The sequence below is a fragment of the Phocoena phocoena genome, chromosome 6 (genome assembly GCF_963924675.1).
Source record: "Phocoena phocoena chromosome 6, mPhoPho1.1, whole genome shotgun sequence".
Classification (NCBI taxonomy): Eukaryota; Metazoa; Chordata; class Mammalia; order Artiodactyla; family Phocoenidae; genus Phocoena; species Phocoena phocoena.
The window spans coordinates 81771177-81842909 of NC_089224.1; the positions used below are offsets into that span (position 1 = coordinate 81771177).

A 71733-nucleotide genomic window follows, 5' to 3' on the forward strand; every position below is an offset into this window, starting at 1 on the left:
GAATAAAGACTAAACTTGTCAGTCTGGCATTTAAAGCCAACTTCCCAATCTTGTCTCCCATTACTTTCCTGAAAATACCCAATATTCCAATTAAATAGTGCCACTTGCCCTCCCTGTTTGGCTTTGATTCTTTCTAACACCCACAGTACCTTTATTCACACCTTTCTTGCTCTTCAGTGCTCTTCACTTGTGTCTGCCCATCCAGATGGTGAGTGCCCCCATCACAAAGCCTTTGGTGATGATGATGATGATATATTAGCTACTCTACAAACACATAATAGGTACCTGACATGTTACAAACATTATCTCATTGAGTTCTTCTAACTAATATTATCCCCATTTCACTGATAAGGAAATTAAGGTTTAAAGAAGTTAGGTTACATCCCAAGGTCACATAAGCTCACAGGTGCTGTAGTTACATCTCAAAACCAAAGCAGTCTGACTCTAAAATTCACAGATTTAACCATTCTTTTCTACTACCTTTTCCTACATAGAGGTGATCTCTCCTTTTTGAGCTATAGTGTCACTTGATCTGAGCCTCTTGTATGATAAATATCACATAATATTTATTTTATTGTTCACATGTACACTTCTTTTCTATAATGTCCATTCAGCAAACATTATTGAACATTTATTTCTTGCCAGCCCCTTTACTAAGAATTGGAGACATAGAGAAGAATCAAACAGGAGTCTTTTCCTCCAAGGAACTCAGTCTAATTGAGGGTGATAGACAATAAGTAAATCTGAATTTAGAATACAGTATGATAATTTTAACATCAATATTTCCAAACATTCTAAGAGTAGAGGTGGAGTGCTTAATTCTGCTGTCATAGAAGCAGAAAGATAAAGATATTATATTGTGTATCCTCTAGCTATAATCCTCTTTATTCATAACTGCCTTGAAATCACTCTGCATTGGTCAACAAGTAGAATTGGAAAAATGATGAGGCTCTATGTGTGTAATAGTATTATGTGGTTTTTTCACTTTACACTAGTGTTAAGCTTTTCCCCTTTTATTAATTTCACAGAAATAATAATGAGAGACAATATTTATTGAGCACCTGCTTATCATATTCCAGGCGGTCTTCTAAGTACTTTATATATGATAGTTCATTTAGTCTTTACAACAGCTTTTAAGGTAGGTATTACTAATATCCCTATTTTGTAGATGAAGAAACTGAAGCACAGGTATTGAACCTGCGCCCTAAGTCAAACACCTAGTAAGTGGCAAAGCTGGGTGGTTTGGATCTAGGAGGCCATATGCTTAACCTCCTTGCTCTCCTGCCTCTCAATTCTACTTCTTTCATATTTAATAAAATAAGGCAGCAATATATATTCTTTTTTGATCCTCTCTCTCTCCTTTCTTTCCCATTTCCCTCTCCCTCATCTTCTCCCTCTTTCTGCAATTTGTTGACTATATAATCTGTGTCCCAAAAGTGTGTAGGGTGCTGGGAATATAAAGGCAAATAGGAAAAACAGCATACATAGAAAATTAAGGGAACACAGAGGAGGGACATCTAACCCAGATGAAGAGATAAGGTCAAAGCAGTCTTACTGGAATAGGTGATCTTGAGCTTAGTTTTGAGAGTGAATAGGAATTAACTGCTATGATGCAACCAGGCTCAGGGGAACAAACACAGGCTCCAGAGTCAGACCTAAGTTCATTCAAATCAGGCTCTGTGTGGCCAGGATCTTCCACCCTCAATTCCCTCACGTATGGAATGGGTATTATAACACCTACCTTTCATGACTATTATGAGGATTAAGAATGATGACTATTGGAAAGAATCTGGCACATAGCAGACCTTACTGCTCTGGCTGTCATTATGATTGTTCATAATCTCAGTAACAGTAAGTGAAATAGAACTGCTAAATAATAAAGCTAAGCAAGGCATGAGAGTTATTTTATAGATAAGGAGATCCAGAGGGGGCCAATGTCACACAGGCCTAGTGGCAGCTGGAACCGGAATCCAGATCCTCTGAGAGTTCTATCATTTTCCCTTTACCTGCCTGCTATTCCGAACTCTTCTGTCTACAAGTCAATCTACCTTGTCCCCTGGTTTGATGAAGTATTTCCCAAACTTTCCAATTGTTACATTCTCTCTTCATGATTTTTGCCATATTCTTGTAATAACATCTTCTGTATTATTATTTACTTAATGTTTTCCTTCAAATAAACATTTTTCCTAAAAGTATTTAAAATGGAAATTTTATATCACCAATGTAAATGGAAAACCAACAATATCACCTGTGAAATCACAGGTTTGTGGTATAACAAATTATAATTCTTCTAAGGTACGTTAAAATAAGTACTGAACTATTAAAGTAAAAGATGTTTCATCTGAAATTATCTGCACTGCCCCAAGTGGAATGAATGCATATCACCTCTTGGAAAATGCTGGCCTATGTAATTAATCAGTGAATCCTTTTCATTTCACAGAATTTCTAGATCATGTCCAAATTATCCTAAAACCAAACTGCCCTTTGCAGGAACTGTTTTATAATTCAAAAGGGACAGAGCAAAAGACTCCATTCACTCCCTGGCCTGCCACTGACCCACTGTTATTCATGTCAGCTACTCTCCACAGGGTCTCTATTTGAATGCTAACCTCTCCTATTTTTGCTCTTTATTCACTCCTTGGAGTTTTAGCTACTCGGGCATAGAATATGTACTAGAACCTAACATGATGCTTTAGTCTTATTAATTTGGAAACTTCAACTCCCTGCTTCCAGCAGATTCTATCCCCTGGGCTTGAAGTTTAGAGTTAGCATAACCTAGATGAGTCCCTGCCCAAAAGTGAACACTGCTGAAGAACTGCAGCCTTCCAAATGGTTCAGCGCCAGTGCTGAATGTTATATTATACGTCCAAGTAAATGGTCGTCACCTGAACCAGTTGAGGTAGCGATGACTCTGGCTAGAACTCTGCCACTAGGTGGACGTAAAAGGCAATTGCACCAGTCTCACCTGTCAACAAGGTCTTGAGCTTTGGTTCCAAGCACTTTCCCTTGGAGGCAGCCTGCCTTGCTCCCTAATTCTCTGACACTCTCCGCTCCGCCTCCCTGCAAGTCCTCCTCTGGGTGAGTTCGCACCGGGGATGTCTGCATACCAAACACTTAGCTAATTGATATTCTGACACAATCTGTTCAACAAATGTTAGGCTTTCTTGTATTTTGGGTTTGTGTGGTGTGTGTGTGTGTGTGTGTGTGTGTGTGTGTGTGTGTGTGTGTGTGTTTAGTGACACTTTGGTTGTATTTTTAGCCAGAGAGAAGAGAAGGAGTTACTTTAGCAGGCAGAAAATGTATTGTCAGGTCTTTCTTCCCTGGCATTCTCCTAAGTGGCTGTGAGCACCTTTAACAGATGGAGCTCAGCATGTGATCAGATCTGATTTCATCAGCATATATCCTGGGCAAGTTCAACGTGAGGATGAAGACTTCCTTTGTGCTTCTTTATGTTCTGTATTGTCACCTTTTATTGTTAGCACTCTCATTTTAGGGAAGCCAGAGTTGCTCAGCTGTGATAGACACCTGTGTGGGAGTCATGTAGCAAAGTCTGATGTTCCACTGGAAGAAAAGAGGGTGCAGGTCTGCCCCAGCACTTTGTAATGAGCCCTCCCCTCCCTGTCAGCAACAAGCACATCTATTCTTAAGTATCAAAATGTTCTTGGTAATCAAGAGAGAAATTAAACCCAGACAGAATTGCCATCTTCAGAGACTGCCAGCAATACCCAGAATTACCCATAATCCTTCTATCTGATGGGCTTGGTCTTCTTGATGAAAATAAAATAGGATGTTACATGTTATTACTGCCATAGCCTTCATTATTAAAATTGGATACTATGCTTCACTTCTCAGGAAACACTAACTAATAGGAGCAATTATCACCCTGAAGAGTGTGTGGTGCAGCAGATAGAGCCTGGACTCTTGGATCAGAAGATAAGTAGGGTATCTATTTCCACAGAGCTGCTATTAACTTCTGTTTTTACCCAGTTCAGATGGGTGTACAATACTTTGTGCTCATGCAAAGAGACTGGACAGAATTATCAGGCAGAATTTAAATAACTTGGTCCATCCAACCAAGACAGATTTTCCTTTCTAGAAAATCCTACGCCTACCCTGATCTATGGAAAACTCCATTCCCATATCCCACTACCAAATATGGCACCCACATGGATTCAGTCGTCTCTCTGAGGAGGAATGAGTAGAATGAAACTTCACTGATCCAGTCAATTCAATTCCCCTTTAATGGGAATTAAATTAAGATCTCAATAAGACACAACAGTTCTGCTTTCTAGTCTTATATAGAAATTATGCCTTTAGCTCTAAATCCTAGTTATCTCTGACAGAGGAAGTGAACAACTGATCAAGTAATAGAGTTGCTACAGTGTAGGGAGTAGGAGTGGAAAGAAGAGATTGATGAGTAGGTGATACAATATGTAAGTAATGGGCTTGAGACTTTCTAGTAAGTCAGACAGTGATGCTTGACTGGGCAGGAGAGCTCTTTGTTTTGCAAATTACTTGCAAACTGGTAATTGTACTTTATGGAGTTACAGTGAACCTGGGACACAGTAAACACTAAATTTCATAGAATTTCACCGCTTGAAGAAATCTTCAATGTCATCTAGTCAAATTTCCCAAGAGATGTCTGAAAGCCCTGTGTGGACTCAATTTACCAGAAAATGTTTCTGATTTCAAAAATTTTATTAAAGAAAACCCCACAGAGGGACTTCCCTGGTGGCGCAGTGGTTAAGAATCCGCCTGCCGATGCAGGGGAACATGGGTTCTTCCTGGTCCGGGAAGATCCCACGTGCCGTGGAGCAACTAAGCCCGCGAGCCACAACTACTGAGCCTGCGTGACACAACTACTGAAGCCCACGCTCCTAGAGCCTGTGATCTGCAGCAAGAGAAGCCACTGCAATGAGAAGCCTGCGCACCACAACGAAGGGTAGCCCCCGCTTGCCTCAACTAGAGAAAGCCCACGCGCAGCAACGAAGACCCAACGCAGCCAAAAGTAAATAAATAAATAGTTTAAAACCCGCAGAAATTTTTACAAGTAACCCCATATGTTATAGTTCTGAATATTACTTCACAACTCTGAGAAAGTCACTTCATTTTTGTGGGCCTTTGCTCAAAACATGACCTTGGGCAAGTCACTTCACCTCTCTGGATATTAGTTCCCTTATCTACAAAGAACCCCAGCTCTGTCTTGCCTGCCCCTCAGGGTGGATAACAGGCTCAAGAAGATGATAAAAGTGGAAGGTTTTGGTAACCACAGGGTACTTTCTAAAACATAAGAAGTGTTGCTACCAGCTCCTACATTCCCCTCGAGCGACATCCCAATGCTAAGCAAGAGTAGCAATGTTTCATCCCTCTCCATTCTATTAAGATGTTTCTCCCCCTTGCCCATAATTCTCCCCCATAGAATCACCCACAGATGGGTCCCTACAGGAACATTCTCCAAGGGGTCCTGTGTTTTTTTCATGAAAGACAAGGAATGGGCTTGTGCGAGTCGCAAAGTCTGAGAGGGAACGAGCTGCATGCATACAGGGAGGCTTTCAGTGGGAGCAGCTGCAGGCCTTTTGCTTTTCTGCACATCCTCAGCTACCAGTGCCACTTGGCCCTAGGCCTCTATCAGCAAGGGTGAACCCTAAGGAGCCCGGCAGCTCCACACAGAGGACCCTCATAGCAGAACCTCATAATGGTACAGATTATTGTTCATTCTAACAGGCATTTAGTAAGTGTTTGTTGTGAGTCAGGTCCTGTGCTTGCCACAGTGGGTAAGAGATGAGTCAGATGTGCTGCCTGCCCTTGAGACCTCACAGTTTAGTGGGAGAAACAGACTCATGAGTGTCATATACAGACTGGGTTATGACCAAAGCCCACACAGCGTTTGGGCACAGTTGATGGATCACTTAAGTCTGTCTGAGGGCTCAGGCTGGGCTTCTCAGAAGAGATAAGATTTAAATGTTACCTTAACAAGAGTGTAGAAATTCTCCAGGGGGATTAAAGGTGGTGGGGGGCTCATTTCAGACAGAGGGAGGTGAGTATACAAAGGCACAGAGATGTGAAAAGGCATCTTGGTTCTGGGCACAGTAACAGAGAAGCTGGAATGTGTGCTTCACACCAGGGAATGGAAAGATTTGAAGCCAGAGAGGTAGCTGGGGGCCCAAAGAGAGGCTTTTATGATGTCATGGGGAGCCACTGAGGGGTTTTAGGGTGGAGAATGCCATAATCAGGTAATGTTCTTAGAGCATTTAGGTGACAATAAGGGGTCTGGGTGGGAAAGGAGAGAGAAGATAAATTCACTGAGGGTATTAAAGGAAAGCACAGATTCTAGAGAGATTTAGAAGGTAGAAATGACATCTTATTATGAGAAATTCTAAGAGCTCCAGCACAGAAAATTGAAAGAGAAAGACAGCAGACTAAAAATTTAGTGAGGGTCCACAGGTAAGATGACAAGATATCTTGTATCAAGCAAATCACACCCTGACCTCCATTTCTTGATGGTCTGGCCGAGATGGCCTATGTAATGTTTATGGACAGGAGGTCAAAAGCTTTCGTTACAAATTATTTTTACAGCTACAGAAGTGGATTCAACAGAACTGGCTGGCTAGGCCAGTGTTTCCCTCCTTTCCCTCCTGCCCCAAAGCTAATTGCTTTGTCAAGGAGGATGCCTTCCCCAGATAGAGAAAGGCCACATTTTGGTTAAGGATTGACAAATAGCTATGCCAGGATCTCCATACTAAGTCCTAGCTAGATCCACGCATTACCACAAAGAACTGCATAGCTCAGAATGCTTGGCTGCCTATAGCATACCGTCACAGACCACACATGTGGCAAATTCCCAGAAGAATTGATATATGAGCTGGGTCTTGAAGAAAGCAAAGGAAAAATAAGCACATTAAAATGATATCCTACCTGGTTTGGCCCTTTTTTAGAAGTACACCTAGAATGTTCTAGAGCAGAGCTGTCCAATAGAACTTTCCACAATGATGGGAATGTTCTTCTGTATGATCCAATATGGTAGCCACTAGTCACATGTGACTATGGAACACTCTAAATGTGGCTAATGTGACGGAGGAACTGATTTTTTTTAATGTTATTTTTAAATTATTTATTTATTTATTTATTCATTCATTCATTCATTTATTTATTTTTGGCTGCGTTGGGTCTTTGTTGCCCTGTGCGGGCTTTCTCTAGTTTCGGCGAGTGGTGGCTACTCTTCATTGTGGTGCGCAGGCTTCTCATTGCAGTGGCTTTTCTTGTTGCAGAGCACGGGCTTTAGGCGCGCAAGCTTCAGTAGTTGTGGCTCACAGGCTTAGTTGCTCCGCGGCATGTGGGATCTTCCCAGACCAAAGCTCGAGCCCACGTCCCCTGCATTGGCAGGTGGATTCTTTTTTTTTAAACATTTATTTATTTATTTATTTTTGGCTGTGTTGGGTCTTCGTTTCTATGCGAGGGCTTTCGCTAGTTGCAGCGAGCAGGGCCCACTCTTCATCGCGGTGCGCAGGCCTCTCACTGTCGCGGCCTCTCGTTGTGGAGCGCAGGCTCCAGACGCGCAGGCTCAGTAGTTGTGGCTCACGGGCCCAGTTGCCCCGCGGCATGTGGGATCTTCCCGGACCAGGGCTCGAACCCGTGTCCCCTGCATTGGCAGGCGGATTCTTAACCACTGCGCCACCAGGGAAGCCGGCAGGTGGATTCTTAACCACTGCGCCACCAGGGAAGTCCCAGGAACTGATTTTTTAATTTAATTCTTATGAATTTAAATTAAAATAGCCACCTGTAGCTAGTGGCCACCATGTTGAACAGCACAGCTCTGAAGCCCACTTAGCAAGCCTAGATTCTGTTTCTCACGTTTATTCTTTGCTTCATTCTCCACGCCTGTCTCTGTTCTCTTCTGCCTAGTCCCTCCAGGTTGATATACTAATTGACTATCTTCTAGCTTCCAACATTGGACCTGTTTCCTGATTATTGATTTCCTCTCTCTCTCATCACAGCAGAACCCTGGACTATCTTCCATTTGACTCATACCTTAATACCTCCCCAACCTGTGCTGGAGTGTGGGCCTAGAGGAAGTAACTTCAGAGAACCTGTCCTGCCACGTTGGGCTCTCCACCAGGCCTTATCCTCTCCCTCCCTTCTTTTCCTCAGTTTCTTTTCTAGGCCACTTTAACCAGCTAGTTAGTAACCTGAAATATTCTTTGGTGTTTTCCCTCCCTGACAGCTTGAGTTAGAGGATGGAACAGTTGGAGGATGGAGGTGTGTATATTGGGGCTGGGGAGGGAGGCTTATAACTGGTTGAACAAATACTTTGATTTGAGGTCTCTGGGCTCCATCTTGAGGCCTTTTCTGTCAGGCCTTTTTAACTTTGATTTATATACAGATAGCAATATTGATAGATTGATTACACCTGTGGATAGAAAGGATAGATTCAGGATACAAAAAAGGGTCTTGATAGGCCAAAGCATTGGGCCAAATTTAACAGGATGCAGTGTAATGGTGACAAATCTCAGATCCTGCTTTGGGGTCTAAATGGCTAATTGCCTAAGTACCAATATATGGCTTAGAAGACTTGGTAGTTTTAGCTAATTAGGAATCAGTAACGGATAACAAGAAAGGCAATAATATCCTCTTGGAAAGCACTAATAGAATCATATCCAACAAGAGAATTCACATCCAACAGAGACGTGCTCAATTCCACCCTGACCAGACCACACGTTGATCACTGTTTCAGATTCTGAGCACCTCACTCTTTTTTTAAAGGGTGAACATTGACAAGCTGAATGACCACAGTGGTAAAGGGACTGGTAACCTGTCCTATAAGGACCTGGGACAATTGAGCCTTACAAGAGCAGACCATGGGGACAAGGTCACTGTCCTAAATCTCTAAAGGGCAGTCACAGAACAGAAAGCAGGCATGCTTTAAGTGGCTCCAGAGGGCAGAGCAAAAACAAACGAGTGAAAGATGGAAAGAAATTTTTTTTAAAAATGAGCGAAAACTCTAGCAGATTTCAGCTCAGTATGAGGAAAATGTTTCCAGTTGTCAGAGCTGTGATTTGGGCAGTTTAACCTGCAGAGGCAGAGTTTGGTACAGACCCTGCAGAAACGATGTTAAACATGCCCCAAAGCCAGTCTGCTCAAATATTGATTGTCTCCACAGTGATGGATAGCTAATTCAAAATGTGTAGGCCCCATACATGCTGATCCCATTTAGCTTCCAGGTTCTATACTAAGTGTTAACTCCTCATTCAAGCTCACATTCTTGTTAAATAACCTGGGCTCCTCGTATGTGGAAAACCGGTTTCGAGCACAGAACCTCTAGCACCAAGCAGAATGGCAACACAATTTTAGCTCCCGAGCAAATGGGTCTCACAATAGCATGAGTTCAATGTATGCAGTAACATTTGAATATGCTGTATAGTAAGCGTGATGATTACTCTGAGAAGAATATTTGAAGAATAAAATAAGCTGTGATCATTAGAGGAAAAAGGGGCTAGCAATTTATGGCATGGCTGCTGCTTGATATTCAAAAGTACATGACAGCTCTCATCACAGGTAAAAGGTAACTACTGTGATTATAAAATGTAATGACAGTGGCAGGAAGTGATCAGAATTTTACCGGAAACCAGTTTGTGGTATAGTTTCTTACCACATTCAGATTTATAACTTATAAAAACGTGTTCCCATTTGGTTGTTTGGTTCCTCTGGGCAGTTTGAATGTGAATCCATTGTAATCTCAACTTTGCAGGAGTTTTCACGGGAAATGAGAAGCTGAGGTGTGGAGGCCTCAGGTTGGACGTGGGGACATGACAATCACCTTGTGCTGGGAGAGAAGCTGTAATGGGGAGCTGGTTGGTGCCCCACACCTTGGATGACCTAGACCAGCAGTTCTCAAAGTCTGCTCTGCAGATCTCTGGGGGATCCTGAGACTCTTCCAGGAGGTCCATAAGATCAAAATTATTTTCCTAATAATATTAAGATGTTACTTGGCTTTTTCACAGTATTGAAAGACTTCAAATTATATGACTCAACTTATATGAAATGTCCAAAATAGGCAAATCTATAGAGACAGAAAGCAGATAAGGAGCTGCCCAGGGTAAGGGGAGGCCAGAAGGTGGAGCGACTGCTTAATGGGTACGGGATTTCCCTCGGGGTGATGAAAATGTTCTGGAACTAAGTAGTGGTGGTGGTTTCATAACTAAATGCTACTGGATTGTATAATTTTAAATGGTTAAAATGGTGAACTTTATGTTATATAAATTTTACCACAGTAAAAATCAGTCCAAAAATAAATAAGTAAAGCATTAAAACGAAAAACAGTAATCTTTTGGAGTTCTGACTACCTGCTCTTTGCTGCAAATACTCCTCTATATCCCGGCTCCTCCCTTACCTCCTCAGAGCAGTCTCTCAGAGCTATCTGAGAGGTTTCGTCCTGGGCTTTCATCCTCAGTTTTGTTAGCCAAATAAAACATAATTCTCAACTTTTATGTTGTGCATTTTTTCAGTCAACATGACAAAAGAAAAAAATGGCTAATGATATTAAGTAAATGAAAGAGATCCATTCTTATGACTTGTTAAATGTTTCCATATAATTTTTCAGACCTCATAGCATGTTAGGGCTAGGAGAGACCTTGGTTACCTCCTCATGCAAGTTGGATATAGGGCAGGGGGATTCCAAGGTGATCCTGTGGAAGAAATAGGGATCAGGAGCTAAAGAGGAGAGATCAGGAGTAGGGAACAAAGTCTCCCAGGAGCGGATAGAATGCATAAGATAATAAAGCGAGAAAGGGTTGCTTAAGATGATTATCAACCAGCATTTAGGAAACCCCCTAACCAGAAGAAAGGCCAGAGGAAGGCAAGAGAGCTAGGAGACGGGAGAGTCCCAGAGCAGGGCAAGATGCCCCAGGGCATGCATTAGCAACAGGGGATACACAGAGTTTCAAATTAAAGAGCGCTTCAAAGCTTCCCACAAAAACCAGTTGCAGTGCCTTGTCCCATCCCACCCTGACAGAGCTCCCCAGAGGCAACTGCTGCCAACACTTTTAGCTATTTCTTCTGATGTTTACCTCATATTTATAGACACATGCTCTGTTCTATGTCTTGGTTTTTCCACTTTAGACATTATCTATTGACTTCATATTATTAGAAGACTAGGATTTAGCTCTCGGCTACCACCTCTAAAAGCCAAGTGGGCACTAGTAAACTGGAAACCAAGTGACCCATCTTAAAGGGAGGCAGCTGCTATTCAGCGGGTTATTGCCAGGGAATGTAGCTCTGCAATGCAGAATGTGTCAAAGTATGTTCATTTGTAAGTAATTAAAACACAACCAGAAAACTGACTTAACGATGAAGCTCACACTAAAAGTCCAGGTAATTTAAGCTTCAGGGTTGGTTTGATTCAGCAGAGCACCAATGTTATCAAAGCTGACCTTGACGTGAGATGGCTAAGGACAAGTCCCAGAGCTCCTTGTCCATATCCAAAGAGATACAGGTCACTTCTGGAAGCCTCTTTCTCAGGAGTCCTAGCAAATCTCTATTAATCTGGATTGAGTCTTATGCCTGTAGGAAATACTATGGGGCTCAGCCCAGGTCCCCTCTTCTGGGGCAACACATGAATCCCTCAGCTGCTGGGAATAGTCTTGCTCTGAGCCTTTGGAAACCACTTCCCCCAAGGTTTTACACCCCCTTCCAGGGTGCAGCCTGAGGCCTGTGACTGGCTGATGTGGGAATACAAATGTCTGGCACCCTTACTTAAGTTTGGGACAACTCTGAAGGGCCATCCCCATTCCTGAGTTCCTGGGATCAGCTGAGGCTTTGGTTGTAACTACATTGCACCTACTTTGCTGGTCGGCTTCTCTCCACCCCCACCCTTGTCTTCTTCAGGTCCCCATAGGTGTGTGTCCTAAGGACACTCCTCAGTAAGCCTTCTGCATGCAGCTCTCTATCTCAGATTCTGTTTCCAAGGAACCCAGTCTTGAAGCAGTGCTTGTTTCTGAATCAACAAAGGTGACAAAAGGTAGGGCTATGCTGATGAATTAGGACTAGTTTGCATGCCCTGTTCTAGAACCAGGGGTGGGATCAGCCTCTCCCAACAGCACATAGGCTGAGCCAGAGAGGATAGGGACTGGAACAAAGCCTTGAATTGTTTACTAAAAAGGGAAGAATCATATTGGGGAGGCAGCTGCACAGACCTTTTGATCTTTCCAGAAAAGTCAGAAACAGTTTCTGTAAACAAACAAACAAAAAACTCATGATGTTTTAATGTCGAAAACTAATTGAGATATTTTAAAACACTATTAAGAGCCAACAAGTCATGGTCTAATACTGCCTGCATTTCAGCAGTTTGCAACCTTGGCCAGAGAGAACATAGGTGTAGTTTGTAGCCCCAGAGAGCTAAGCTGGCACTAATAGTGATCATGAAGTCAAGATTTCAGCTCAACCTAAGGAACAGTTTCCTAAAGATTTGAGCAAGATGAAAATGGAATGAAGCACCTCAGGAGATGAGTTCCTTGGCAACAAAGGCCATTGATTTTTTGTTTGTTTGTTTTTTAATTTATTTATTATTTTTGGCTGTGTTGGGTCTTCGTTTCTGTGTGAGGGCTTTCTCTAGTTGTGGCGAGCGGGGGCCACTCTTCATCGCGGTGCACGGGCCTCTCACTGTCACGGCCTCTCTTGTTGCGGAGCACAAGCTCCAGATGCACAGGTTCAGTAGTTGTGGCTCACAGGCCTAGTTGCTCCGCGGCATGTGGGATCTTCCCAGGCCAGGGCTCGAACCCATGTCCCCTGCATTGGCAGGCGGATTCTCAACCACTGAGCCACCAGGGAAGCCCCAAAGGCCATTGTTTGAGTCTTGTTAGAATTTGAACTATATGATCTTTGAGTTCCTATTCATTGAATAGGAATTTTATCCATATAAAGTAGATATCCATATAAAGTGGATCCACTTTATCCATATAGAGTGGTTATAACTTTATCCATGTAAAGTGCCGTGTATACATAAAATACCACTGATACACCCTTTGGCTAATGTCAGTAGCAAACAGCAATGGGATTGCACCAACGGTTCTACTGAAACACAGCTCAATTTTCTTTTCTGGAAAACACACTCCATTTGACTCATTTCTTCTGGGTACTTCAGTATCAAAGGAAATAAAAGGTGAAAAGAGAAGCACGTGATTCTTTGCCCTGCTCCTGTCTTAGATACAAAAATGTCACCAGCAAATCCTTTACAGATATCACATTATGAGACCCTCTGTTGCTTAGAAGTTAGCAGTATATTCTAGCATGTCAGAGCTGGAAGCATCTCAAAGATCATGCAGTCTTACTCTTTCATTCAATAGAAGACACAGAGAAGAGAAGGAACACACCTGAATGACACAGAAAAGCCAGGATCAGGATCCAGATCTCCTTACTCTCGGAGCAGAGTTCTCTCACTGCAACCCAAAACCCATTTTTTGTCATTAAGGTGAAATAATTTGCTATTGTCAGCTATCCTGGAGTGATAGGACTTCTGGGCTAATGGGCCTCAAGATTCTCACAGACAGGAGGTAGCCAGGCTCTGTCCTTTTCAGCAGTCTAGAATGCCTAATCATTTGTAGAGATAGGTTATTTGATTCTGTTTAGGATTTTATTTTTAAAAGGTAATATGCTCACATGGTTAAAAAAAAAAAAGGTGTTCACTAAAAGTTTAACTCCCACTTCTTCCCCCATCCCTCATACCCCCCCTACAGGTGATTTCTCTTATTAGTTTCTTGTGAACCATTATAAGAAATTTGAAGTCACCTCCCTTGATTCTCAAAACGATCTGGTAGGGTGGGGATATTTACTCACCTTCATTTCACCTATGAGGAAACTGAGACTTAGGGAGCCTAAGCAAGTGAAAGAATGAAAAACTAACCAAGTCCAAACTCAGTGTTCTTTCCGCAATTTCACTATGCCTTTCAATAGCTGCAAGGTGTGTATAGAAGGTACAAGTGGGCATGGAAGGCAGGCTGAGCCACTGAATCAGAGCTCCTTAAACTTCCCAACAGGACAGAGCTTTCAGAGGGAGTGACTGGCCCAAGGTGAAAGGGAAGAGGGACCCACCAGGCAGATGTCCACCCGGAAATAGCATTTGTTTCATCCTGCCCCTTCATCCCATACACCTAATCTGTCACAAAGCCCTGTCAAGTTTTCCTGTGAAATATTTATCCCATCTGCTCCTCCCTTTCTCTTTTCACAGCAAAAACTCTGGTGCAAACTTCAGTTACCTCACATTGAGTTATTGTCACAGGCTTTTAATTGGTCTCCTGGTGCACAAATAGCTTCAACCTAAATGAGCATGTATTACATCCAATTTCCATTTATAACATGTGGGTAAATGATGCTGGTCCTTCATAAAGCCCAAATTTTAATCTTTCAACTCCACTCAGTGGAAACAACCTCATTAGTGTGTTAGTAAAAAGGGTCATGTAAAGAAGACTTGCTCCAGCTCAGAAACAAGGCCGGTCTTGAGAAAGAAGAGACTTGTTAAGAAAATGAATAAATAGCAATGTTATTCATACACTGGAATCGTACTCATCAAAAAAAGAAATGAGTTACTGATGCATTCAACAACCCAGATGAATCTCAAAAATATGTTGAGGGAAAGAAGTCGGACACACGAGAGTACAGGTGTATGATTTCATTCATATGAAGTCCAAGAACGCGCAAAATCGTCTCTTGGGGATATAATTTAGAACAAGTGTTGCCTCTGATGGGGCACTGGAAGGGATACAGGGGGATGCGATAGCAGTGCTTTCTATCTTGATTGGGGTGTTGGTGAACACCTTTGTTAAAACTCACCAATTATATGCTTAACATCTGTGCATTTTACTGTAATTACTCCTCAATTTAAGAGAGAGAGAAAGAGAGAGGAGAAAAAAAGAGTGAGAGGGAGGCTGACCTGCTCAGGCTGTTGTAGAAAGAAGAACCCAGATGTCCAAACACAGTGGCTTCTGAGTGGCCCCCTGCACTCTCTCAACTTCTCTCTAAAACACATCAGAGGGGTGAGAGGGAGGGAGACGCAAGAGGGAAGAGATATGGGGATATATGTATATGTATAGCTGATTCACTTTGTTATAAAGCAGAAACTAACACACCATTGGAAAGCAATTATACTCCAATAAAGATGTTAAAAAAAAATAAAACACATTTGAAGACATCAGGAAATTAGGAATCTCCCAACACTGTACAAAATCTGACAGAAATGTAATGTCAGAGTCTTGGCAACATCTCTACCCTTATAAAGTGCACGTTGCAGCTGTATGAAGAAAATCCAACCCAATTTTGAGCCCCTATCACACCCACCTCCATCCCAGGAGCAGAGTGCCCCAGAAAAGGCGTAAAGGCCCTTGGCCTCTCCCACACCGTCTGTCCTCTGGGCTCTGGGGACCTCCAGCCCTTTCGGAATAGATCTCAGGCAGGCAGAACACCTTTTCCCAGCATCCACACCCACTGTCAGGGGCCACCTCTAACAGCTCGCAAGCTTTTTGATTTAAATTTCATTTGTTTCCGAGAAATACAAGGAGAGAGTTTTAAACGCAAAAAAAGACTACTACGGAGCTTGTTACCAAAACAGCATGCTCCTGCCTGGCCCCTCCCACTTTCCTCCCTCTTCTCCAGAGAGAGCAACTTCAATTCTTCTAGCTGTCGTCTCTGGTGTCTGCCTTCTTTTATATAAATAATGTGGTTATATTACATCCAATGTTTTTTGAACATTAAATATTGACTTCCTACTATGAAAAATAAGGATTTAGTTCTCAGGTCCTCACTCCCACACAGCTTTGACTTCCCACCTCCTTTCAGTGTTGGTTATTTATGTTATGTGACTACATAATGTTTACAGATGAGCCATATAACATATTGTAATTATATTTCTTGTACAACTTTTTATTTTTCCTGGAGTTAAGAATGACCTCTTTTTATTGTTTTCATTTCTCTGTCAAAGCTGCAAAGTCACCTCTCAATGCGGCTGCACAGGAGGTAATCTTCATGTTTATTTTCCAGCATACCTCCTGGAGCCCCTGTCCTCTGTTTCCATCTGTATTCGGTTGTCCTGGAGGCCCACTACAGCTACCCTTAAGGGAGGGTATTCTCCAGTAGCTTCCTGAGAAAGGGTGCGTGGAGGGTTAATATTTTGAGATCTTGAATGTCTGAAAATATTTTTATTCTTCTCTCACTCTTGAATGACAGTTTGGCTGTGTGTTAGGTTCTAAGAGGAGGATCCTTTTCCTCAGAATTTCCTCAGAAGGCATCAATTCCTCCACTGTCTTCTAGTTCCCCGTGGTCTATTAAGTCTCATATCATTTTGATTTTTGATTCTTTCATTTTGACTTTTTTTGTTTTGTTTTGTTTTGTTTTGTTTTTTGCGGTACGCGGGCCTCTCACTGTCGTGGCTCTCCCGCTGCGGAGCACAGGCTCCGGACGCACAGGCTCAGCGGCCATGGCTCACGGGCACAGCCGCTCCGCGGCATGAGGGATCTTCCCGGACCGGGGCACAAATCCGTGTGCCCTGCATCGGCAGGCGGACTCTCAACCACTGCGCCACCAGGGAAGCCCTCATTATGACTTTTTTCTCTCTTAGGACACTTTCAGGATCTCTGGTTTTCTTATTTTCATTATAATATGCCTTGATGGGCCATTTCAACCTGGAAATCCAAAGGAATTGTGTTGTATTATTGCTTGATAATTTCATCCTTTACAGCCGTAGGTACTGAAAATACTGGCATTTGGAGGCCTCTCAATGGAAATGCCTGCTTGCTTCCTGATCACCATGGAGTGATACCCACAAGTCTCTAAGACCTATCAGTACATCAGCGCTTCCAGTCATCTGTTTAGCCCCTCTCTCGTAAATATGAACGGACATTCAAGGATGGTCAGATACTCAGGAAAGACTTGTGAAAATTAACAAAAGGAAATCTCACTAAAATGGAGCTGGGAGGCCAGAGGGGGAGCTCTCATGTACATACCACGCAACATCCATAGAGATCCTGACAGGTAGAGACCTACCTTGCATCTCTAGCAAGAAGTGACACTACTATACCACCTTGGGAGGAAGAAAGATTTCTCCTTGCCTGGCAACAGCTCAGCCAGTGAAAGGCCACTATACTTCAAAGTCCCAGTTTCCTCCAATGGACTTTTTGTTTTTAACAGCCACTCCCAATTTCCCCTTCTCTATAAAAGAGTCTCCTTTCTTTTTCTTAACTAGACTTGCACGTGGTTCACCGTAGTTGTGTGTCCTGAGGTGCAATTCTTTGCTGCTCCCAAATAAACTCGTTTTGCTGGTAAAATAACCGGCTGTTTTATTGTTTTGGGTTAACAGACTCTAACACTAGAGCCAGAAATCTGAGCTAGTAAAAAGGAACTTGGAGAAAATGGAGACAATTCAGATATCAGAATAAAACTTTATCTTCTCAAAGAGAAGAGATGTTACAGCAACGAAATAAAAACAGGATGCTATGAAAAATGAATAATTATAGAGACAAAAAAGTGCCCTTGGAAACTATAGCTAAAATAAAAGAAATTTGGTTATCTTAGATGTTCACTCTTAAACCAGTCACTTTGGACTTGCCTCGTGGCACAGTGGTTAAGAATCCGCCTGCCAATGCAGGGGACATGGGTTCAATCCCTGGGCCGGGAAGATCCCACATGCAGCAGAGCAGCTAAGCCCATGCACCACAATTACTAAGTCTGCGCTCTAGAGCCTGCGAGCCACAACTACTGAAGCCCGCGTGCCTAGAGCCCGTGCTCTGCAACAAGAGAAGCCACCGCAATGAGAAGCCCATGCACGTCAACGAAAAGTAGCCCCTGCTCACCGCAACTAGAGAAAGCCCACGCACAGAAACAAAGACCCAACGCAGCCAAAAATAAATATTTTTAAAAAATAAAAAATAAACCAGTCACTTTCCTCAGAAAAGAATCCTCCAATCTCCTGCCTTTGGAGATTAGCTATTAGCATTCTGGAACTAAGTGGGGAAAGGGGAGTTGGAGGGGTATCTCGCCATTTGGGATGTAGACTTCCACTTAATTCCCTCCATTTGATTTTTTCTCTCTTTCTTGAACTCTGATTAGTCGGATATTGGACCTCCTGGACTGATCCTTTGATTTTATTTGTCATTTAGTATATTTCATTACGTTTTTGTTCTTTCTGGGAAAATTTCCTCAACTTTATCTTTAAATCCTTTTAAGGATTTGGGAGGATGTGGAGATAAGCATATGAGTTAAATCCATCATGACTAACCAGAAATCCTTCTGATATCATTTTACATCTTGACTGATGGTACAGCTGACTCTTGAACAACACAAGGGTTAGGGTTGCCAATCCTCCCTGAAGTTGAAAATCCATGTATAACTTTACAGTTGGCCCTCCACATCCAATCTGCATCCACGGATTCAATGAACCTTATATTGTATAGGACTGTAATTTGTATTTATTGAAAAAGAATTCACGTATAAGTGGTCCCCCACAGTACGAACCTGCATTGTTCAAGGGTCAAGCGTGGGGATTTCCCTGGCTGTCCAGTGGTTAAGACTCCACACTTCCACTGCAGGGGGCACAGTTTCAACCCCTGGTCAGGGAACTAAGATCCCACACGCCGCATAGTGAGGCCAAAAAAACAAGGGTCAACTGTGTATTCTTCCGGGGAAGAATGATAATAAATAGGGAGGGAGATAACATGGAGAGTAGCATAGGACTAGTGGTGGCACTGTGCATTCTGAAAGGTATGTTTTCTACTTACCTACATGGTTAATGGAGATGCACTCTCACCTGGGCCTGGTGTCCCCAAGTCCAGTGCCGCTCTGAGCCCATGTCTCCAGAGAATAAACTTCTGGTCTTCTGTCATTTGTCCACTGGCTTTCCATTTGCTAAACTGTCCCAGAGGGGTACTGGTGAGATAGAAAAATAAGTGAACAGAGAAGGAGGTCCAGAAATAGACTTAAGAATATGTAAGAACTTAGTATGTGTTAAGGGTCACATTTCATGTTCATTGGGGGAAAGATGATTACTTAACACATGGATGGTATTGGGACAAGTAGCTAACCATTAAAAATAAAGAAAATTAGACCTTTACTTCAAGGCATACATTAAAATATTAATCTATATAGATTATAGATTTCACATAAAAATGAAACCAGAAGTATCAGATGAAAATATAGGTGAATATTGATATAGTCTTGGGGTGGGGAAGGCTCTCATGACATGAGAGCAATAAACATAAAGATCAATTTTATCCTAAATAAAAATTTGAAATTTTTCTTCATCACCCCCCCGTATGTGTGTTTGTGTATGTATATATACATACATAAATAAAATTTTAAAAGCAAACAACAAGTGGGGAAAATAGTTTGAACATGAATGTCAGACTAAGGGTTAATATTCTTAATATATACAGAGCACTTATTAATAAATAATTTTAAAATACCAACAGGACATAAACAGGTAACTTATAAAGGAAAACAAATTCCTTATAAATACCTGAAAAAATATTCAGCCCCATTAGTTATATAAACAAGTACAAATTAAAGATGAGATATCATTGTCATCTTACCTAATTGATAAACATTTTTTACAGTTTTATTGAGATGTAACTCAGTTACCATAAAGTTCACTTCTAAAGTGTACAATTCAGTAGTTTTTAGTATGTTCAGAGAGTTGTGCAACCATCACTACTATCAAATTCCAGAGCATTCCTGTTATCCCAAAAAGAAACCCCATACTCATTAGAAGTCACTCCCTATTACTCCCAGCCCTTGGCGACCACTAATCTATTTTCTGTCTCTATGGATTTGCTTTTTTTAGACATTCCATATAAATGGAGTCATACACTATGTGGTCATCTTGTCTGACTTCTTTCAGCTAACATAATATTTTTAAGGTTCATCCATGTTGAAGCACATATCAGTACTTTATTCCTTCTCATGTCTGAAAAAAATTCCATTGTATGTATATACTACACTTTGTTTATCTATTCTGTTATGGATAAACAACCAAAATGTCCAGTTTATGGACATTTCGGTTGTTTCCAATTTATGACAATTATGAATATTGCTGCTATAAACATTCATGTACAAATTTCATATGGACATACATTTTTATTCTCTTGGGTATATAACTAACAGTGAAACTGCTGGCTCTATGTTTAAGTTTTTGAGGAACTGCCAAGCTGTTTTCCACAGCAGCTGCACCATTTTACATCCTCACAAGCAATGCACAAGGGTTCCAATTTTTCCACATCCTCACCAACACTTGTTGTCCATCATTTTAATTATAGGCATCCTAGTAAGTGCAAAGTGGTATCTCATTGTGGTTTTGATTATCATTTCCCGAATGCCTAAAAACATTAAGCTTCTTTTTGTGCTTATTGGCCATTTGTATATCTTCTTTGGAGAAATGTCTATTCAAATTCTCTGCCCATTTTTAATTGGGTTATTTGTCTTTTTGTTGTTGAGCTCTAATAGTTCTTTATCTATTCTGGATACAAGTCCCTTATTAGATATATGATTCACAAATATTTTCTCTCATTCCATGCATTGTCTTTTCACTTTCTTGATGGTATCATTTGAAGCACGAAAGTTTTAAATTTTGATTAAGTCCAATTTATCTCTTTCCTCTTTGGCTTGTTGTGCTTTTGGTGTCATATCTAAGAAAGCTTTGCCTAATACAAGGTCATGAAGATTTACTCCTAGGTTTCCTGAGTCTTATAGTTCCAGCTCTTGTATTTAAGTCTGTGGTCCATTTTGAGTTAATTTTTATATATGGTGTGAGGCAGAGGTTCAACTTCTTTCTTTTGCATATGGCTATATGAGTCCAAGCACATTTTGTTTAAAAGACTATTCTTTCACATTGAATTGTCTTGGCACCCTTAGGTTTTCAACCTTGACATTAGTTGAAAAATGATTGACAAAGATTTTTAAAAGATAATACCCAGTTTAGGCAAGACTGAGGGGAAGTCTTACACCCTGCCAATGGGAGCATAAAAGAGGAACAGCGTCTGAAGGGCAATTTGTCATGTATATCCGATTTGAAAAATATGTACTCTGATTCAGGAGTTGTACTTCTAGGCATTTATTTCAAGGAAGATGTTACGTACAATGGTGAACAACTGGAAGTAACCTAAATGTCTATCAGTAAAAGACTAGGTGAATAAATTGTGCTACCATTTCATCTGTACAATGAAATATGATGCAGACTTTAAAAATGATGAAATGATTTATTGACTTGGAGCAATTCCTGTGACCTACTGCTAAGTGAAAAATAAAAGCATGTTACAAAGTGCTCTTTATAGTAGTATTCCACTTTATAATATATTTTACTTATGCATCTACATTCATAGAAATAGCTGTTAACAAAAATGTTAACAGTGGTTGCTGCTAGGTAATGGGATTTTGGCTGGCTTGTATTTTCTTCTTTATACTTTTGGTGCATTTTATGCATTTGCTACATGAATATATATTGTCTTTATATTCAGAAAAAGAAAAGCTATTTTCATTTTGTAGAAGAATGTCCTCAAGGAATATATATTGTAAAAGACTATTCAATGGTATGGAAATATTTTCATAATATGTTAACTGAAAAAAGCAGGTTATAGTATCCCACTTAAAATTTTTTTAATGTAATATACACCCTATTTCCTAGGTACTGTGATACTTTTTTTCCACCTTACTATTTCTGAAATAAAAATGTCTCTTACAATCAATATGAATATTTAATGTAGTGGTTCCCCCCTCCCTGCCTGCCTGAAAAGCTGTTATTAATGAGATGAGGCTTCTGGCAATCTGAGACTTGAGAAAGTGCCATATGTGTGTAGAGAAAAGACTGGAAGAATAGACACCAAAACGTGAGCAGTGTTTAGCTCTGAACTGAGATTTTTCTTTTCTTTTTCTTTCTTCTTCTTTTTCTTTTTTTTCTTTTTCTGGTTAAGTATAGTTTCCAAGTTTTCTGTAGTACGTGCATAAATAAACATAAAGAAATCAGGAAACCGGCTGCCCTGCTTTTCAAGGAAGAAGCAGAGTGTGAGGGTATTTGGGACTTTGGGCCTTTACCAAAATAAGAGACTAGCAAATTAGGGTGCACACAAACCACCTTGCATGCCCACTGAGGGGCCCCTGGCTGGGCAGGAGCTGGCAAAGCAAGCTTGAGAACAGATGGTAGAGTTCGGTCAGCGGGAGCAGGGCTCTTGGATCAATCTTAGTTCTGTGTGGACAAGGAAATCCCTGTGAGGTATGAGTGAGTCCAGATGGCGGGGATGCTGGCTAATTATGGAGGAGAGGGATGTCCAACACCGCGGGGCCACACAGATATTTTCCAGGAGTATGTTCTCAGTTACTCAAGAGAGACCAAGGCCTGCATGAAACAGAAAATGAGTCCACCCTTTTTGAAAATCAAAACTTACATTGATTAGAGAATTCCCTGGCGGTCCAGTGGTTAGGACTCAGCACTTTCACTGTGGTGGCCCGGGTTCAATCCCTGGTCGGGGAACTAAGATCCCTCCAGCAACTCTGTGCAACCAATAAATAAATAAATTATAAATAAATAAATAAAACAACTTACATTGGTTTGAGGTGAGCCCATCCCTCAGCCAAAAGGGCAAGGTAACTACAGGAGATGAAGGGCATGGAGCAGAAGTGGAAGACTAATGGCCACAGCAGAACTTCGATAACCCCTGAGGAGGCTAGCAAGCTCTGGGCCTCTGCTTAGAAGGGAGGGACTCTGCCTTGCAGCAACTGTGACTGGGGCACAGAGAGAGTGCCAGGCACAGCGCCAGGTAGGAGCTTCACCCACAGGATCATGTGTAATCCTCATAACAGTCCCCCGAAATAAGCAGCCTGAGGCTCCTAGAGGTTATGTGGTTTGTCCCAAAGCACACAGCCTGTAAGTGATGGAGTGGATTCCCACATTACTAGAGTCCATCTCTAAAAAGAGAAAAACATTGAGCAAAGTTAACATATTTGTCATGAGTATTAACTCATTACTTACCATAGTGTTAGCTGGAAAAACAAGTTTCAAGCAAAAATCTTCAATCTGATCCCAATATTGTTTTTTTTTAATCGTGAAACATAATTTTCTTTTTAAATTTTGTGGCTGCGTCACGTGGCATGCGGGTCTTAGTTCCCCAACCAGGGATGGAACCCGCGCCCCCTGCAATGGAAGCACAGCGTCTTAACCCCTGGACTGCCAGCGAAGTCCCCCCAATATTGTTTTCTTAAAAACTATGTATAATATAGAAAAAAAAAACTGCAAGGATATACACCTTAATGGTGGATATGTTTCAATAGTAGGAATCTAATTTTAAATTTTAATATTTTCTTTAGTTTTTTTAACTTCCTCTGCACCCCCTCCTTGAGCATGTAAATCTTCTTAAAGCAGAGAAAACAAAAAGGCTTTTCAGAAGCAGTTGTGAGGACTAGTGGATCAAAGTTTTCAGAAGCAGTTGTGAAGACTAGTGGATCAAAGTAATGAGAATGAATTACAGTGAGATTTTAATGACAGAGAAATCCAGGTTCTTACTAGCTATGTGAGTTCCACTTGGCTTTGCTAAGCCTGTTTCCTAAACAATAAAAGGGAATTATAGTCTTGTCCCCGTGAGCTGGTGCCAGGATTAACTGAGATGCAATGTACACAAAAGTCCCAAGCACAGTACTTGGCATAAGGATAGTGTTTAGTAAATGTTAAACCCGACTCTTGGTGGTCATAGCTCTTCCTTGCTGCCCCAGGAAGGCCACGCACCTACAGCTGTTTCAGAGAGCAGAACGGAATCTGGCTGTCTTGGCAGGGGCCCCTTACTGAACCTGCAGCTGCCTGCACACCTGACACTTTCCCCTCCTCATTTTTTTTTTACCATCTGGTGACTAACAGGATCTTATTCCTTAACCCATTTTCACCCAACTATTTGCCCTCCTCTCTCCGTTTGTCTCAGTGTCTCAGCTGTTTCTAGGTAATATTTTTGAGTACATGTGACATTATTTCAACATAACACATTTGCAGGGCACCTATGTTCTAAAGATGGCCCCAGGCTCCTGCTCTCCATTCATATCATCCAGAAATATTTGTATGAGCTCACAGTCTCGCTGAGAATTTAGATCCTTCAACAACTCCCACGTGTTGCCTAGCTGCTATAACAGGCACACAGACCATACTGTGGAGACTCAGCGGACGGATTTACCAGTGTATGCCAATGTGTATGGGAGAGGAGGGAAAGAATGGAAGTGTTTAATATTTAGAGTAATGATTTCTTCACCCCATCTTATGCATCACCTTCATATACTGTCTTTCTTAAAGAGAAAAGGTGCCGATTCTGCTAAACTGGTTTCAAGGCCAGTTAAGCCAATGCCTGAGTGGGCCTGTTTCATCTTCAGATTTGCTGAAGTCTGTTCACAGACACAAAGTTTGTGGAAGGCTCTGATCATCTGATGACGTTGCTGAGGCAGTGGGGTGGAGAGCAGATCCAAGGAGCTACAAACTAGCTCCGAGTGTTCTCAGACATTTTGGAGCTTACTGGAATACACACATTCTGATTAACAAGCAGTTTTAAGGGTCAAAGGAGTGCCAAAACCAGGCATTGTTTGGTATCTGTATTACTTATTAGGTAAACATTAAATCAATGGAAGTAAAAGAGATTTACCCATAGTTCAGACTCCCTCACAAACTAAGATGTTTTCGCTTTTCCTTATTCCCTTCCAGTCCTTCAAATCCATAAATCCAAAATCATGATAATGATTGCAGCTTAGATACAGTTCAATATTCTACTTCTTTCTCACACCCAGATGCATACACAGAATGATGTTAAGTACAGCAATATTCACAACCAGGACAGTTGTGACAACAGCCCCTTCAGGCCTGTGGACTGACAGTCCAGTGGAAGATGTTGGCAGGGCAGTGAGACACACCCTGTTCTGCCTGTGTTATTTATGCCTTTGGCAGTGAAGCCCCTGACAAAGAAGCATGTCACTGGAACACATGCTCTTTGTTCACAGAGGTGCATGCCAGCACCGGCTGTGTCAGAAGGGACAGTGCCGGGTCTGTAGTCTCTCTTCTGGCTCTTTTGCTTTCTTTTTATTTGCTGCACATTGTGGCTATGTTTATTAATTACTTTGTAGCTTAATCTTATAAAACACACATTTATCTTGTGAGCCCTCATACCGTTGAGTTGGTCATAAAGAGAGGACAGGATCCCAAGATTCTGCCCTGTTTCTCCCTAAGGATTGATATCACCTCCCCCACAAGCCACCAGGTTCCCACTCTCTCTAGCACAGAGCTACCACGTCCCAGTCTCCTTCAGCATCTCCCCTTTACCTACAAGATGGCGCCTGCAGCCTCTGTTTGGTATTAAAGCCTCTCTACAATTGTTCCCAACCTACTGTTTCACAGCAGACCCCCATGCTATGATTTCATTCCACACAGACTGATAGTGTAGCAGAAGAGACACAGGCCTTGGAGTCAGACCCATCTGGGTTTAAACCCTAGCTCCACCTCTTGTTGGCCACACAGCTTCAGTTCCTCATCTGTAAAACGACTAAAATACAATCTACTTCACAGGGTCGTCTGAGCATTAAATTAGAAAGAACGTATTAAGCCCTAAAAGTGGATGCTCAATCATTGCTTGTTAGCTCATGGAACTAATTTGCTAGTTTTTTTGTAAAAGCCTTCATCTCATGGCCCTGCGGTTCTCATAACCTTACAGTTACAGACCTAGTGTAACATCCCGAAGAGCACTTCCCTCATCATTTTCCCGTCACAGAGATGACTGCTGAGACTAACATTTTAAATACAAGACTCAGGAAACAACATACTAGAAAGGTTTTTTTTTTTTTGCCTTTTTCCATAATCCTTCTAAAACTTTTTTGCTTTGACATTTTAATGCATTTGATATTTTAAAAATTGATATAGGTAGTTTTGTTTGCCACTAAATGAACTTAGGTGAAATGGAAGAGCACAGTCTTTCTTAACTTGAAGAAAACCTTAGGTTAATGCATAGAATTGTAAGTTTTTCTCTCTTCATAAATTGTTCTCAATCTTGGAGTCTCTTGTCCATACTAGAATTAAGATGGTATCTGATTTGACACGTGACGTATTTACTTATTTTAAGCTGAATGTAACATTATTTCTCTGAGGTCTGCAAAGCCGACTTAGTGCTCTAACCCAGTCTCTCAGGGAGCTCTCTGAGCCAGCCCATTACAAAGGCTACCTGCCAATCCCCGAAATGGAGACCATCGAGAATCCACACACCTCACAGGGGTGCCCTTAAAAATAAACGAGATAAAAGTCTTCGAAGAAACTGTAAACTCCGAGGCCCCATTAGAGATGCTAATTGCTGCCTTCGCTAACCTATATTTAAATGTTAGAAAACCCAGGGAGATTCTCCCGGACTTGGGGACGCTCGGCTCCCCTGTGGCTTGGGCAAGCGGCCGGGGCTGCCGTGTCCCCGCCGGCCACGAAGGCCGACTCCGCCCGGTGCCACGCGGTAGAACGCGGGGCCGCCGCGATTCTGCCCCCGACGAGGATCCTCGCAGCACTTCCAGCCCCACACGGTCAAGGAGACGCGGGGCTCGGGCTGTTGGCCCCACACGGTGCGGAGGAGCGGGAGGTGAACCCGAAAGCCCTCGTCCCGCGCTCTCTACAAGTCTCCCGCCTTCGCGGGTGTCGGGCTGGCCAGGCCGAGCCTCCGCGGAAGGACTTGGCCTTAGGTACCCCCTCAGCCAGGCTGTAAAGTCCCCCCTCAGCCCTCCCGGCAAACGTCCAAGCGCGGGCTGGAGACCCGCCTCCGGGCGCGTCGAGGAGGGACCCCGGGGTCTCAGCTTAGCTGCGGGCGGGGAAGCTCCCGAGGCGGGTCTTACATCAGCCACCCCCACGTGCGATCTGAGGGCGGGAGTAAGTCACTCCCGTCCACCCGGCTGCGCTTTTTCCCCCCCAGCCTCCGCCTCTCCCGCCGCGCCTCTCCCCGCCCCGTCCTTGGTGCACCGCGGCCGCCGAGCCGAGCGGCGCCGCGCGGGGCCGAGTCGAGCCGAGCAGCCACCCGCGACGCGTCGCCGGTTTAAGCGCAGTGCGGGGCCGCGGCCGGGGGCGGCGGTAGTGAGAACAGCGCTGCGCTCCAGCCCCCTTTTCCCTCCATGGTTTCTCTCCGCTCCCGTGAGTAACTTGGCTCCGGGGGCTCCGCTCGCCTGCCCGCACGCCGCCCACCGCCCGGGACCGCGCCGCCGGCCTCTGCTACGAGCAGACCCCTTCTGACGGCCCTCGCTGCGCAGGCTGGGACGCCTCTCCCCCCTCCGCCCCCGCCGCGGAAAGTTAAGTTTGGAGAGGGGGGAAGAGAGAAACATGGACATGAAGAGGAGGATCCACCTGGAGCTGAGGAACCGGACCCCGGCAGCTGTAAGCAGAGCCCCCTTCGGGCGCCCTCTCCCCCGATGACTTGCATGTAATGGTGGCCACCTGCGGGGCCCCGACCGCGGGTTCGCCGGCCCGGCGCGGGGAAGAGCGCAGCTCGCGGGCTCGGACTGGGAAGGCGGGCGAGCGCGGAGGGGGGAGCGAGCGCGCGGGGATTAACTCTTTGGCGCCCACGGGCCCCCGCGGCCGTCCGGGGAAGGCGGTGGGGTGGGGAAAGCAAACTTTGAGCTCCTCACCCGCCGGGGTCCTTTCCCGGAGGAGCGCGTGTGCGTGTGGCCGGCGGCAAGGGAGGGAGGAGGGGGTTGTGTAACGCTGGGAGCCATGTTTGCAGCCTCCCGGGACGCGCGGCCGGGCGGAGGCCCGGCCTGCCGAGGAGCCGCGCGGCCAGCCGGGGCTGGGCCCATTGCGGGCCAGGCCGGGCTCCGCGCGCCCCGGGCCGGCCGGGGAAGGGGCTTGGGCGGGGTGGGGGGGGGCTCCTCCGGCCAGGCCTCGCGGTTGGCGCCGGCCCGGCTAGGGCAGGGACCGAGGGGCGAATAGGGGGCTCTTGGCCTCTGAGGGGGACGGGAGGTCCCCTCGGGCGCTGGGGGGCTTGAGCGGGCATGGCTTGGCGCGCGCGGAGCGGGGGAGGGGCGAGCTCGGGCGGCGTCGGTGGCGCAACCGCCGCCCCTCCCCAGGCCAAGTTTGAAAAAAGGATGCGGTTCCCGCCATTTTTCAAGCCTAAAAATAAAACTTTCTCCGGCATTTCTCTCGCTCCCTTTTTGCCCCCCGGGCCTTCCCCAGTCCGGGCCTCCCAGGGCGGGCCTTGCTCGGCCTGGGGCCGCCGGTGTGGCGTAGGCGGCTTCTCCCTTCCCCCGTGCCGCCGCAGCGGAGCCCTGGGGCCCCTGCCTGAGAGGCTGGCCCCTCGGTGTGGGCGGGCGGCGGCGGCTCCTCGCGTCAGCCGGGGCGCGCCACAGGCCGACACAGCGCCATGTTGGCGAGCTCTCGTCTCCCTCCGCCGCGTGAGCCGGCCTGCTGGCTCGGCCAGCCGGGCCCTGCCCGTCCGCACCGGCGGTGGCTGTGGGCCGCCGCTCCCCGGGCCGAGGCTGCGGCTTGTATGGTGCCCGCCTCGCCAGGGCTTGGCTCGCTCTGGCTGGAGCCGCGCGCTCCGGCCGCCGCCGACTCATCTCTTGGGCGCGCTGCCGTCTCCCTCCCCCTTTCTTAAAAGGGCAACGCCAGGCGACCGCCTCCGCCCCGGTCGAGCGTCGGGGGCACAGGCGGGCCTCGGCTGGGCTCGCGGGCCGGGCGGCCTCTGTCCTCGCACGTGCTCCAGGGCCGCCGACCCAGGCCGGCACTCGCCCGCCGCGGCTGCGTGAGCGGCGGGTGGACGTTTAAGAATCGGCTTGCTTTTCTCCCCTGGCCCTCCCCGCGAACTAGAGCGCCTTCCCGTGGCCGGGCGCGGGGCCATGTTTCCTGGCTCCTGCGCGGGGAGGCCGTGCCTCTGCCAGACCCCTTCTTCGGGTGAGTGGCGTCTTTTGGCCCTGGGGCAGCCGATGCTGGCGATGGGCGCGTTTCGTGCAGTCAGGGAGCTATGGGTAACAAGTTGCCAACTTGTGGGAATTCGTCAACCGGCTTTCCCTTGTGTGCATGAGGTTTTGAATTCCTGAGGTCTTCACAAATGAGGTGCCGGGTCGCTGCACCTCGTAGCCTCCCCGTTTGTCCCTGAGGACCTCGGGGGGTGGGCGTCTCGACTTGGTGCTCTGGGTTTTTAAGATTGAGGTTTGACCTCAGTGGTCCCTTCGGTCCATCAGTCAGACATTTTGTGTCGGCCACGTGCTAGTATATTGAACCGTTAAGCTTGTTCATACTGTAAACCTTGTAGAGTTGTGATCTCATTTTGAGGAGTTGTTAATTTAAGACGTCTGAATTATTACTGCGTAGTTCCAAATGAGGAGAATGTGGAGGAATTAGATGTAGCCAAATTTTCCAAAAGAAAAGTACACATGGGTCTTCAAAGTGCCTTAAAATCTGGAATTTGAATTCTTTGGGGGTGCATAAAGTACTCTTAAAATACTCAGCTAAGAGCACTGTTGCTCCTTCTGGGAAGTACAGCTGGGCTAGTTGTATGTGGAATTTGTTCTTATATGAAATAACTAATATATTGCTTTTTTAAAACATATATATGTGCAAGCGTTAATTTTTCAAGAAATCAGCTTAAGCCTTGCCCTTTTGCCCAAAACAGGCTAGAGTCGTGAGACTATTTAACTTATACTGAAAGGTCAGTTTGTCAGTTGCAGTATTCACATATCAGGAACTCAAAAGCCACAGGTGACTAGTGGCTACTGTTTTGGGCTGCACTCTCCTACTGTAATCCACTGGTTTTTGTTTTTTAATATATGACCTTTTTAAAAAAAAATACCTTGACTTTTTAAAATTTTTATTTATTTATTTTTGGCTGTGTTGGGTCTTCGTTTCTGTGTGAGGGCTTTCTCTGGTTGCGGCAAGCGGGGGCCACTCTTCATCACGGTGCGCGGGCCTCTCACTATCGCGGCCTCTCTTGTGGAGGGCAGGCTCAGTAGTTGTGGCTCATGGGCCTAGTTGCTCCGCGGCATGTGGGATTTTCCCAGACCAGGGCTCGAACCCATGTCGCCTGCTTTGGCTGGCAGATTCTCAACCACTGCGCAACCAGGGAAGCCCTTGACTTCTTAAAAAATTAATTTATTTTTGTCTGTGTTGGGTCTTCCTTGCTGCACGTGGGTTTTCTCTACTTGCGGGGGCGGGGGGGTCTACTCTTTGTTGCGGTGTGCAGGCCTCTAGCTGTGGTGGCCTCTCCCGTTGTGGAGCACAGGCTCTAGGCATGCAGGCTTCAGCAGTTGTGGCTCGCTGGCTCAGTAGTTGCGGCGCACGGGCTTAGTTGCTCCACGGCATGTGGGATCTTCCCAGACCAGGGCTCGCACCTGTGTCCCCTGCATTGGCAGGCGAATTTCTAACCAGTCTGCCACCAGGGAAGTCCGTAATCCACTGGTTTTATTAAATAAATATTTGAGTACGAACAGTATGGCAGGGCCTGGAAAAGCAGTGTGAACAATGCAGAGAGCAGCCCCTTCCGTCCTGAAGCCTCAGAACCTAGTGGTGCCTGTTGCACTGTGCAAGTAAGGGGGCCTTGGGAGAGTGTCGTGGGAGCCAGCCAGGATTGTGGGGTAAAGAATGGCTCGCCTTGGGCTTCCCTGGTGGCGCAGTGGTTGAGGGTCCGCCTGCCGATGCGGGGGACGTGGGTTCGTGCCCCGGTCCGGGAGGATCCCACATGCCGCAGAGTGGCCGGGCCCTTGAGCCATGGCCGCTGGGCCTGTGCGTCTGGAGTGTGTGCTCCTCAATGGGAGAGGCCACAACAGTGAGAGGCCTGCGTACTGCAAAAAAAAAAAAAAAAGAATGGCTCCCCTAGGGACTCTTACAGGGAGACTGAGTAGGAGTTAGGTTCTTAAGAGGGGAAAGCTTTGACCTTAAACTGAAGGCTTTGGGGGGTGAGGGGAAGCTGTAGGAAATTTTAAAATAAGAGTTTAAAAATGTTTTGCACAAAAGCATCATCTTTAAGGTAAGTGAGAAGTTCCAAGATGATTCTAAGTCAGCTAGTCACATGGCTCCATATGTTGTGGAGCCAGCTGTTAAAGAGTAGCCTTGACCTCTGGAATCCTGCACACTCTTGTTATTTGGGGAAAGAAGAAGAACCCTGTCTGTATTGAATGTATTGGTATAATGACAGGAGGCTCTTAAATGCACAGCACAGTGTATTCCTTGGTTGACCTTGATGTCATCAAGTGAGCTTTAAGACTGTTTGAGGAGGGTAAGTGGAGGCTTGATCATCAGTGTTTTTGTTTTAGGACCAGATGGGCTTTTTTTTTCTCTTCAATGGAATTTTTTAAAAATAAATTTATTTATTTTTGGCTGTGTTGGGTTTTCGTTGCTGCACGCGGGCTTTCTCTAGTTGCAGCGAGCGAGGGCTACTCTTTGTTGCGGTGCGTGGGCTTCTCATTGCGGTGGCTTCTCTTGTTGTGGAGCACGGGCTCTAGGCACACGGGCTTCAGTAGTTGTAGCACACGGGCTCAGTAGTTGTGGTGCACGGGCTTAGTTGCTCCGCGCCATGTGGGATCTTCCTGGACCAGGGCTCGAACCCGTGTCCCCTACATTGGCAGGTGGATTCTTAACCACTGAACCACCAGGGAAATCCCCAGATGGGCTTTTATTGTGAATGTGGCTTTTTTGTTTTTATTTTATTTTGGGGTTTGAAGAAGACCCTGGTAACACTTTACTTCTTGTGTTCTTTAGTCGAAGTACATGAGACAGACCAAGATAATAGGTTCCATTTCACCTGTTATAAACCGGTATGCTCATTTCCCTAAGGGGGTGACTCATAAAGAACTATAATAATTCAGTTTTTTCTCAGTCCAAAGCACCTCGTTATATCAGAGGTTTGTTCTCATAGTGGAAAAAATGGCTTAAGATGGCATTTTAAAATAATCTTCAAAAAGAACAGTGATCACTGTTTTTAAATATAGGCAAGGATAGGAAATACTTCATACAAAATATTATTGGTGTTGTCAGTTATTTCACTGAGAGAAAATTGTATAGTACTAGAACATACCATGTATACCACAGAAATTGGTGGTGTTGTCAAATGTGAGAAGAGACATGCAGTAGCGAGATATAGATATTATCTATATCTAAATTTGTAATTTAGATATATTCCAGAATTTGAGAAAATACCTGTTCTTTATGTGAGGCCCTAATCTTTCTATTATGCCAAACATGCCACTGATACGAGCACCTCATTAACTATGAATCTAGGGGTATCTAGCCTTGATGTTAGCTCTGTTCCAGTCTTGTGTTCAAAGTTAGAAAGTCATGCAGTTCCTGTGGTTTACAATCAATGCCCCTGTGGAACACTGGTGGGCTGTATGCTAGACTGAGACATTTCATATCCCACAAATAAGAGTAGTTTTTCCTTAGTCCCAATTTACTAAAAAAAATTACTTTTAAAAATAAATAACGTGAGGGGACTTCCCTGGCGTTCCAGTGGTTAACGCTTCACTGCCCCAATGCATGGGGCACGGGTTTGATCCCTGACTGGGGAACTAAGATCCCACATGCCGCATGGTGCAGCCTTAAAAAAAAAAAAAGGAAAAAAAGACAACGTGAGAAGAACCTTTCCCCCAACTTTTGGCATTTATTGTTTTGTCTGTTGTGATGTGATTTGAGCTCCGTGGAATATTCTAATTGGTTGCATGCAGCTAATTGGGTTCTTTTCCTTGTATAAGGAATACAATCTTCATTGAAGAAAAATTTGATACAGATAAGCTAAAAAAAAATAGTAGATATAGATAAGGAAAAATTTAAAAACTCAGAAATCTCATACACACCCATCCTACCATCTAGACATTCTGGTGTATAGTCCACGAGAATTTTTTTTTCTAAACTCAGATCATGCTATTAATGCATATAATATCTTGTTAAAATATAGTAAGCATCTTTATCTTTCTCTGGCACAGTTTATTATTTTACAGCCTCATTGTTAACGTCTGCATAGGTCATAATTTTTTTTTTTTTTTTGCGGTACTGGGGCCTCTCACTGTTGTGGCCCCTCCCATTGCAGAGCACAGGCTCCGGATGCCCAGGCTCAGCGGCCATGGCTCACGGGACGGGCCCAGCCACTCCACGGCATATGAGATCTTCCCGGACCGGGCCGAGGCACAAACCCGGGTCCCCTGCATCAGCAGGCAGACTCTCAACCACTGCGCCACCAGGGAAGCCCTTCATAGGCCATAATTTAACCATCCCCATTAGGTGGTTAGAAGGTTTTTTACTGTTGTAAGTAGTATTGAAATGAACATTTTGTAATGTGAATCTCTGTCAAATTGCTTTCTAGAATGGTTCTCCCCACCAGTAGGGTATGAGTGTTTCCTTCCTTCATACCAACAGTTCTGCCATCCAAACACATTTGAGAACTGCTAATGTTCTATTCTACTGTCATTTTGCAAACATTATTTTAAAATAATAGTAGGGTGGAAGGTTTGAAGACTGGTTAACTCAGAAAGAGTTACTTTCCACATTTTTGGACATATTTCCACATATTTCACTTACTATAATAATCATGTATTTTCTAACAAAAAATTGATAACTCAATGATTTTTAATCCACTGTATCTTCTTTTCCCCTCTTATAACAATTATAGTTGATGATTGGGGAAGGTCACTCAACCAGTTACGGAAAATTTATTTTCTTTTTTTTTAAAGAGTAGCTGGGGGGCTTCCCTGGTGGCGCAGTGGTTAAGAATCGCCTGCCAATGCAGGAGACACGGGTTCGAGCCCTGGTCCAGGAAGACCCCACATGCCACAGAGCCGCTAAGCTCATGCGCCACAACTATTGAGCCTAAGCTCTAGAGCCCACGTGCCACAACTGCTGAAGCCCATGTGCCTAGAGCCCTGCTCCGCAACAAGAGAAGCCACTTCAATGAGAAGCCCGCGCACCACAACTAGAGAAAGCCCGTGTGCAGCAACGAAGACCCAGAGCAGCCAAAAATAAATAAATTAAATAAAGTATAAAAAAAAAGTAGCTAGGGAAGTAGGAAATGAGAGCAAGTTGGAGAGGATGAAAGGAAAATTCCTTGATCTCCTATGGGGCTCCTAGCCCCAACCCCTGTAACTTGGTTGCAATGTATTTCAAATTTTGCATTGAAAAACTAGAGTATCAGCTTTGCTGATAACTATCAAAAACAAAAGTTGAATAGGAAACAGTTTGGATTTTTGTCTTTAGCTCTTAAGTGATTACCTTAAGTTAATGTTTGAGAAAAAACTAGTTTAGTTGGAAGATGAGGAATGAAGAAGAGTGAATTTGGCCCCCAAGGTTAAGTCATCTTTCTTCAATCAGAAAGCCTGGTAACTCTGCCTTGGATCAAATAGCTCCCTGAGTTGTGCCCACAAATGTACAAGTGCCTGCCCAACCTTCCCTCCTGGGAGGATTTGGGACATAGGAGGAAAAACTAGGGCCGCTTTTTCTTGATTAGAGCCTCCCATTTATTCTGGGTCTAGATTGGGATGCCATGGCATTGTATGTCCCCCACCCCATGTACCTTCCTTTGTAAGGCAGTCTGGATCCCTTCACCCTCAAGAAGGAATTGGGGGAGAGGGGAGGCTTAGTTATCTCAAGTGCTGCTGACACAATGCCTGAGAGCAGACACCTTTTCACCAGGGTCCTGTTTAGAACTTTAGACTGGCTAGAACGCTGCTTATGGCAGGCTTTCCAGACCTGTCATCCTTGGGCACAGCCCTAAGTGGACCCTCCTTTGGTCTCTGCTTTCTGCAGTAATTTCTCACTGCTCTGTGCTTGTTTGTGGCTCATCTTCTTACTGTGCCTCTGGAACTTTGTTCTGGGGTTAGCCCATTTCTTTACTACGTGCCTTCCTGGAAAAGTCTAGCGACATGATTTCACTGCTGAGCCATACAGCCCAGCCCTTCCCTGTACTCGCCCCAATACATTCTGTTGCCTCCTACTCAAGGAGAAAATTAAAGGTCTCAGGTGTGCGTTCCCTGACTTCTCACTCTCCCACTTACAAACTTACCTGCACCTGTACCCATCCTAGCCATCTCTTCTCCATGAAAGAGCTGCCCCATCCTCAATAAGAGTAGAATAACATCTCATTTTTAATATGTATCTTTTATAATTTGTTGTTGTTGAATGATTTTTTGTTTACTGATGATTTATATTTTTATGGCTTGTCTGCTTTTTTGTCATTTCTTTTGGGGTGTTTGGTTTTTTCCTCACTTAGGGTAAAAACAGTATCCTCAAGAAAAAGATAACTATATGCAAATACCTAGAATTTCCATATGTCAAGAAAGGTCACAAAAAAGTGTTAAGAGGGATTGGTTGCCATTTTAAATAAAGAACTCAAAACTCAGAGACTCTAACGTTTATATTTTTTTTCACCTAGCAATAGATTGTGAGGAAACAATCCTTATTACAAAAGAAATTTCACATAAAAAGATAGCATGGCATTATATATAATAAACTTGGAAACATGTTCAGTAGGGAGGATTGTAATTTATGGTGCATCCATACACTTTAATTTCTTTAGCCATTAAAAAATATTTATAATTGTTAAAATATGCTAAGTAATATTGTTTCATCTTGCTGTATTTAAAATATACAAAGACTGAAAAAAAAACCAAAGTATTAAGTGACAAACAGCAATATGCTTTGCATTAATGTGTGATTATGCTTAAGATCAGAAAGTAGGTTCTCTTCATACCCAGGTTTCCTCTGTGTCATCATCTGCTCATTCCCCTACAATCCAGACACAAACCCCAATGCCATTTTTTCTGCATTTGACAGTTGTGAAGGCTCCTTCTCATACTGAGGTATGGTGGTAACTAAAATAGACATGACCCTGCCATCATGAAGCTTGATGAAATTTCAAGGCTAGCAGTGACCTTTTTTAAAAATTATTTTATTTTTAATATTTATTTCTTTATTTGACCCCGCTAGGTCTTAGTTGTGTCATGGGGGATCTAGTTCCCTGACCAGGGATGGAACCTGGGCTCCCTGCATTGGGAGCGTGGAGCCTTAGTCACTGGACCACCAGCGAAGTCCCTAGGAGTGACCTTTTTTTTAACCTTTATTTTTCTTAATAGATTAATCTCATCATAGAAATGTTAAATAAGGTTATGGAAAAGTCCCCCAGCCAGTCAATTTCTCTCCCTGAGAAGAATATAAGAAAGTGAATGTGTGATATGTGACATAAATGAAAACATTTTATACATTTTGTGCCTTTTTCATCATACACTGTATCCTGGAAATGAGTCCTTTGTTGATGGACAGTTATATTGTTATCTAATTTTTTTCAATCCTTTTTTTTCCCCCCCTCAGTAACTTCTTATGCCTTATTTCATAAACCTTTCTGGGTGTTTGAAACTAATGCTTCACCTTTGGGTACTACTGATTCTTCTCAAGTCACCTTTGCAGGATCCCCCAGGTTCCATCCTTGGTTCTCTTCCTAGGAATTCCATCTTTTCACTACTGTCTCTACCCTGATGACTTCGAAATCAGAACTTAAAACTAGAACTCCCATGAACTCCAGACCCTCATGTCCAGCTGCCTGGGGATACTTTCACCTGGACTTCTCATGAGAATTTTAAACTTGGTATTCTTTGTGGTATTCATTATATACCTGCTCCCCCTCTACCCCGATCCCATCCCCAAAGCTGTTCCTTCCTATTTCCATCCAGCTACGTAGTTCCCATTTCTTTAAACCAGAACCTCAATTCCTCTCCATCATCTTTCATACTCAGCAGTTAGATTTGCAGATTTGGACCACTTTAACATCTTTTTTTCCCTCCCAATTTCTACTTGATTCCTATTCGGCTATTTGGTTCAGCAGACTTTGATGACTCTAGTTAAAGCAGAATTTTACCAGTTGAGAGAAATGTCCAAGAGGTACACCCATGGGCTGGGAGGCAAAATGGCTATCTAAATTCCTCCTTACTTGGCTTTTGGCATATTGGTGTCATTCTGTATAACGTTTTTGGATTCTCTGTCAGATATAGTCATAGAAAACCCCCCAAATCAAATAGAAACATTTAGTTGTACTGCAGTATACTACTTAGGTTGGTGGGTGATTACAGTTGACCTTTTTTTAAAAAAAAATGATTTGCTGGTTTTACTCTTTTTAATAAATGTATTGTTTTTTATTTATTTATTTTTGGCTGTGTTGGGTCTTTGTTGCTGCACCTGGGCTTTCTCTAGTTGCGGCAATGGGGGCTACTCTTTGTTGCAGTGTGGGGGCTTACCATTGTGGTGGCTTCTTTGGTTGCGGGGCACGGGCTCTAGGCGCATGGGCTTCAGTAGTTGTGGCTCACAGGCTTTAGAGCACAGGCTCAGTAGTTGTGGTGCATGGGCTTAGTTGCTCCGTGGCATGTGGGATCTTCCCGGACCAGGGATCGAACCCATGTCCCCTGCATCAGCAGGCGGATTCCCAACCACTGTGCAACCAAGGGAAGTCCTACTTTTTTTTTTAATACAAAAGAAATACATGCTTGTAGAAAACTTAGTACAGATAGGAATAAAGTAAATAGCAAAGGTCTTTGTCATTCTCCTGCACCCTTTCCCAGTATTCACTATGCCCCAAGCACTACTTTCTATAACAGTTCTACTTCACAGATGAGGAAACTGAGGCACAGATAGGTTAAATGACTTGCCTAAGGTCACACAGGTTGTGAGTGGCAAAGCCAGAATTCAACCCTAAGCATCTGTCTCTGGAGCCCTGCTCTCCTCAGTCTACCTTAAGTTTTCAGATATGCTAATTTTCATCAGAAGAGGAAAAAATGTCCCAGGTAGCTAGAGAAAAGTGGAAGGAAGGGAAGAAAGAAACAAAAGATATAATGGGCCTGTATACATCCTGAAAGCAAGGCTTCTGAAGAGGAAGTAGAGTAGTGAGAAGTAGTGAAGAAGCGAGCAAGAAGTTGTGGTGTTGTGGGTGTCACCGACTCTAAATCAGTTTCCTTCTCTGTAACTGAGGGAAGGGTATGGTGGTACAAAGAAAAATGAGTAAATTCTCCATAAATGTTAGCAATTGCTTGAGTAGTATCCTTGGATTTTGTATGAGAGAATAAAGATACTACTAGCCCCTATTTTCATTTTAGAACTATCAGCATCTCCTCATACATGCTTGATTAATGCTATTAAACGTGTTAGATTCACTGCAAGAATGCCTTTGGCAGTTAAAACTAATTTGCATCAGTGTAAATTTATCAAAACGTGTTTAAAACTTGCAAGTTTCAGAGTCAACCACAGAGCAAGAATGGCAGTAGGGATTATCATGGTAGATATTCACACAGTAGACTTTATTAAATAATCAGTATTCACAGTCTTCAGATGTGATACCTTTGGATGGATTTGAATTCTGAATTTCAGGACCTCCAAATAAGGAGATTTTGTTGCCTGAAAAAGGAACCTAATGTCTAACAGTTCTCTCCCCTAGAGATACTTTCTTACATGTAACACAAAATGATCTTTGTTTTGAATTAAGGCCTCTTGCATCTTGATCTTTTCCTAGTGTTAGAATAATCTTAGTAAAGATTAATAAGACCAAAAGTAGAAATGTATAGTCCAGAAACCTGTAGCCACAATCTCTTAGTGACCTTGATGAGAAAAGTGAAGCTTTCCTCTTTTCCTTGTGTCAGTCTCCTGGGCCTTGAGGAAGACTTGGCCTAAAGGGGTTGCAGGGGTTGTGGACTCGGCCTAAAGAGGTTGCAGGGGTTGTGGTGGGGTATCTTCACTCCGCATTTGTAGTTAAAGCTGCCCCTTGCGGAAGAGACTTGGGAAAAGGAATAAGGGGGGTATCATTTCTTCACTTATCTTGTAAGAACTGTAGTTTCTGTCTCTGGAAAATAAAGAGTTTAAATCTTTATTTGTATCATGGTGTGACATTCCACCCTTGATATCTATTAGAATATTGTTACTAAAGGCTTAATCATTTTTCATTTATTTATAACTGTGACCTTGGTCTAAGTTGAGGCTGCCACTATATGTGGGTGGTTTGGTGGGTATTTATGGTTGGAGTTTTTGAGTTTTTGCATTGTTTTCTGCATGTTTTTTAAAGCTTTTCTTCCCTACTTTGTCACCCACAGGTTCGAGAACTTGTCCTGGACAATTGCAAATCAAATGATGGGAAAATTGAGGGCCTAACAGCTGAATTTGTGAACTTAGAGTTCCTCAGTTTAATAAATGTAGGCTTGATTTCGGTCTCAAATCTCCCCAAACTACCTAAATTGAAAAAGGTAAGTGCTTTTTCTTTAACAGTAGAAGAGAGAACCATCCTACGGAAGGGAAAAATATATGATTCTATCTGTAAGGAAGCGTTTAGTATAGCAGAAAGCATATGGCCTTTGGAACTGGGCAGATCTGGGATTGAATTCCAGCTCTAACGTTTCCCTGATGGGTAAATCTTCCTCAGGTTACTTAATCTCTCTAAGACTCAGTTTCCTCATCTGTAAACTTGTAATACCACCTGACCTTGCAGAATTGCTGTGATGTTTGGAAATAATACATGTAGGGTGCTGAATAAATAGTAGTTATGAAGAATAATTATTTTGTGAATAATTTATTACTTGTTATGAATCTGTTGCTATGATGTTAACTCATTGTTCTTAGTATGCTCTGGTTTAAGAACCACAGGTGCCTCCCATTCTTCGTGTTTTATGTTGATTAAGGGAGAATTGAAGTATAGACCTTTCAAATTTGTAGTCTATGTTATTTCAAACACATTATGTAATTCTTAATGACTAGGAAGTTTAAAATGTGTTGTGATCGACTGCAAGAGTTCATTTTAACAAAACTGCTGTACTTCCCTATCCTAGTTGACGGCCCATTGTTAGGGCTTTATTGGTCTAATTATAAACCAATCGCTATCCCCCCTAAAACCCCCCCCCAAAAAAAACAACAAACAAAAAAACCTCAAGAAAAATGTTTTTTTCATGTCCTTGCACGTTGCCCTGTCACAAAGCCCCAGAATGTCAGAACTGGAAGAAACTTAGATCTTCTAGCCTTGTTTTACAGGCACAGCAGTAGACCCAGAAATTACAGAAAGGTACAGTAATTTGCCTAAAGCCACCCACAGAAGTGGTTAGTACTGGAACCAAAGCTAGAACCCATATCTTCCTATTTGCTAATCCAGTATCCTTTCCATTACATACGAAAATGTTTGTGGTCATGGCAGTGTTGCAGAATTCTCCACTGTTTACCTAATCTCTTTATTAGGGAGTTTAAGTTGAACCTTCATCTAAAAAAGATACACATAGAAAACAAATCAAATTGAGGCAAAGGACAAGTAGGCTGTTCCTGTAACTTGCTTGCTTGAATTCTGAGAGGGACTTGTTTCTTGGTTAAGTACATGAATTAAAATCCAGAAGGGCTTTTTACTTATTTGCCTTTTTTAGGTAATAAATGCTCAGGAAGTCCTCATAAGTTTCAGGGCAACCCTCCTGTCAGAAAGAATTCTGTTGTGTTTAAATTTGTAAATTTTTTTTCTTTTTTCTGACAGTCATTTCCTTTAGAGGTTCAAGTGTAATCCTTTTATGTTTGCATAGGTTATTGTGACATTGGAAGCTCTGATTAGCCTATAAAAAACTGATGGCTTTTTAGCCTGTATCTACATAAACTTGATGCTAGCAGGTCCCTACTGTGTGTTTTGTGTTTTGTTCTGCTTTCCTAGCATCCTGGTACATTTTCCTGAATTACCATGGTCTGTGTACTATCACACTTATTCAGAAAGTCAGTGTATCAGGGAACAGTGTATCAGTGTATCAAATCCTTCTGAAGTCCTATTAATCACTTACCTTGTAGGGTCAGAGAGGGAGGAATAGAGATATCTGTAAACCAAACTTAAAGGCACATTGCGTGTTCTCACAGCTGATTTTCTTCCTACCCTAGAGCACAGGTTGTTTTTTTTTTTTAACAAGAAACAGGTTCTGAAAGAAATTTTGGTGTATAAATGTCGCAGGTTTCCTAAATTTACACATTGATTTCATTTCAAAATAAATATGCCACTAAATGCTTTGGCAGATTGCCTTGTTATCTCTACTCCCTAAGATACTCATGTTGAAAGGATGTGAATACTACATGTGTCAATATTCTAACCAACCAAGAGAAATTTTAGATATTTTACTGGACTGTCCCATCAGAAGGAAAAAAATGTATTGAAATGTTGCATTTTTCTCTTCCGAAATGCTTAATAACACCAAAGCAGCAGACTTACTGTTTTTTAAACTCATTCTTTCAACGAATATTTAAATTTTTAAAAGTTCCTCTATTCTGCATTATGTACTTCATTTCATTGCATGCCAGACTAAATTGCATAAGTTGTCATGCTGTTCTAGGTACATACCATAGCGGGGAGCACATTGAAGCTAGCCTGCCTGGCTTCAACTCATAGGTTCACCGATGTAACAGCTGTGTGATCTGTGGGCACTTATATAGTCTCTTCATAGTTCATTTTTGTCATCTGTAAATGGGGGTAATAATTCTACCTACCCCATAGGGTGATTGTGAGATCAAATGAGTTCATGGATTTCTAGTGCTTTGAACAGTGCCTGAAGTACTATGTAAGGGTTAGATACAGTTACCATTGTTGTTGGCAGTTAAAAGAGAATTGAAACTAGCTGTCTGGCTTTAGTTTTCTTCATCTGCAAAATGAAGAGTTTGAATTAGATGCTCTCAACCATCTTATTTTTCCAGGCTCCAATTTCTTTCACTCTAAGAGTCCAATATTCCTTGGTGAAGGCTCGTTCCTTCATTGGCATACCACTTGCTGTGCTACTTGACCTGCAGCTATGAAATTAGAGTGGGTTCTTAAAAAGGCTAGTGCCAGGTTTGTGTAAGAAGTGTCCTCTGGAGAGTTGGTTTCGTCAGCCCTTTCGAAGCCGTTGCCCCAGTCCCTTTTTCCAAAATCATGGAGCTTCTTTAAGGGCTTGTACCATTCCTGTAGCCTTCAGAGCAACATTCACTGGTGGCTTCCAGATGTAGAACTCCATGGCGAGCCAACACTGAACAGAACCAGATTAGGTTTCAAGTGGGCATTGTGAGCTTTGCTTGGCACACAGAATAGCTGCTTAGAATGCACAGACCATTTACCCTTCCTGGCAGGTATAGAGTATTACAACTTCTCAAAGAATTCTCATTTGCTTTGACCCACTTTTTAGGTTAGAAAATGTATTTGCTGATGTTAGGGGCCAGCAAACCGTTACAGTTAGCAGCTGGTTAAGAAAATACAACTCTTCTAATCCTAACATGTCTCTCCTTCCCAGAAGTGTTCCTGGGATCTGTAAACTACTTATTTGGGTTTAATCAAACAAAATGAACACACCTGCTCTAATAAAAAATAGAGATCATTTGATCTTGGTGTTTGAGAACTGTATTCATTATTTATAACACTTTAATGATATGTGTTTCTCTGTGTGTATTTGTGTGCTGTGTGCATTTTCTCTTAACAGCTTGAGCTCAGTGACAATAGAATCTTTGGAGGTCTGGATATGTTAGCAGAAAAACTTCCAAATCTTACACATCTAAACTTAAGTGGAAATAAACTGAAAGATATCAGCACCCTGGAACCTTTGGTAAGTAATCAAGAATTTGAAAACCAGGACTTATTGGTCATTTTCATTTTCATATTTCTTTATTGTGAGGGAAATAATTGGAAATAATAATTGACTGAGAAAATGGTGGTTTTTTATAGTACTTCTTATAGAAAGAGTCCAGTTTTAAAGAATCAGGGCCTCTTTAGTCATACATGTTCCTGTGACTTTGCTCTCCCTCCCTTATTATTGTGGTAGCTTCCTTCAAAGGGGAATTCTTTTCTTTTTTGTCCTTTTAAAATGTCATATATTAACTATAGCCTTAAACATTTATCTTAAAATTGTTTACCCAGACTGGCCAGACTGTTCTATATTATACTTTTACAGAAAAGGCTGTTTATATTGGGTGACATATCTGATCTGTAGATGGAACAGGCCAAGGGCAGCTCCAATGAGTTTTAGGTCTTCTAATTCATGATCTTGTGTTGTAGCTGGATCACTGTTGCCTAAAGTTTTGCATGGGAACCCCCAGATTCTCCTCAGTCTTAAATACTGGGATAAGCTATGGAAAGTTAAATGCCAGTTGGGTTATAGACTTGCTGTGTGACCTTGGGCAAATTGCTTCTTCTCTCTGGGCCTCAGTTTCCTCACTTATGAAGCAGGAAGGGTAATAATCCCTGCCTAACTTACCTCACTTAGGAGTTCTGAGAATAAGATAAGGTAATGCACTTACTTTGCTTTGTAAGTTGGGAAGCTGTGTTAATGGGGGTCCAGTCTAGTGGAACTTGTAGTGACCAGAAAAGAGCTTCTGGAGGCAGGGGTTAATGCAGGGTAGGGGTAGCCCCACAGCCTGTTCTCTTTGGCTGCCACCTGGAAATTCCTATTCCATTCAACAATTCAAGATTGTTAAATGACTTTTTCCCCTAAATATGACATTCTATTCATAGAAGTAGAATTCTATTTTAATAAGGCTAATGAAACTCAAACTTGTTTCATATCACCCAAAGAAGTTTGTGGCAGCTTTCTGGGTTTTTGTTTTTTTTTTTTCTGTTGTACATAAAGTCAGTATTTCCATCTGGCTTAACTTGCAAACATTAATTGGGAGAGGGGCTATACAGCGGATAGGAGCTGTCTTTCAGGATCCAGCAGAGCAGAACCCAAGAGGATAAGGCATCCTTCTGCTATCTCTATCTTTTCTGATATCACAATATATTAAAATATTTGCACTTCATATCATTTGTATAGAATGTGCTGTTGATATTTCAAGAGAAGATAGAGTTAAATTATGACTTTTAATAAAGAGGATTTCCGGCTAAAACTATAGGGTCTTTTCCCTCCTAATAGTAATTGAGGGTCTGTTCCAATGTAGATTTAGTCACTGTTTACCGAGTCCCTTTGTTTTTATGTTTCATTAAGTAGACCACATTTAGCTCATTTCTCATAAATGTTGCGAGCCTGTTGTTCACCTTTGCTCCATGAATTTTGTCCCCTCTTTTCTGTTACCAGTTCACTCAGATACTTGGGCTCCCTACTTTTTCACTAGTTCTGTTTTCCTCCAAATCAGTCCCCATTTCCAGTGTTTAAGCAAACATTTATTGCAGTTTGCTTTATTCAAGGATGTTAACATTTGCCCATGTATCCTCATGTAATGCAAAGAAGAGGGAATGTCTTCCTTTTAGAAATGAGGAAACCAAGTTTAATTACTCAGCAGCTGCAGAATAAATGACGAGTAGGGATTCAAATCCAAGTCCATCATTCTTTCCACTGCCCTTGGGACGTGTTCTTTTCTCTTTAACCTATAAGTTTATTCCATACCCAAATTGACCTAAGCTGGGAGTTCCAAAAGGAGCACTAAATTAAGTGCTGATGGTCTCCCAGTCCCATGGGGCACTCTAAGCCTTTATTGTTTGTGTTAATGACAGGCTATCAATTTAGGGTCATTGTAAGCACAGGAACCCCTTCTCTCTAGAACAGAGCACCAGGCAGTACCTTTCCATGCTAAATCACTGGCCATTGCCTAATTCTCCTGGCAGCCTTAGTCTTCTTTGATGTTTCATCAGAAGCTTTTGTCAGTGTCCTAGCATTCAGAGGCAGAGCAGAAGCAGACATTGTGTGGGAGTTGTTCCTGACCTGGTCAGTGATTTATTAGGGCCCTTTGGTGGCTATGAAAGTCTCAATCCCCTGGGGCAATGAAGTATGAGAAAAATAATCATTATAATATCTACCATTTTTGGAGGATCTGCTATGTACCATACACTGTAGTGGTTGCTTTATGTATGTTATCCCATTAGTAATCCTCAACATTTCTATAAAATGGATAGAAATAGCATGGCCCTCATTTTACACATGAGGAAGCTGAGGCTTAGGAGAGGCTGAATCCCTTGTCCAGAGTCACACACTTGGCTAGGGAGTGACAGAGCCACAGTGCCACACACCCAGGGCTGTCTGGGAAAGGCTGAGCTGCCATTCTCCTGAACTTTCTATTCAGATTCCTGGGGGCGCTAGGTGGGTCCCCTGACGTTATAACTTCAGGATAAATAAAACTGTAGGAGAAGGTGAAGGGGGGAAATGTTGGGTCCACTTTGACTTCTGAAAGTATTCCTCAGTGGGGAAAACACCATCCTCATCCTCATCAACCACATACATTTTGAACTCCGTCTACGTTGAGCCCAGTTCTTACAGTCAATGCAATGATTGTGAATGCCTCTGCTTACTACAGGGACATTAATCGAGAGACAAAGAAGGCATCAATTCAAACTTCCTTGGACACCTTTTTTAAGAGACCTGGGCCATCCAAACCATCCCCCAAAGCCCTTCTAAATTCTAAGAAGGCAAGCAAAATTATTGTTAATAAAATGTTTAATGTTTATTATGGCTAGCCTATTAGTTTTAGGCCAAATTTCTGAAATGGTAGAGTTGTGGTTTTTTATTTTTGTTTTTTTTTTTTAAGCAGTATTTACACATTACATTGGGATCCTGAATAATCTGTGTGTAGTGTATTTTGGGCCTTAAAGCACAATTTTACTGCTTTAAACAATTCTAGAGTCCTACAGTTATTGGGGGTTTTGTTGTTTATTTGCTTTCGCTTTGTTTTCTAGCATACTGTTTGGCATGTCCGAATTATTCATAATGGGTCCTTTCTGAAGAAGTAGCAAAAAATGTCACAGATTCAGAGTTGCAGAAACAGGAAAGCCTTGGAGGCCCTGTGTACTAGGCTAGTTGATAGAATTAGAAAACGGGCTTGGGGCACTGTTGAGCATTAAAGATCTGGAGTTGTATGTATTTTTGCACATCCATTCCTAGGAAATAATGTTGAACAGTAAATGGCTCATTCCTTTGAGTGAAGAATTTATACTGAGCCTCTGGGAAAGCTGCCTAAATATATTCATGGTTCTATCTTAGCTGGTATAGAGTCAACCTTTCTGTGAAGAGGAAAGAGTTCTACAGTTGTCTGGGGTGGTATTTCAGCATTTTTTTCCCTCTTTGTCAAGAAGTCATACCTGGGCTTCTGGGGGTCAGGGGCTGTCCAGTAGGGAACCTAATCTGAAAGCTACATGACAGAAAAGCAGTTCTCCCTATGATCAGAAGGGCTGGGGACAGCTTTCTTAAGACCTCAGTGTACTGACTTACATAAGCACATTATCGGATCCACAAAACTCTTGGATCACTGTACCTTGGTGTTTTGAGGAGTACATTTGTCTGTTGCTGTAACACTGTTTGTATTCCATGCTTGGCTCCATGTTCCCAAGGGCTGTTCAGTGAGAATAAAACCAGTGTGGGAACCTCTTTGATCAGGAAGACGAAGATTTGTGAGTGCAGGGATCATTAACCCCTTCCTCTAAAGGACCAGATAATAGATCTTCTAGGCTTTGTAGGCCATGCAGTCTCTGTCACAACTACTCCACTTTGCCATTGTAGCATAAAAGAAGCCATACATAATACGTAAACAAGTGAGTGTGGCTGTGTTCCAGTAAAACTTGGTTTACAACTATGGGAGGCAGGCCGGAGTGGGCCAGCCAGCTGTCATTTGCCAAGGCCTGCTTTAGAGCACAGATTTTCAAATGATTTTGTAACTCCCAAGAACTACACAGATACCTCAAGTCCTGCAGACAAGGTTTTGTTTCATCTTTGTTTCTTCCCAGGTCCTTATGAATGTTGAAATAGATTTCCCAATAAAGCGTCGAAGTCTTTAAACATCAACATTTATTTTTTTACAACTTGCTTCATACAGAGATCCTCTCAGTAATTTTTTAGAGAATGGCAAACTTTTCTCTTGACTCAGAACCATTAAAAGTTAAATTTATGAAGCCGTATATCCATATGCCCCCCAAGCCCCTATTTTAAAAGGCACCAGGCCTCACAGTACTTCACATTTTGTGTTTACTGTTTATCGGTTTTCCCCCTCTACTGCTCCCTATGAGGGTCTATTGTCACTTTCTGTTGCTGTCTCCTTACTTGCCTGTAATACTAACTCTGCCCTCCCAATCTCTTAATTCCCCCTTAATCAAAACTTAATAGACCTGGTATTGAAATACTAGTACACTGATGTAATAACAAATGAAGATCTGAGTAGAATATGTGGACATTTTCCTATTCGCTTTGGCTGCTCAGAAAACTTCTTGGGCCAAGTTTTTAGATCTTAACTGTTTCAGATAGATGAAACTGAGGTTTCAAACAAAGAGGTATTACAACAAAACTTGAAGGTATGGTAAAATCAGAAGAATTTTACTTCAGAAAGTTCTGGTAATAGTGTCAATCTTTTCCCCCAAAATTAAAAAAGAAGAAAAGAGTGTAAAGTTTCTCTACTTGTGAAGTTTCAACTCTGAGTCCCCCTTCTTTTCCCCCAGCTTGCACTGACTCCTGTCTTCCCAGAAGATATCTGCATCACCACACTTTGTGCTTTACTAGGTTCTGTTCTTGAGTGTTTCCCATCTATGTCCCCAAGTAGAAACGTCAAGGATCTTGATGTTGATTGATTTCATTGAAAAATTTTTTTCCCTTCCTATTCTACCACCCCAGAGCACTGAAGACTGACTGCTTGATAACCCAGCAAGTTCTTATTGGTCATTTGATTACTCAAACATTAAAACCTAGTTTTGAACCAAATTTGTTAAAGTCTCTGTTTTGTCTCATATTGTAAAAAGGTCCAGTTTTAATAAATATTTCAAATTCATATTTCTTAAGACTGTTCATACTGCCAAAAGAAAACAGTTCTCTGAGAGGATAGAGGTAGAAGGGAAGGACTAATTAAAAATCTAGTGACCTAATATAAAGGTTGCAAAGGACTTGAAATGTTTTCCTATGTACAAGGCTGAGTAGGTAGCAGCTAATTGAATTCAGAGCCTAGAATTTTACCTCTTTAGGAGATGGGTTTTGTTGCTTATGTTCCTTTGGTTTAGTAGGTATGTTTCTTGATCCTTTTCCTCAGAAAAAGTTGGAATGTCTGAAAAGCCTGGATCTGTTTAACTGTGAGGTTACGAACCTGAATGACTACCGAGAGAGTGTCTTCAAGCTCCTTCCCCAGCTGACCTACCTGGATGGCTATGACCGAGAGGATCGTGAAGCCCCTGACTCAGATGCCGAGGTGGATGGTGTGGATGAAGAAGAGGACGATGAAGGTGAGTGGGCACAAAGCAACGTGCAGTGAACTTAATTTCTGCTTTCCAAAGGTCCTGATTAGGCCACTGAATGCTCTTGCTATTGAGAAAAATACTTTATATCCATGCATGTAGGCGTTCTGTTAAATTTGAAACTCTTAGGGCATTGAAGTCTTCAAATGATAAAAATAGAAATTGGTTTGTTAGCTAATTAGTCTTGAATTTGGAGCCTAGAGATCATAGACTTCTTCAATCCATTTTTTGAAGTACTTGTGGTTTATGGTTTACTAAAAGGACCATTGCCTCAGGTCTCCTGCCTTTCTCCTAGCTGTTTCCCTTTCTTGGCTAATGCCAGCTTATCCTTACCAACTCAGCTTTGTCAACACTTCCAGGAAGCATTTTATGATGCTGGAGACCTAGGTCCTTGTATGTGCCAGAGCATCCCCTCGCTTACCTCTTTCGTAGCACTTGTCACTCTGCTATTCTTGTCCCTTCCAACTATGCTATGATTACCTTCTTTTTTTTTTTCATTAATTTATTTAGCCACATCAGGTCTTAGTTGCGGCACGCAGGATCTTTCATTGTGGCATGCCAGCTCTCTAGCTGTGGCTTAGTTGTCCTGCATCACGTGGGATCTTAGTTCCCCAATCAGGGATCGAACCCTTGTCCCCCACATTGGAAGGCGGGTTCTTAACCACTGGACCACCAGGGCAGTCCCTATGATTATCTTCTTATCTCTTTATTCACAGGGCCTAGCACTTGGTACATGTTTTTTACATTCAAATATAAAATCTTTCCTGCTTTGATATATGACTATAGAGTTTTAAAAGGTAATGATTTGAAAGCACTATGTGTTGGATTCCATTTTTCATTAATAAAGGAAATAATTTCTAGCTATAACATGGAATTAAAATATACTTTTTATTTTTGACATTTTTTAAAAATATATAAATTTATTTATTTTTGGCTGCATTGGGTCTTCGTTGCTGCGCGTGGGTTCTCTCTAGTTGAGGCGAGTGGGGGCCACTCTTCGCCGTGGAGCGCGGGCCTCCCATTGCGGTGGCCTCCCTCGTTGCGGAGCACAGGCTCTAGGCACGCAGGCTCAGCTGCTCCGCAGCATGTGGGATCTTCCCGGACCAGGGCTCAAACCCTTGTGCCCTGTGTTGGCAGGCAGATTCTTAACCACTGTGCCACCAGGGAAGCCCCTATTTTTGACATTTGATCAAGGTTTTTTACATCCTGTTATCTTTTTTTTTTGCGGTACGCGGGCCTCTCACTGTTGTGGCCTCTCCCGTTGCGGAGCGCAGGCTCCGGACGCGCAGGCTCAGCGACCATGGCTCACGGGCCCAGGCGCTTCGCAGCATGTGGGATCCTCCCAGACCCGGGCATGAACCCATATCCCCTGCATCAGCAGGCAGACTCCCAACCACTGCGCCACCAGGGAAGCCCCATCCTGTTATCTTTAAGAATCTTTGTATATTTTCTACCCAAACTATCCCTCCTGATTAGCTTGTGCTTTCCTTGCACAGTGACTTGTTTACTCTGAGTCACTCTTAGGATAAAAGGTTTCTCACCTGAGTGGGTTAGAGGAAGCAGAGCTATGAGTGATCACATCAATCAGCATGAAGAAAACTTATTCTCCGAGAATTCCTGATGTTGCTAGAATTTGCAGCATTACTGTATTTAAAGTATTATTTTAAATATCTCTTTAAAGATGAACGTTTATAAGACAGAAATGGTTAAGAAAAGTGGAGAACATCATCAGGCACCTTGGTTGCAATTAGTGGCGTAGTACTCTGGAAGCATTTTACAGTTCTGTTTTGCAGCAGGTTTGAGACAAGGCAAAAAGATGGGATGTTAGATGGTAAAGTGGACACTGAATAGGATGTTTCCTCTTGTTCCAAATGTTTACATCACTTAGTCCCTTTGTTGCTTGTTCTCAGTTTTTCTTAAAAACCAGTCTGGTTGTCCATATTTAAGTCCACCTTAAATGGGTTGAGCAGCCACCCATGTGCAGGAGCCTGTAAAGAAAATTCCTTGGAGAGTGGAAGGCAGTTCTTGAGAGCAAGATCAGTCAGGCAACAAGTATTTGAGAATTTCCTATGTGCCAGGCTTTTAAAACTATCTAAAAAAAAAAATTTCCTATGTGCCAGGCTTTTAAAACTATCTAAAAAGTAGACTAAAAATAGTTTTAAGAAAAAACAAACATGGTTCCTGTCCCTTGGAGCTTACTGTCTACTAAGAAGAGAAATGTTAAGTAATCATAACTAAATAATAATCACAAGTGAGCAAAGTGTGTGGTAATGGAGAAGCACCAGGTGTGTGAGAGCATAGGAGCTGAGACTGGGGGTCTGGCAAGTTGGCCTGAGGAAGTGATGTTTAACTGAGACTCAAAGGTTGAGCCAGTGTTAGCCACACAGAAAAGAAAGGGAAGAGCATGTGGGGTCTGGAGGCAGGAGAGAGCACAGCGAGCTCCAGGACCTGGAGAGGTAAGAACTAGTTGATGAGAGGCCTGCACCAAGTGGAGTAGAAACACAGGACACAGGTGCCTTTCAGCCTGCCTGGCTACCACCACTGCCCCCACCCCCATCCCCACCATGGGGTTATTATGGGTGTTTCCCAGGTTCCTGATTTGCACAGCTGGTTTGTGCTGGTACCCTTACCCCAGAGGAGGTTGGTGGATCTTTTTTGTTTTTTGTGTGTGTGTGTGTGTGACTTTTTACTATGGAGAATTTCAGACATAGACAAAGGTAGAAATAACAGTAAAACTAACTTTAACTTTCATGTTCCCATTACTGAGTTTCAGCTGTGATCTGTTCACGCCTGATATTATTTTACAGACACACACACTCCCACCCACTTCTCCCCTTCCTTATTTTGAAGCAAATCCTAGGTATTGTATCATTTCATCGGTAAGTATTGTAGTGTACACTTGGTCTGCCAGGACTCCTGGCCTCTGGATTTTATGGGGCTCAGGTCAAAGGGACTGAGCCTCAGGAACTTGCAAGAAAGGAGGTGACTGTGGTTCGTGGTTTTCCCTGACATTGGTGTGGCCCAGCATTTGTCCTGTGGACCAACCCAAAGCTCCCCACCACCTGAGTAGGTGTACCTTGTGAGACACACAGGGTATTTGATGTATTACTTTTGGACGGTTTTCAGAAGGAGAAGATGAGGACAAGGAGGAGGATGAGGATGGTGAGGAAGAAGAGTTTGATGATGAAGAGGATGAAGATGAAGACGAAGATGTAGAAGGGGAGGAGGATGAAGATGAAGTCAGTGGGGAGGTCAGTGCACCTCTTGCTGTCCTTCTTCCCGTTTGTAATTGAAATAAAAGTGTGGATTGTTTAAAAAAGAAGTCTTCTGAAGAAATTAGTATGCTTGTAAATAGACTAATGGCCATCTGATTAATTTAGCTCTTGTCCCCCTTTTAGTAAATACTAAATAGAATACTTACTGAATGCTAACTAGGCAGTGCTTGGCTCTGCAGAGTAAGTTTTGACCCTTTAACTTTGGGAGGCAGCAGCAAGTTGAGTATTCATTCAGTACGGTGAGAAAACTGGAAACATTGAGAACTGATGGGATGTCCTCCCCTTTGTTGTACTGAAGTGAAGGGTATGTTTACCAAGTCTGAACTTCTTGTATATCCAGCTTAATGCAGTAAATGCATTATGTACCTGCTGTGTTAAAGAGTTGAGGATGAAAAGTTGAAGAAAAATGTGGTCCTGCTCTGAAAAAGGCAGGTAGTCTAATTTATGGGACAGGCAGTAATAACAGTTATCTCTGAGGAGCTGAATACCATAGAAGGATAGGAGAAAGGAGTGACTTTGACCCTAAAGGGGACTTGTGAATACAGGCCAAGAAAATTAGACATCATCCAAAAAAAAAAAAAAATGTTCTTTTGTAGTACAAACGTAAGGCTGAACATTTGTATAATCTCATAGGTGTCTAATGAAATTGTTTCTGAAAGAAGCTTTTTATAGGAAAGGGAATATGGAAGTCTTTGTCCAAACATGCTTTGAAGTTTTTTAAATTATTTCTGGAGTTACCCATCGTAAGTTGTATACTAATTAAAGATGTCTTTAATTAATGCTTACTTCTGAAAAGCAATTTTTAAAGAAAATTTTTAATTAAGCTCATTAATTTAAGAAAATCCAGCAGTTCTCAGTATATTAAAGTAGATAAAAGTAACATTACAGTTTTCTCTTTGAATGAACTGTTAAATTTAATTGACAGTTCTTGTTTCTCTTTGTACTTCTTAACTTGGCAGAATTAATCTAATAATGATATGCTATTTACCATTCTTTAGGAAGAAGAATTTGGACATGATGGAGAAGTTGATGAAGATGAAGACGATGAGGATGAAGATGAGGATGAGGATGAAGGTGGGTTACTGCATGCACTTTGGTCCCTCTCAGTTAAAGATCAAGGGAAATGTCCATTAATTTAGAATTTGAAATCACTGAGAAGAAAATAAAATGCATTTGGCCCTGGTGGTCTTCAGAAGCACTTGTAAAGCCCCATTAGTGTGTGTGTACTGGTTCACCCACCTGCTCTACAGCAGTTAGTAGTGCCTGTATGAGGATAGGCGGCCCCAGCCTCAGTCCCCACATGTGTTTTTAGACCCCATCGTTTGTGTTACTGTTAGGCATGAGATTTCTGTGTTTGGAATTTTTTCATTAAAAAAAATCTTAATTGGATTGTAATCTTTGCAGGGTAGATAAATAGCACCTTTCTAGTTTTTATTGGTGTTATTCCTTTCCCCACCACAACCAAAACCAGTGAAACATCTGTTTATTTATTAGAAAGTAGATTCTAACGCTTGTGTAAGTTTCAGAGTACTGGGTTGGTTGCTGTGCTTTCTGTTGGTTCATACTTTCTCAGCAGCATCTTCTCTCAGTGCAAGTCACAGGACTAAAATTACTTTGGATACAGCAATGATTAGGACCTGGTCTCTGCCTTCAGGGAGCTTTTTGGAACACAATTTAGTGCAGATTTAGCTAATTTCATTAAAGTAGCAGTGAGTTTTTACTAGTTGAAAAAACAGAACGATGTGTAGGTCTCTGTGTCTCAAATACTTAAGGAGTCTGAGAAGTCTCTTTTTAGTTAATGTAAACTTGCAACAGTTTGAGTCTTGCCATGTTCTAGGCTAAATACTTGTGCTATTTCATTTAATCCTCAGAATAACCCTATGGAGTCAGTGCCATTGTCCCCATTTTACAAATGAGGAAATAGGCTTAAGGAGCTCCAGGGTCCTTGCTATTTATTTTAATAACTGCTAATGTCTGATTTTGGTGACCAACAAGTGTAAGAAAAATAAACATTTGGTTAGACAGCAACTTAACTTGAGAAAACTGAGTTAACTTTGCTGTGATTTGAGGTGCTGCTGTGCATTTGACCCTTCTTGGTTCCGTGGCTGCTATTTATGCTTCTTAGAATTAAAACTTCTTAATTAACAACCTGTTGATTTGATCAAGCTTACATCATGTTTTATCTCCCAACTGTTAAAAAATGCATTGTTGTTACCTCTGTTAGCAATAATGAGGCAAAGTAAATGCCTTTCCAGTTGTCTCAAAATGAATTTTTATTATTGTACAGAAGAGGAAGAAAGCGGGAAAGGTGAAAAGAGGAAGAGAGAAACAGATGATGAAGGAGAAGATGATTAAGACCCCAAATAACCTGCAAAAAAAGAACTGTTCAGTATTGGTTGGACTGCTCACACGGATTTGATAGCTGTTTAAAAAAAAAAAAAAAAAGTAGCTGTGATACAAACCCCAGGACACCCACCCACCCAAAGAGCCAAAGAATAGTTCCTGTGACATTCCGCCTTCCTCCATTTAGTCCCTCTTGGAAATCCACCACCAAGCTTGGGGACTTCACCCCAACAAAATTGTAAGCATTGTTAGGTTTTCGTGTAAGACTCTTGCTGTAGCGTGGATAGCTGTGATTGGTGAGTCAACGGTCTGTGGCTGCCAGTTACACCGAGATTGTAACAGCATTTTTACTTTCTGTACAACAAAGAAGCTTTGTAAATAAAATCTTAACATTTTGGGTCTGTTTTTTCATGCTTTTCTTTTCTTTTTAATGAAAATTTTTTTACATTAGGACATTTTATGTGACAACTGCCAAAAAAGTATTTTTAAGAATTTAAGTGAAATAAACACATTCCTCTTTGGTAAAGCCTAGTTGTATGCTTACATTTGTAATTTAAGACTTTGATTGTAAGCCTGTGTTGAAACACACTAAAGAACTGGTTTCTTTGGTGTTTTTATATTAGTGGTTGTTGAGGGGAAATACACAAGTATGTAGGATCTTTGAGCATTTAACTCTAATCCTCATTCTTGATGACTGAGAGTAATGAGGTAGACTTGAAAAATAATGTGTGAAATTCAGTGCTCTGGAGCCCCTGAAAGCCAGTAAAAATAATGCTAGATTCAAATAATAGATGAATTAAGTAAAGGAGGTAGTATAAAGGAGAAGGCCTTACTCTGAGTCCTAGGAGATCTGAATTCTAGTTCTGGCTCTGCCACTGATTTCCTGTGTGACCTTGTGTTGCCCTCTGGACTACCTCCCAGTCTGTAAAGTTGAGGAGGTGTGACCAAATGGCTTCTGACAGGAAGGTCTGAAGAAAAAAATGGGCTTTGCACGAAGGCTGAAACATGTAGGGTTCGACTGACAGGTGAACAGGGTATAGTTTGTTACCAAGACAGGTGAGCTAAGGAGGAATGACATGTGAAAAGCTTGGCTGGGGTGGGGGAGGGGCGTGGGTACACACTGCCTCAGCTCAGCTTTTTTTGCGGAAGATGGAAATTTGTTCTTACAGATCTTAAAGGGACTTGGGGGAGGGGTAAGATTCTGTGGTCTTTATGCAACAATTTAATACATGTGCGACTACATTGTCAATTTTTGTAGTGGAAGACTTGAGGATTGTTTTGGTAACTCTTAGCTATAAGCTACTGGAGTGTGTTTTTACACATGTAAAAGCAATGTTAAAGATTGGAAACTAATCTGAATTTATGTCATATTAGTGTCAGTGGAGCCCCCAAATCATGTACTTTACATTAAAAGTCCCCTCTAGGCTTTAGAGTGGAGTTTGCTTTTTGCAAACAGCAAAAAAGACAAACCAGCCCTCGGGTGCTCATAGGAACTAGTAGGGAAGAGAAGACACATGGGAATGACATTTACCAAGACCTAGAACAAGTGGTCCAGTAAGTGTTAGAGTAATTTAGAGGTAGGAAAGGTAGCTTTCAACTGGGAAGATTAGGGAAGTTTCCTAGAAAGGAAAGTATTTGGGGCGCACATGCGGATATGAGTAGAGTTTAGAAATAGAAATGGAGAAAGTAGAGAGGAACATGATGGACAGAGGTCAGAGGTAGGGAGTTGTGTATGCTTGGCTTCAAATAGGCAAGTTTGACTAGAGAATGAGGAGGAAGAAGAGGAATGGCAGGCGAGACTGGAGCAGTGACTTGGGACCTTATCCCAAGGGGGCTTGAACGACAGACCTTTCTTTTGCATTCACTTTGCAAAATGTCAGTTTGATCTACCTGTGGCCAGTGAGGATTCTAGGGAACTATCAAACCAGCTTTTCATTTCTATCATGCTTTTTCTTTTTTTTTTTTTTTGCGGTTCGCGGGCCTCTCACTGTTGTGGCCTCTCCCGTTGCGGAGCACAGGCTCCAGATGCACAGGCTCAGCGGCCACGGCTCACGGGCCCAGCTGCTCCACGGCATGTGGGATCTTCCCGGACCCGGGCACGAACCCGTGTCCCCTGCATCGGCAGGCAGACCCTCAACCACTGTGTCACCAGGGAAGCCCTATTTCTTGTTTTTTTCCGGAAGCCTGTGACATTCAGACCTCTGGGAGGGCCTTGAGGCTTAGCTGCTCTTAATATTTATTTATTTACTTACTTATTTATGGCCGTGTTGGGTCTTCGTTGCTGCGCGTGCGCTTTCTCTAGTTACGGCGAGCAGGGGCTACTCTTCGTTGCGGTGCGCGGGCTTCTCATTGCGGTGGCTTCTTGTTGCAGAGCATGGGCTCTAGGAGCGTTGGCTTCAGTAGTTGCACCATGCGGGCTCAGTAGTTGTGGCTCATGGGCTCTAGGGCGCAGGCTCAGTAGTTGGGGCGCACATGGCTTAGTTGCTCCTTGGCATGTGGGATCTTCCCAGACCAGGACTTGAACCCATGTCCCCTGCATTGGCAGGCGGATTCTTAACCACTGTGCCACTAGGCAAGTCCCTGGCTTAGCTGCTCTTGACTAAAGACTATTTTAAACTTCTTGAGGAACAGGATTTTTGGTGATGAGGTCACAGAGCAGACCATATTTCTGGAGTTAATTCCCATCTGAATGAGACGTTCATTGAGTGGGTTTGCTCCCAGCTTTTGCAGTGAATGTTTAAGTTATAAATGTCTGAACTGGGTGGGAGCTGTGATGGGCTGGATAACTGGTTCCTACTTGCTCCTTCCTGCAGGGTTGGGAGAGGTATCTCTTCCACACACATCTGCCCTCCAGCCAGAGCAATGGCCCTGTTCCTGTGTGATATGTTGGCATGCATTTGAAGCATTCGTCTTTTAAAAATAAAAGGGCTTAGAACTATTGCTCATTGTAGATATGGGGAAACTGAGGCACAGGAAAGAGTCAAGGACTGGCCCAAGGTTTCCTGGTGAAGTAGTGAAAGAACCTGGCCCTGCTTTCAACTTTGCTCTTACCTTTAGTTTATTGCTGCTTTAGGCATCCAGGCCCTGAAGAGTGACTGACACTTCTGATGGAAATGCAGAGCACCTTGTGTAAGACGCTAGCCCCCACTCATCACCACTACCAGGACTCCTAACTAGGACACATGTGAGCAGAGTTACAGCAGAGTCAATGGTTTCCATTTCTGGCATTCCTGTTTGGGCTACACCACCCTCCCATCAGAGAAGGGTGAGACAGAACCACAGAGGTGGTTCTATCCCTAGGCTATGACCTTCCCTTTTCTCCAGCCCTGTCAAGTTGTGCTGACATCAATTTTAATGAGACTGGTGATACCACTGTGTTGACAGTTTGAAAGGGAGTCAAGTTACCAGCTGACTTAAGCTTCAGCTGCCAAACAGTTGCTCTGCAGGAAAGCCACCAAGATTGAAGCAAGTGTTGAAGTTCTTCCTAGAGCCAATTAGGTCAGCTTCGTAATCTCTGACCAAGTATTTTATAACTTGTCCCAGAGGTATCAGAAGGGCATATAGAGAAAAGAAAATGACCCTTAGAGTTACTCTGTCTGATTAAGGGGTCTTGACCCAGGTCAGCACGTGGTTTGTTACGTCACCCCACCCCAGCCCTGGGGAAGAGGAGTGGAGGTGTGGTGAGGGAGGCCTCAGAGAGAACCCAGAGACCTGTTCTAGCCCCAGCCTGGCCACTAGCTGGTATTTGACCCTCCTGAGTCGCCTCTCTTCTGTGAACCTTCAGTTCCTCGGCTGAAAATATGGGGCCCAAGCTTAAGCAAGCTTGCAGCTCTGATCCAGCTATACAAATCGGAATGGGGTTATATATTCCAAGTGCTAACCAGCAGTAGACATGCTAGTAGTTAGTTACATGCCGTTACTTCCACTTACCCCACCCTCCTGAGGAGTTAGGTAAGGGTTTGGGCTAGTGGGAAATGTCAGAGCTGTGGCTTAGGCTGGTGGAGTAGAAAGGGGTAGACCTGTAGCAAGAGATCATTGAGGAGGCTGTTACAGTTACCTGAACAAGGCTGGATGAGGGCTGCACCCCCAAGACTGACGGTGAATGAGGTGTCATCCAAAAACTGCAACAGGAATACTAGTAAATCTGTTTTACTAGTCAGACTAATCAGACTGGAAGACAGAATTACAGACTCACCTTAGCACGAGCAGGATGTGTATCTGCCCCTAGCGGGGCACTAATGCCCTGAATCAGAGGGAGGGAGCTAAACTCTAATCCTCCTTTCACGGATGTGAAAACTGAAGGATTTAGAGGTGAAGTGCTTCTAAAGTCACGTAGCCAGTGAAGAGCCAGCCTATTCCAACCCAGCTCTGCCCGAATTCAGTTTCTGCTGTTTGCCAAACGCTCCTCCGTAGGGCTGTCTGGCTCCTGGCTCTGTTCTAATGAGAAAGTTAGTGGACCTATTTCTTTCTTCTCCGGAGCAAAGTAGATGTTGGCTCACAAGACCCTGAGGCTCAGGACAGAGTGAAAACAGAGTGAGAACAGAGCTAGTTTTTAGAATGAGAACCATGAAATGCTTTAGGGGTGCAGGCAAACAGTGGGCACTCTATAAATACAACTACCACTCTTTGATAATAATTTCACATTGTGGGAGGCAGCCCTGCCATATACCATCTTAGTGAACTGGCAAAAGACCATTTGCTTCTCGGGATTCAGTTTTCCACTTATAAATTGGGGGTGCCCTGGGCACGCTGTGGTAAGCTAATGAGTGTGAGAGTGCTGGACACTGAGGGGTGATGTGGAGAACTGCTGGGAACAGCCTACACCGTGGGCTTCTCTCAGTGGCCGACTAGGCTAGCACGCGTGCAGCGGGGGTTCTGCACAGCGGTGCACCCAGTTGCTGCAGCAGCAGCAGGTGGGTGAGAGGTGGGCATCTGAGCAGAGTGGGTGACCTGGCACTGGGGGAGTCTGGGAGTGGGTGACATGGACTCTGGGGAAGCAAGTAGTCCGCAGGATCCCAGCCAGCCCCTGGGGATAGGAATTCCTGCCAGGCCCTTGGCTCTGTCCATACCAGTGCTGGGTCAGGGCCCTACCTTGTCCCTGATCTGCCATTAGGTTTCCCTCCTGCTGGCACATCAGCCCATTGCTTTCCTGTTTCTGTAGCCACCTGGTGCTTCCCACAGCTACCTGTCCAAATCCTACCTACAACCACTCTGCCAGGCTCAGGCCTGACCAGCTCCAGTCTGACCCGTCCTGAGCCCCACTTCTGACAAAAGAATGATGGCCCCCAATGCGTCCATACCATGCTACAGTTCGCATAGCTCACATCCATTATCTTGTTCAAGGGAGGCAGTGTGAGGATTCTGACCCCATCTTTCAAATGAGGGAATTGGGGCTCAGGATGACTGTTGCGAGGCCCCAGAGTGCAGAGCAAGGTCGACTTCTCTCCCTGCCTTGTGCTAATCCCGGGGTAAAGGCCAGGGATGAGCTAGTAACAGTAGACTATTCCACTGGACTTGGGAGAAGCTCATCTCAGAGGATCCCTCTGTGGATGGGAACTTCTGATACCCAGAGCACTCCACAGTGCGGGTGCTTCGGCAGGAGGAAGAGGGAAATGGAAGAAATGAGGCTGAGGAAATACAAGTTCCCGCACCATAGGCCACTTGAGGCCCCTCAGTGTTTCACCCAGGACCTGTCCTCCCTATGTTGCTCAAGGGATCTCCCCACAGCCTGGTTCTCCTGATGCAGCTCAGGAACTTTCAGTGACTTCCCAGTGCCACTCACCCCCCAAGTGCACACACAGACAACATCCCAAATCACCCTATCAGCCTTACTTCCTGCACCTAATCTCCATATGCCCTGCCTGGCCATCCGAACATTCCTGTGTGTTTCACCTTACTCATGCTGCCTCCTCTGTCTGCACTCTTCCTCCACCTGCATAAGCCAACCATCCCAGTCTTCAAGGACCAGTGCAAAGGCATTAGCCTCCCCAGCAGGCCCACGGACAGGAAACTTCCCTCCCTGGGTTCCTCATTCAGTGACTTTGATAACTTGTTCTCATGGCCCTGGCACTGGCTACTCTGCTCCCTGTCTTGTCTCCCCTGCCAGAGAGTGAGTGCTCAGGGCCATGGGCCTGAGTCCCTTTGCTGTGCCTCACCCACCAGCCCTCAGTTCATATTTCCTCAATGACATTTCCTCACGTGTATTAACTTCCTGGGGCTGCCATAACAAAGTACCATTGACTGGGTAACATAAACAACAGCAGTTTATCGTTTTACAGTTCTGGAGGCTAGAAGTCCAAGGTCAAGCTGTCGGCAGGGTTGGTTCCTCCTGAGGGCTGCAAGGGAAGGTTGTGCTCCAGGCCTCTCTCCCTGGCTTGTAGATGGCCATCTTCTCCCTGTGTCTTTCATGTGGGGTTCTTGTGTATGCGTTTGTGCACAAATTTCCCTTTTCTATAAGGACACCTAATCATCTTGGATTAGGGCCCACCCTAATGAACTCAACTAATTCATCTGCAACAACACTGTTTCCAAGTAAGGTCACATTCTGAGGGACTGGACATGAGGACATCAACATATGCATTTTGCGGGGACACAATTCAACTCAGAACACCAAACACGTGAATTGTGAAAACCTCTGGGCAGAGAATGGCAGTCAGGAGCTTAAAAGGCCCCACAGTTGGGTGTTTGGACGTAAATGTGATTAAAAGTCGAACCCAGGAATACAGATTTGGAGAGGAGAGTCAAATCCTGATTTGCCTCTTCCTACCAGTTTTGTGATCTTGTGTAAGTCAGTTATCCCAAACTTTACTGCTCTTTCAAACTACACTAATTCACATTAATTATCCCCTCCCCCTTTGAACTTGGAACTGGGAAAAATTATTTTATTTTGAGGAGCAGAAGGCTAAAATGGCAGTGGATGATACAAGTTTACAGAAGGGAGTCTAGAGTCCCAAAAATCAGAACCCACCAATCTGGAGCTAACAAAGTTGTATCTCCAGACACCCATGGAAACTTCTAAAATGCAATGAAATCCAGGATCCCCAGGCAGGAAGAAACCAGATCTCATCTAGTCAAATTCCTCTACTGATGTTGGAAACCCCTCAGCAACATGCCTACCTGACTTTTGTTGGATACCTTGGTGATGGGGACCTCACACTTTATAAGGCAATGTATTTACCATCTTAGAAAAACAGAAAGTTCTTTATCTCCACAATAGTAAGGCAGCTTTATTTTTTATTATCATGGGTGTTGTTAACTCGATAAGCAGTCTACTTAAAAAGCTCTTATTTATCTAATTTCCTATAACACTCTTGGCTCTAATTTTGCCCCATGGAACTGCAGAGGGGAAAAATCCAATTTAACTTTTTAAATGGAGTCTTGCAAATATTTGACAATGTCCATTGTGGCTCCCCTAACCCCCAGACTCTCTTCACAATTTATCTCAGATGAATACTCTTGAAAGTTTCACCTATTGAATACTCATGTGACAAGGTTCCAATGTTGGGTTCTTCCATGTTGTAGCATGCATCAGTGCTTCATTCCTTTTTGGTGCCAAGTAATAGTCCACTGAGTGGCTATATTATACTTTATCTGTCGATTAGTTGATGGACATTTGGGTTGTTTCTACTTTTTGGCTTTTATGAATAATATTGCTATGAACATTTGTGTACAAGTTTTTGTGTGGACACGTGTTTTTATTTCTCTTGGGGATGTATCTAGGAGTGGAATTGCTGAGTCATATGGTAATGCCATGTTTAACCTTTTGAAGAACTGCCAGATTGTTTCCCAAAGCGGCTGCACCATTTTATATCCCATCAGCAGTGTATGAGGTTTCCAATCTCTCCACATTCTTGTTATCATCTGTCTTTCTAATTCTAGATATCCTACTGAGTGTGAGGTGGAAGCTCATTGTAGCTTTGATTTGCATTTTCCTGATGGTTAATGAGCATCTTTTCATGTGCTTATTGGTTGGAATATTATCTTTTAATACACGTCTGCATCAATCTGGTTGGCCTCGGGTTGGCAGTATCACATGTTTGAGACCAGGTTGCTATGGAGCGTTCTGGTGTACTGGGGCTGTTTCTAGAGATGGTTGTGAGCTGAGCAGGCAACTAGGAGAGCAGTCAGACTGGGGTTAGTGATGAATATCTGGGGGTCACCCATGAAAACATACATCTTGAAGCTCTGTGAATGGACGATATTCCCAAGGACAGCGTAAGGGAGAAGAGTGAAAGTTGTTAAAGCTTTGGAGACTCTTGGAAGTTAAGAGTGATAGGAGGAAAAAAAATTTTTTAATTAAAATAAATAAATTTTAAAAAGTGATAGGAGGAGGTGAGACAACGTAGACTCACTGTCTTTATTTTGGCCACGCCACACAGCTTGAGGGATCTTAGTTCCCCGACCAGGGATTGAACCCAGGCCACCACAGTGAGAGCACCGAGTCCTAACCACTGGACCGCCAGGGAATTCCCTAGACCCACTGTCTTAACTGGGGGGAGGGGTGGGCAGGACTTCCCAGACAGGGGGTTGTGGTGGGGGATGAAGAGGAGATGAGGCTGGTGACAGGCAGAGACTGTCAAGATGAGGTATGAGGATAGGGAAGGTCCTCCAAGCCACAGGCAGTGGAAGCAGGCCAGGGAGCCGGAGCTCAGGATGAGACTTCTTTCTCCCTAAGTATCTGGGGTAAGAACTTTGGGCCGCAGGTCCAGGCTGTTAGAGGTCTCACACCTCTCATTCCCTATGGTCCTCACTACGGCCTCTGGTGGTGGTTGTTTCCATTGGCTGGAAGTTGAGAAGTTCCTTAGCAGGAAGGAACACAGCTGGGAGTGGAACCCAGGCCTGACTTATTCCAAACCCTGTGATTTTTTCAGGACACTATACTGTTTCAACCTCCTGTGGGGGCCCAGTGTGGGAATAGATTATTATCATTTGGAAGGAATTTGGGATAGGGGTCTCAGCTTCAGTGTTGACTCTTCAGAAAGACACTTCCTGATCACCCGTGTAAAGAAGGTCCCCTTGTTAATCACACACAGCACTCAATTTGTTTCCTTCGTTGCCCTTGTTATTATAGTCCATGATTTTACAGCAGTGCGTGAACATAGTTTACTTTTGTCGTAAACTACATTTACTGTAAAATACAGTTTACAGAAAGAGGGCCACACTCTTCATTCCCCTTTCTATTCCTCGTGCTTGGCGGGGTGCCTAGCATGCAGGAATTATTTGCTGGATGGGTGAGTGAGGTAGCATTTGGAAAATGGAGGCAGGTAAGTTGTGTATCCCAGGTCAAAAATCCTTCCACAGAGACAGTATGAGGTGACTTTCACCTCCCAAACTGCCCCAGGTGTGCTGGTGGGCTTGTTCGCTCAGGGACAGTATAAAAATGATGCTTACATTCCAGGAATGAGGACCAAGTTTGAGGAAGCAGGAAGTGGGTGTAGGTCAGAGTGTGACCATCAAGCATGCCTATAAATGGAACAACTGAGAACCTGGGGCACTTGACACCAGGGCAGGTCCTCGGCGGCTGGGGTCGGGGAACTTGGGTGCATTAATACTTCACTTCTTCCTCAGAGGAACTTTCCAGAAAGCTGACTTCAGGGAACAGTCATGTTCACCTAAGAGGCTGAATGTGGCCTGAGGAGTAAATGTATGAAGTCATTTATGCCTCAGTCCTTGCTGTCATCTTTCCTTTTCTGCACTTGGCCGTTCAGAAAATGTTTATTGGCACCTACGAAGTGTTAAGTTCTGTGCTTGGTGCTACGGATATAGTAGGAAACAGTTCAGGCCCTGCTCTCAAGGAGGTCTTTGTCCTGAAGGACACAGTTATAATATAAGGCTCTAAGCCACATAAGGGCAGAGGCCTGGACTTCTTGTTTGTTCATCATGGTGTCCCTAGGGCTTTGCCCTGGGTTTAGTGCTGAGTAGGTGCTCCAGATGGTTCCAACCCAGAGGAGCTCACAGTCTAGAGAGAATAACAAAGAAAAGAGGGAGTCACCATGAAGGGTAGTAAGTGGGCCAAAAGAGGGTCCTATGGGAGCCCAGAGAAGGTCAGTGGGGAGATCAGAGAAGGTCCTGAGAGGAGGTGACTTCTACCCTGAAGGACTTGCAGAAGGACCTGTAGAAGGCAGGGCTCAGCGTGGTGGGTGTAGGGGAGGAGGGAGTGTGCAGGCTTAGGAAACTGCCTGTGCCAAGGCCTGGAGGAGAGAGAACATGATCCTTTAGGGGAACTCAAAAATAGTTCAGTGTAACTAGAGCACAGAGTGGCAAAAAAATTAGGCAGGAGTCCTAGGCTGGAGGAGGCTTTGCGGGAATCAGCTGCAGGAGGGGCTGATGAGCACAGTCAAACTAGCCACTGGGGTCCCAGGCCCCAGGGTCTGAGCTCTAGGAACTGGATCCAATCCTTAACCTTGAGCCTTATGACCCAGCACTCTGGGTACCCTAGTTTCTCCAAAATTAAGTTCTTCCTTACCCTCTGCTGCCAAAAAAAAAAGAAAAAGAAAAGAAAAGATCCCTCATTGGTTTTAATTTGTTTTTAAAGACCTTCCCACATGTTCTTGTCCATTTTGACAGATTGAACACTGATTCATTATCCAAGCAGAAAAAGCAACAGAAAGCACTGGAAACTGGCTTTAAAAACAAGAATGAGGGCTTCCCTGGTGGCGCAGTGGTTGAGAGTCTGCCTGCCAATGCAGGGGACACAGGTTCGTGCCCCAGTCTGGGAAGATCCCACATGCCACGGAGCGGTTGGGCCCGTGAGCCATGGCCGCTGAGCCTGCGTGTCCAGAGCCTGTGCTCCACAACGGGAGAGAACACAGCAGTGAGAGGCCCACGTACCGCAAAAAAAAAAAAAACAAAAAACAAGAGTAGAAGAAAAATTGTATACTTTCCTCCTTATTCGTGATAGGTACTAAGTAAGTACCTACTTTAATTTATTGAAAGTCCTTATTTAACCACAGATAACAGCCTAATTTGCTTTTGTGGGATGATCATATTTTTTAATGTGATTTCTTTTTCCTTTAAACTTAATTTCCACTTATTTATGAACTATGCAAAACCATGATGGTTTTCTTTAGCCCCAAGTGACTGAGTTACTTTAGTGCTGGGTTTAATTTTCTCTGTAATCAGGTCCTGTTGCTCAGCCTTACCCAGGTGTGAAAGGCCATTTAAACTTGAGAGACATAAAGCACATGGCATCTAGTCTAGACATATCGCAGACGAATGAACACTGCTGCAATCTCCTTGTCCTCTGGTTGCTTCCTCCTGGCCTCCAAACTTGCACTTCTTCAGAACTGCTCAACTTTGGGATGCCCCTCTAGCCCATGGTCCATTTTCCGTCTGTTTTTAACAACTGAACTTTTCCAAGGAAAAGTCTATTTTTGCCTCTGGTGTTTCTTCATCTTCCTTTGGCCACCAAATCCATTTCACCACCAAATCTGCTGTCTCCAGTGGTCCCCCTGCCCCCATGTTCCCACCAAGTTCTGGCTCCTCATTCTCCTGCACTGCTCTGGGCCTTTGAATCTGTGGGTCTCTCCTCCTCAGGACACACACCCTGGTTCTCTGTCCTTCCAGGACGGCTGCACAAGGCTCACCTCTCCACTGCTCATCCCTCTGCACACTCTCTCCTTCAGGAGTCAAATCCATCCTCAGGTTTTCCTCAAAATGGCTCCCACATCTCTCTCTCCAGCCCAGACCTCCACTCAGAGCTTCAGACCTGCCTCTCCTCCTGCCTGGTGGGCAGTTTTACCTGCATATTTACACCAACGTGTCCCAAACCTACCCTTCTCCCTTCCACCCAGAAGTGCCTCCTCCTCTCCTTTCTGTTATTGTTACTTTGCTCATTCTGAAAGTCAAGCTGGGAATCAAGTGTTATTTCTTCCTTCAAACTGGTTCTTATTTCTCAGCTTTGTCTGTAACCCAGTATAGTGTATTGCAAGAGCCCTAGGCTAGGAGGCAGTCCAGGGTCCTAATCCCAGCTCCACCACGGCTTTCTGGATGGCTTTGGACAAGTCAGTGAACTTTTTTTTTTTTTTGCGGTACGCGGGCCTCTCTCCGGACGCGCAGGCTCAGCGTCCATGGCTCACGGGCCTAGCCGTTCCAGGGAAGCCCTCAGTGACCTTTTTGAACTTGTTGCCTCTCGTATAATAGGACTGGCAACCACTTTTTTTTTTTTTTCCAGTATGTGGGCCTCTCACTGCTGCGGCCTCTCCCGCTGCGGAGCACGGGCTCCGAACGCGCAGGCCCAACGGCCACGGCTCACGGGTCCAGCCGCTCCGCGGCATGTGGGATCCTCCCGGACTGGGGCACGAACTCGCGTCCCCTGCACCGGCAGGCGAACTCCCAACCACTGCACCACCAGGGAAGCCTGGCAACCATTTATTGAAAGCTTACTACAGGCCAAGTACTGTGATTAGGGTGTTCTGTACATCATCTCACGAACCTTAAGAGGTGGGGTCTTTATAATTTTCCCATTTCAGAGAAAAAGGAAAATAAAACTCAGAAAGACTAAGGTATTCAGGATCAAGAGCTGGTTAGTGGCATGGGCTGGGCTCGAACCAGCTCTGTAATTCTAACTCCAGAATCTGTTTTTTCCATTACACTGTAGGGCGCGCACTCTCTCCACGCCGAAGGCACCCAGCCGTCAGCCTCCTTCGGGGAATGTCTGCTCACGGGTAAACGCAGGGACCCCACGACCACCAAAGTCTGTAAGCCACAAGCCCGGCTCCCGAAAAGTGCGCGCGGCTTCCTCTTCCCGCCGCCTCTCCCCTAGAGGGTGGCTCCGCCCCCTGACCTGATTGGCTGTCTGGAGCGAGGCGGCGCTCGAGGATTGGCTGCGCGGTGGTCGCGGGCTGACGTGGCGGGGCCGGTGTGTGGGCTCTGCTGGGCTGCTGACCGAAACGACCAAGGCGGCGGCGGCGGCGGCACCGTGACGGGTGGTGTGGCGCGGAAGCGCGAGCCACTGCCATGCCGCTGGAGCTGGAGCTGTGTCCCGGGCGCTGGGTGGGCGGGCAGCACCCATGCTTCATCATTGCCGAGATTGGCCAGAACCACCAGGGCGACCTGGACGTGGCCAAGCGCATGATCCGCATGGCCAAGGTGAGGGGACTGTCTAGAGTACTCAGGCGCCGAGCGGGGAGCGGGGCCTGGGGAAGACCGGCCTGGGCAAGGGTGGGGCAGGGCTGCGCAGAGCTGGGGCCATCCTTCCTCTGCCTCTCGGTGCCCTACGTCCGGCCTGCCGTCCAGCTCGCCGGATCCATTTCCAAACGTTTCGAATCCTCTTCATCCCTCCGCCACCATCCTGATTTGTTTGCATTACTGCATCTGCGCCCCCCACCCCCTTACTCCCAGCTCTCTCGCTCCCTTCTGGTGGCAGAATGATCTTTCTGAAACACAGATTTGATCAGCCGCCTGGCACCTTCAGTGGCTTCCCACTGCCAGCGGGTAGAGTCGAAACCCTTTAATAAAGCCTTCAAGACCTTAATGACCTGGTCCCTTCTTGCCTTTTTTTTTTTTTTTTTTTATCTCTGACATCTTCCAGCGACAGTGAATTACTTCCAGGAAGTTCCTGAAATTTGCTGTTGTCTCTCTCACCTGCCATTCCTTGTACTTACCTACCTCATAGAGTTGTGAGGATCAAATGAGATAACTCGTATAAAGCTCTTAGTAGAGTACTTGGCAAATAGGACTCAATACATGTTGATTATTAGTGATATGATGTTAATGAACATTTATGATCCCTCTTTGGATACTTTCTCCAATCCCTACCTGCAAAGCTGGGCTCCTGTAATTGTTCCCATCGAATTGTATTGTCACTGTCTGTTTAAACTTCTCTCTCTGTTAGACTGTGAGCCCTCTGAAGGGGAGGCCTGTCACGTTCTTCATTGTGACCCCGGGCCCCACAATAAGTCTGCGTTGTGATTCCTTGCTTTAGCGATAGCTCACTCCATCTTTTTTCCTTTCACTTCCCTTCAGTCAGTGCTGTTCACACAGTCATTCATGATTAGGTTTTCTGTTACTCCTTCAGGACTAACTCTTATTACTCCTTCAGGACTAGCTTTTATGGAAGCCTACTGAATCATAAAAATACTTTTATTTTTAAATTTTATTTACTTTTTCATTGAAGTATAATTGATTTGCAATAACATTGGTTTCAGGTGTACAACATAATGATTCAATATTTTTATAGATTATACTCCATTTAAAGTTACTGCAAAATAATGGCTATATTGCCCTGTGCTGTACAATACATCCTTGTTGCTTATTTATTTTATACATAGTAGATGGTGCTTCTTAATTCCCCACTCCTATCTTACCTCTCCCCCTTACTTCTCCCCACTGGTAACCATTAGTTTGTTCTCTAGATCCGTGAGTCTATTTGCAACCTAAGTGTCCATCAGCAGACGAATGGATAAAGAAGATGTGGTTGATATACACAATGGAATATTATTCAAGCATAAAAAAGAATGAAATTCTGCCATTTACAACAATGTGGGTGGACCTGGAGGATATTATGCTTAGTGAAATAAGTCAGAGAAAAACAAATACTCTATGTTATCACTTACGAAATCTAAAAAATAAAATACCTTTAAAGAGTAACAATTGCTAACATTTTTGAATGCTTTCTGGACCAAGTGCTTTAAATGCACCATCTCATTTAATTCCTACAACAACACAGTGGAATAGATGCTGTTGGTTTCATTTTAAAGGCTCAGAGAAGATCGGTGGCTTGTCTGAGGGCCCACAGCTAGTAATTCATGTATTTCAGAGCTTTGCTCTTAGACACAGGGCTCCAGCCTTTGTACTGTAACGTTGTTTTCTAGGGGGAGACTTCGGCTCTTAATTTAGGAAACAACCTTATTTTGGAGGTGTCAACTCTGAATCCTGTAGTTGTAAAAATACCTAGAAATAGTGAAGCCATAGAAACAAAGTTATAGTGGGTTTTTTTCTTCTTCCTGTTTTAATTGTGAAGGATAGTTTTCCCCGGGGGAGGAGAATGAAGAGTTTGAGGTTGTGTTATAGTGGAAAGAGCGCTGGACTGGAGTCATACCATTTACTAGCTGAATAATCTTGGGCAGCTGGATAATCTTGGACTTTTCCTCTCTAAGCTTCAGTTTCATTTGTTTTATAATATGTATGTATCTTTATTTTTAAACTTAAAGCAATGGAATCTTTTGAAATCCTTACATTTTAGGATTTTTTTTTCTTGCCAAATGGAGTCACATTTCCAAGTTTAGTTATGCAGAGTATATTATGTACAAGCTGGCTTGTTCATGTACCAAATCTGTTTACAATATTAAAAGTTGAGTTCTGTCAACTTGGAAAAAATCACACAGTATAAGAGCTGTGAGTTGAGTTTATTCAGTGTCATACTGAGTTTATTCAGTGTCATAACCAGGGAGACAGCCTCTGAGAAACTGTTCTGAAGAGGTGAGGAGGGAGGTAAGTATATATGTGATTTTGATGAAGGGAACCTGTAATCAACCACACATCTCTGTGGAAGGTTGCTGCTAGTCACGAGGAACAGATATCTTAGTTAATGGTTTTAGTGCTTTTCTAAGTATGGGAAGATTCAAGAATCCAGGTTCATAAAAAATTTCTCCTACAAATACTTAACTGTCTAAAGGCCTGTTCTGCCAGTTTTCCTGGAGCACAGAGAGCCTCATTCCTGATCTCTACCTTAAATTACTTTCAGGATATGTTGAAGGTCAGCAGCTGCAGTGGGTAGTGAGTTAATTCTTGTAGAACCAGGTGGCAAGTGACCTTCTTTAATTGGCAGTTCATTCAATTGTTGACCAAAATAAAAATGTGCAACAGAAGAGTTGTGAGCTAAGTTTTATAGTGAGGACTATAGCCCAGGATACAGTCTCTCAGTAGATCTGAGAAACTGCTCCAAAGAGGTAGGGGAGAAGCCAGTATATATATGGATTTTTTGGCTAGGAAATACATGTAATCAAGCATGAATCTTGGTAAAAAAAAAAGTACTGCTAATCACAAAGAACAAATATCTCAAGTTAATGATTTTAGTGCTTTTCTATGTATGGGCAAATGCAAGAATCTGGGATCATTAAAATTTTTCCTGAGACATGCATGTTAGCTATCTGGGGGCTTTTTTTTTTTTTTAAACATCTTTATTGGAGTATAATTGCTTTACAGTCATGTGTTAGTTTCTGCTGTATAACAAAGTGAATCAGCTATACATAAACATATATCCCCATATCTCCTCCCTCTTGCGTCTCCCTCCCACCTTCCCTATCCCACCCCTCTAGGTGGACACAAAGCACCAAGCTGATCTCCCTGTGCTATGTGGCTGCTTCCCACTAGCTAGCTATTTACATTTGGTAGTGTATATAGGTCCACAGCACGCTCTCACTTCGTCCCAGGTTACCCTTCGCCCTCCCCATGTCCTCAAGTCCATTCTCTACATCTGTGTCTTTATTCCCGTCCTGCCCCTAGGTTCTTTAGAACTAATTTTTTTTATATTCCATATATATGTGTTAGCATACAGTATTTGTTTTTCTCTTTCTGATTTACTTCACTCTGTTTGACAGTCTCTAGGTCCATCCACCTTACTACAAATAACTCAATTTCGTTTCTTTTTATGGCTGAGTAATATTCCATTGTATATATGTGCCACATCTTCTTTATGCATTCTTCTGTTGATGGACACATAGGTTGCTTCCATGTCCTGGCTATTGTAAATAGAGCTGCAATGAACATTGTGGTACATGACGCTTTTTGAATTATGGTTTTCTCGGTATATGCCCAGTAGTGGGATCGCTGGGTCGTATGGTAGTTTTATTTTTAGTTTTCTAAGGAACCTCCATACTGTTCTCCATAGTGGCTGTATCAATTTACATTCCCACCAACAGTGCAAGAGGGTTTCCTTTTCTCCACACCCTCTCCAGCATTTGTTGTTTGTAGATATTTTGATGATGGCCATTCTGACTGGTGTGAGGTGATGCCTCATTGTAGTTTTGATTTGCATTTCTCTAATGATTAGTGATGTTGAGCATCCTTTCATGTGTTTGTTGGCAATCTGTGTATCTTCTTTGGAGAAATGTCTATTTAGGTCTTCTGCCCATTTTTGGACTGGGTTGTTTGTTTTTTTGATATTGAGCTGCATGAGCTGCTTGTAAATTTTGGAAATTAATCCTTTGTCAGTTGCTTCATTTGCAGCTATTTTCTCCCATTCTGAAGGTTGTCTTTTCATCTTGTTTATGGTTTCCTTTGCTGTGCAAAAGCTTTTAAGTTTCATTAGGTCCCATTTGTTTATTTTTGTTTTTATTTTCATTTCTCTAGGAGGTGGGTCAAAAAGGATCTTGCTGTGATGTATGTAATAGAGTGTTCTGCCTATGTTTTCCTCTAAGAGTTTTATAGTGTCTGGCCTTACATTTAGGTCTTGAATCCATTTTGAATTTATTTTTGTGTATGGAATTAGGGAGTGTTCTAATTTCATTCTTTTACCTGTAGCTGTCCAGTTTTCCCAGGACCATTTATTGAAGAGGCTGTCTTTTCTTCATTATATATTCTTGCCTGCTTTATCAAAGATAAGGTGACCATATGTGTGTGGGTTTATCTCTGGGCTTTCTATCCTGTTCTATTGATCTATATTTCTGTTTTTGTGCCAGTACCATATTGTCTTGATTACTGTAGCTTTGTAGTATAGTCTGAAGTCAGGGAGCCTGATTCCTCCAGCTCTGTTTTTCTTTCTCAAGATTGCTTTGGCTATTCGGGGTCTTTTGTGTTTCCATACAAATTGTGAAATTTTTTGTTCTAGTTCTGTGAAAAATGCCATTGGTAATTTGATAGGGATTGCATTGAATCTGTAGATTGCTTTGGGTAGTATAGTCATTTTCACAATGTTGACTCTTCCAATCCAAGAACATGGTATATCTCTCCATCTGTTTGTATCATCTTTAATTTCTTTCATCAGTGTCTTATACTTTACTGCATACAGGTCTTTTGTCTCCTTAGGTAGGTTTATACCTAAGTATTTAATTCTT

At 43.4% G+C, this 71733-nt stretch overlaps 2 protein-coding genes across 2 annotated transcripts in view; both read left to right on the plus strand.

Annotated features, from left to right (window-relative positions):
- The first annotated feature begins 26966 nt into the window (after nucleotides 1-26966).
- On the plus strand, nucleotides 26967-54134 carry ANP32B (acidic nuclear phosphoprotein 32 family member B). Its single transcript, XM_065878774.1, has 7 exons — nucleotides 26967-27382; nucleotides 39049-39198; nucleotides 42409-42531; nucleotides 47918-48107; nucleotides 51246-51370; nucleotides 52393-52468; nucleotides 53682-54134. The coding sequence occupies exons 1-7, from the start codon at nucleotides 27329-27331 to the stop codon at nucleotides 53747-53749; spliced, it is 786 nt and encodes a 261-aa protein (XP_065734846.1). The 5' UTR covers nucleotides 26967-27328; the 3' UTR covers nucleotides 53750-54134.
- Nucleotides 54135-66584: 12450 nt separating this feature from the next.
- NANS (N-acetylneuraminate synthase) overlaps nucleotides 66585-71733 on the plus strand; it is a 29360-nt gene continuing 24211 nt past the window's right edge. Inside the window, exon 1 of the mRNA XM_065879044.1 lies at nucleotides 66585-66826. Within this exon, the coding sequence (XP_065735116.1) occupies nucleotides 66695-66826 (132 nt within the window). The 5' untranslated portion in view covers nucleotides 66585-66694. The remainder of the gene's footprint in view (nucleotides 66827-71733) is intronic.

Bases quoted from the DNA above. Each gene is read 5' to 3' on its own strand.
- ANP32B (XM_065878774.1), top strand. From the start codon at position 27,329: ATGGACATGAAGAGGAGGATCCACCTGGAGCTGAGGAACCGGACCCCG. The intron at 51,371-52,392 runs GTCAGTGCACCT...ACCATTCTTTAG, and splicing joins AAGATGAAGTCAGTGGGGAG to GAAGAAGAATTTGGACATGA. The intron at 52,469-53,681 runs GTGGGTTACTGC...ATTATTGTACAG, and splicing joins AGATGAGGATGAGGATGAAG to AAGAGGAAGAAAGCGGGAAA.